Source organism: Piliocolobus tephrosceles, chromosome 21 (genome assembly GCF_002776525.5).
Source record: "Piliocolobus tephrosceles isolate RC106 chromosome 21, ASM277652v3, whole genome shotgun sequence".
Lineage (NCBI taxonomy): Eukaryota > Metazoa > Chordata > Mammalia > Primates > Cercopithecidae > Piliocolobus > Piliocolobus tephrosceles.
Genome location: NC_045454.1, coordinates 24,822,253 through 24,894,341, shown reverse-complemented (window position 1 = coordinate 24,894,341; position 72,089 = coordinate 24,822,253). Strand labels below are relative to the sequence as shown.

The following is a 72,089-nucleotide window of genomic DNA, read 5'->3' as shown; positions in this document are numbered from 1 at the left end:
AGTGTCCACTTCAATCTTCAGGCAAGTCTATGAGGAGGCCATGGATTGATATCCCCATTTTATGGATGATGAACTGGAGCTGAGATTAAGTGTCTTATCCCCGAGATTTAACCCCTGCAGTCTGACTCTAGAGCCCTGCTCCTGGCAGGACGTGGTGACTCAAACCTGAAATCCCAGCACATTAGGAGGCTAAGGCAGAAGGATCGCTTAAGCCCAGGAGTTCAAGACCAGCCTGGGCAACAACACACGACTCTGTCTCTACAAAAAATTAAAAAGTTATCCAGGCATGGTGATGCGTGCCTGTAATCCCAGCTACTTGAGGGGCCAAGGATGGAGGATGACTTGAGCCTGGGAGTTAAAGACTGCAGTAAGCTTTTATTTATTATTATTATTAATTTTTTTTTTTTTTTTTTTTGAGACAGAGTCTCACTCTGTTGCCCAGGCTGGAGTGCAGTGGCATGATCTCAGCTCACTGCAACCTCTGCTTCCCAGATTCAAGTGATCCTCGTGCCTCAGCCTCCCAAGTAGCTGAGATTACAGGCATGCACCCCCATGCCTGGCTAATTTTTGTATTTTCAGTAGAGATGGAGATTCGGCTGGTCTCGAACTCCTGGCCTCAAGTGATCCACCCACCTCGGCCTCCCAAAGTGTTGGGATTACAGGCATGAGTCACCACACCCAGCCCTGCAGTGAGCTTTGATCATACCAGTGGGCAACAGAGTGAGACCCTGTCACAAAAATAAATAAAATTAAATTAAAATAGAACCCCGCTTCTAACCACTGCACAGCCCCACTTCTCAGTAGCATGAGTAATTCCAAGCAGAGATTTCCATACGATTTTCTGCTCTGAGTCAGCAGATAATAAGAGGGCCATGATGTTAACACCAGAATGGACCTAAGAGATGACCCCATCCCTGAGGAAAGTCAGAGTCACTTCCGTCTGCTGTTCTGCTCTGCCGTTTGATTTCCTTCTAAGATGTTTGCCCTTCTCTAGGAGTTTTGTACAAGACTTGGAGCCTCTGTCTATTGCATTCTTTAGACAAAGGGTATTTTCTGAGTAGGACTAGCTAAAGAGAGGAGTATGTGGATGCAGTGCGGCATGTGGATGAAGCCTGCCTGCATCAAAACCCCAGCTCATCCCCTATTAATAATGTCTCCCTACAGAAGGATAAAGTCACCGTACCTCAGCATCTTCACCTGTATAATGGGGATGATCATAATTCTGCTGCAACGTGGGGTTAAGAAGAGGAGGACAAGAAACCACACATGTTAGCCAGGCGCTGTGGCTCATGCCAGTAATCCCAGCACTGTGGAAGGCTGAGACGGGCTGAGGTCAGGAATTCAAAACCAGCATGGCCAATATGGCAAAACACTCTCTCTACTAAAAATACAAACAAAAAAAAAAAATTAGCTGGGAGTGGTGGTGCACATCTGTAGTCCCAGCTACTTGGGAGGCTGAGGCAGGAGAATCACTTGAACCCACGAGGTGGAGGTTGCAGTGAGCCAAGATCATGCCACTGTACTCTAGCCTGGGCAACAGAATGAGACTCAGTCTGAAAAGAAAAGGAAAGGAAAGGGAAGGGAAGAGAACGGAAGGGAAGAGAAGGAAAGGGAAGGGAAGAGAAGGGAAGGGAAGGGAAGAGAAGGAACCACACATGTAAATTGCTCACCATGCTGCTGGCACAGAATCACTGCTCAGTTCTCGATTATGAGTCACAATCTGCCCCGGGGACTCTCCCTGCAGCACACCCTGCACGGCACCTGCTCTGGGACTTCGTTATACACCCTCTTTCTCCACTGTGCTGTGACTCGCTCACTGTCCTAGGTTGTACCTCATTCATCTCAGGAGCCCCAGCCCCAACACAGTTCCCAGCCCATGGCTAGCACTCATGAATGTCTGCTGATTGAGTGAGTGACTGCATATATGCACTCGCTGCAACCCCAGCTCACTGCGCAGACGAGGCTGCAAGGTCAGAGGGGCCAAGCCTCTAACCGGGGCCATGGAACTGGATGGTGGCACAGTCAAAGGGCGACTCAAGCTGCTTGACTTCCAGTCCAGTGTCTGCACACCACAGCAGAGCACCTCACCTTTGCTTCTTGCTCAGTCACCCAGGCTGGAGTGCAGTGGCACGATCCTAGCTTACTGCAGCCTCAACCTCCTGGGTTCAAGTGATCCTCTCATCTCAGCCTCCCAAGTAGCTGGGACCACAGGAAGGTTAATTTTATTTTTTTATAGAGATAGGGTCACCCTATGTTGCCCAGGCTGGTCTCACACTCCTGGGCTCAAAGAGATCATCCTGCCTCTGCCTCTCAAAGCGCTGGGTTTACAGGTATGAGCCACTAATCCTGGCCTACAATTTTCTTTAAAATTGTCTTTTTTTTTTTTTTTTGAGACAGAGTCTTGCTCTGTCACCCAGGATGGAGTGCAGTGGCATGATATCGGCTCACTGCAGCCTCTGCCTCCTGGGTTCAAGTGGTTCTCCTGCCTCAGCCTCCCGAGTAGCTGGGATTATAGGTGCCCGCCACCATACCTGGCTAATTTTTATATTTTTAGTAGAGACGGGGTTTCACCATGTTGGCCAGGCTGATCTCGAACTCCTGACCCCGGGTGATCCACCCAAAGCGTCTCAGCCTCCCGAAGTGCTGAGATTACAGGCGTGAACCACCACACCCAGCCTAAAATGATTTTATCATAGACCAAGATCAAAGGGATATCCAGAGCATCATTAATCTCAAACTAGGGATATATTCACAATCTATTTTTCCTACTTTCCATAATTTACATGTCAGCAATCCATCACAAAATGAAAAAAAAAAAGTTACAAAAATACGGACCTAAACATTTTTAGTGTCTTGCATTTTAACTAATTACACAGTAATACTATGATAATCTAATAGCAATTGACAAGATAAAAATGCACAGTAATCATGTATTGTACCTGATATAAGCAATATTACATCACCTAATATCCTGCCTTTTACGTGCCTATTTCATTCCTTGGAAGCTCCCTGGTAATGAATATGCTATTAAGCAAGGCTTTTTTAATTTGCATGTTTCCCTTATAGTGATTCATCAATAAATTTTTCTGATTTCCTTCATAAATAAGTTTCATTATTCCTCATTATTTAAAAAAACAACCACATTCTCCTGTCCTGAAAGGATGTCATATATTAGATGACCTTCCTATATAAAATCACAAATGAGAGAAGACCAGACAACCTGCAAGAAAATAAGTAATCAGACAATCAGGCACTAAATACAGCTGGGCAGACAGTAGGCATTATAGTATAGTCTGCAAAAAAGGCCGGGCACAGAGGCTCACACCTGTAATCCCAGCGCTCTAGGAGGCTGAGGTGGGCGAATCACTTGAGGTCAGGAGTTCAAGACCAACTTGAACTAGTGAAACCCTGCCTCTACTAAAAATATAAAAATTAGCCAGGCATGGTGGCGGGCACCTGTAGTCCCAGCTACTTGGAAGGCTGAGGCACGAGAATCGTTTCAGCTGGAGAGGTGGAGGTTGCAGTTAGCCAAGATCACACCTCTGCACACCAGCCTGGGCAATAGAGTGAGACACCATCTTAAAAAAAAAAAAAAAAGAAAAGTCTGCAAAAGAAAATTTTTACAAAGCAAAAATCAAAAGAGAATTTAGTTTTACTACAGCATGAGTTAAATCTCAGCTTTTGCACCATTTATCCACGATTTCTTCATTTTGTTGTTTTAAGCATGCTTTTAAGACATACTGGATAACTAGTAAAAATTGTATACAATTTCAAATGACATTTCAGATAAGTTTTATTGACTTAATGCTCTGATAATAAAATTATAACAATCAGTATTATTCTGATTGATTGCCATTTTTACTTTCACTTTGTAAAGGACTTGGTGCATCCCAGAATTGAATGTAATGTTGCTGCCATCTCAAGGTCAGTCACTGAAAATGAGGTGGCTCACTCCAATCTAGTGCACTAGAGCACATAAGTAACTGAGGGCTTTATGGATGAAAATACCACTTTGTGGTCACGTCGTAGTAAATCTAAACTTTTATTTGCAGTGAAACAATGGGTTTTATATACAATTTTCAATGCAAACATACTCCAGTAATGCTACTATGGCAGTGTGAGTACTGGATCTGTGAGAGAAAAGGCTTTTACGTCGCAGTCCAGGGGAAGAAATGTCAGTGCATGAAATTCAAGAACCATCTGTGCCACTGGCATATTGACACAGCGTCATCCAGATACAGTGGTTTCTTCAGAAAGAGACCTCGTCCTTGAATTTATTTTGCGTTCGTAAAGCACACTTGGCTATTTTCCCTCCTGCTTCAATCTTTCCCAGTTGGTGACCTCCATGACCCTGACACTCTTCCATCTGGATTTATCAAAACTACCCTTAACATGAACAAACAGTTCACGGAAAAGGAAATGCCAACAAGCCGATTCAAGGAGATACATGTTTTGCCTAACAGATTGTCAAAGATCAACTTTCGATCACACTGGTTTGGCAAGGTAGTGCTGTAAATTAGAAAAGAGGAATATGTGGTGATAGTTTCCAAATTTTAAAATGCATATACCTTCTGACCAGCGATCTCATCTCTAAAAATGTATCTGTCAGATCTATACATACGTGTGCACACAGAGATGTATGTACAAGGAAATTTATCACAGCAAAAGACTGGAAACAAACTAAATGTCCATCAACAGAAGACATGTAAATTATGGTAAATCCATAAAATGGAACACTGTACAGCCTTTGAAATCAACAAGGCAGCTCTAGATGTACCAATATGGCACAATTTCCGAGATCATACGGTTAAGTTAAAAAAAAAAAAAAAGCAATGTGCAAAACGTTGTGTATAGTGTGCTTAGAGTATATGTATTTGCATAGAATCTCTGTGGAAAAACACAATCAACCACTAACAATGGTTCCTTTGTAGGAAGAACTAGGGGACTGGTAACAGGGTGGGAGAGACTTAAAATTCACTATACACTCATTTTTTACTTGAATGTATACCGCATATATGTATTAACTACTTGAAATGCATACATAAAAATAAAACACTTCAAAAACTGCTTTGGATTGTAATTCAAATAAAAAGTCAATATTTACGAAGAAAAGACCGGCCAGGCTCAGTGGCTCACATTTGTAATCCCATTCTGTTGGGAGGCTGAGGCAGGAGGATCACTTGAGCCCAAGAGTTCAAGATCAGCCTGGACAACAAAGTGAGATCCATCTTGTGAGATCCATCTCTACAAAAATATAAAAATTAGCTGAGCCGGTGGTGCACACCAGTAGTCCTAGCTACTCAGGGGGCTCAGGCAGGAGGACTGCTTCAGCCCAGGAGGTTGAGGCTGCAGTGAGCTATGATCACACCACTGCACTCCAGCCTGGGCAACAGAGCAAGATCCTGTCTCAAAACAAAAAAACAGAAAGAAAGAAAAAATAAAATAAAGAAGGAAGGGAGGGAGGGAGGCAAGAAGGGAGGGAGGGAAGGAAGGAGGGAGTGGGGGGAGGGAAAGAAGCCACAGAGGAGAGGACAGAAGTAGAAGGATACAAGAAGGGCGGGTGAGGGCTGCCACTGAGGGTCAGGGATTTGCTTCCCTCCACCATCCTTCCCACATCCCCCCCTTGACAGTTTCTCTGTTCTGATCCAGCCTGAATTCACATTTCTTTTTCTTTCTTTTCTTTTCTTTTCTTTTTTTTTTTTTTTTTTTTTCTTTTTTTGAGACAGAGTCTCACTCTGTCACCCAGGCTGGAGTGCTATGGCACAATTTCGGCTCACTGCAACCTCTGCCTCCCAGGTTCAAGCAATTCTCTTGCCTCAGCCTCCTGAGTAGGTGGGATTACAGGCATGAGCCACCACGCCCAGCTAATTTTTGTATTTTTAGTAGAGATTGGGTTTCTCCATGTTGACCAGGCTGAGGCTACTCTCAAACTCCTGACCTCAGGTGATCCACCCGCCTCAGCCTCCCAGAGTGCTGGGATTACAAGCATGAGCCACCACACCCAGCCTGAATTTGCGTTTCTTCCCTAATCTCCCCCCTGCTTCCATTCTCCTCTCACTTCCCATTTACTCTCCTCTGCATTTCCCTTCACCCTCCTAGTGGTCAATTCTCATTTCAGTTTCCCTGGTTTCTCACTTTCTGCCTGTCTCTGAGGATTTTCCCCAGCCCCCTCCGTGAGGAGGACCAGAGCCAGCCCTTCTGTGCTGGTGCCAGTATACGACTGGGCTTGCCAGGTACACACTGCGTGCACCCGGGACGCCCAAACAGTGTGAACAAGCTGCGTTACGGTTAACAGCCCCATCTGTCATCTGCCCTCTTCTGGAACTCAAAGTGCTCAGCAGAGAGTTGTCTGTTTATCTTCTTCTCTAAGTTCAGATACCACAGTGATGAACAATATATCTGCCCCTTGGACAGCACTGGTCAGCATGTAGAAGAAAGGCATCCGGGATGGGGTCTAGAAATCTGGAGATATTTCACGCATTTGGGATGGGGATTCCACCCACAGTCTCTCAGACAGGGACCCAGGAAAACCCAGTACTAGCTGAACGTCTGTGCTGAATACGTCAGCAGAGGTGGTAAGAGAACTCCACACACAGGAGAAAACGGAGCTGAAGGAAGGAGGTGAGTACCTCCAACTGTTCCACATCATGCGTTTACTGCACTTTACTTGCCTTTCCCTTTTTCCTCCTGTATTAAAGCAAATCACCTGCTATGTTTACAACTCCTTTCAATGGTACATCATTAACGGTGAAGCCGAAGTTCTGTTTAACATTGCTCAATAATTCAAATTCCATCAACCATCCATCAAAATACTTTTATAAGCCACTGATATGAGACATTTTAAAAAGGTGCACATTTCATCTATCCAAACCCACATAAAAACTGGTTGGTTTTCTTTTGATATTAATTTGAAATGCTAGAGTTCAAAAGATTAGGAGTCCTGCACCAACTCAGTGAGTTTTCCAACTTGATCCACCTTGAAAACAGACACATTGTTTTTATTCTATTTGACGGTTATTGAAAAAGCTACAAGCAAACCAATAAACACTTTATTTCCTCTTAAAGAGATGCCTTGGTAGATGTCTGGCCTATGGAAATCCTTCTCCATTTTTCTCACAGAGATCCTCCAAGAGAAGGTGAACATGCTAAGCCCTGCTACACCATGTTACAGCGGTTCTCCAGAACGGAAAATGGTGCAGAAACTGGTTCCTTGGCAGGATGGTTGAGTCCAGGCCTCTGTTCCGTGGCCCCCCAGCTGCACCACCTCTCTGCTTTTCCCATCCCTGAGATCCTTCCAGCTCTAAAATTCTACAACATTAACTCTAAGATAAACAATAGAAGAAGAGCAGGACAGCAAAAATGGAGAGCAATGAAAAGTATGGCCAGGCACAGTGGCTCACACCTGCAATCCCAGAACTTTGGGAGGCGGAGGCAGGAGGATCGCTTGAGCCCAGGAGTTCAAGACTAGCCTGGTCAACATAGTGAGCGCCTATCTCTACAAGAATATTTTTTAAATAGGCAGGCATGGTGGTACCTGCCAACAGTCCCAGCGACCTGGGAGACTGAGGCAGGAGGATCACTTGGGCCCAGGAGTTTGAGACCAGCCTGGGCAACATAGTGAGATCCATATGTCTACCAAAAAAAAAATTAAAAATTAGCCAGGCGTGGTGGCACATGCCTGTAATCCCAGCTACTAGTGATGCTGAGGTGGGAGGATCACTTGAGCCCGGCAACTGGAAGCTACAGTGAGCTATGATCATGTCACTGCGCTCCAGCCTGGAGGACAAAGCAAGACCCCAACTCTGAAAAAAGAAAATAAGAGTATAGAATGCATGCAGGGCTTAAAACCTAGATGACAGGTTGATAAGTGCTGCAAACCACCAAGGCACACGTATAGCTATGCAACAAACCTGCATGTTCTGCACATGTATCCCAGAACTTAAAGTAAAATAAATAAATAAATAAATAAATAATTTTTTAAAAAAAGGAACCATGTTAGAATAAAAGAGACTTGAGGGACTGAAAAACTCTGAAAAAAAAAAAAAAAAAGAAAGAAAGAAAGAAAGAAAATTTAATCAAGCCTGAGTCCCAGTCAGAGACAGGAAATGGGCTTCCATTGCCGTCCCAATTTTAGGGGTTTTACACAGATATGAATTAAGAGAGACTATTTTTCTTTTGCCTCCAGGTCCCTTTTTCCACCTTCTGTGTGATCATCTGCAATCATCTCAATCATCTATAACAGACACTTTTAAAAGTACCCCCACCTCAGGAGGTGTCCAAACTGGGCTTTGAGATGGCACTCTAGAAATCCAAGATCTCCTTAAGACACAAGGCATGTCATGAAACGAGGGTGCAATGGCAGATGTGACCTCTGAGTAACGGCTGGGGCTTCAGGAAACTGACCCTTTAACAAAACAAGCAAGCATGGTGGCTGAAGAATTAAGGCCCGTGAAAGAACCAAAGGGTGGGATTAAGAGACAGATGGACTCCTGGCTGGGTGCAGTGGCTCATGCCTGTAATCCCAAAGCTTTAGGAGGCTGCAGTGGGAGGATCCCTTGAGCTCAGGAGTTCAAGACCAGCCTGGACAACATAGTGAGAGAACCCCATCCCTACAAAAAAATAAAAAATAAAAATTATCTGAACACAGTGGAACATTCCTATAGTACTAGCTACTCTGGAGACTGAGGCAAGAGAATCACTTGAGCCCAGGAATTCAAGACTGCAGTGAGCCATAATTGCCCCACTGAACTCCAGCCTGAACAATAGAGCAAGACCCTGTTCTAAACTGGGTTTTGAGATGGCACTCTAGAAATTCAAGAAATTTTTTTTTTTTGAGAGAGAGAGAGATAGATGGACTCCTAAAGACAGTACTTGGGAGTGGAGAAGGAATTATCTAGAAGGGAAGAAATTAAGACAATGAATGCATTGTAGGGCACTGACCTCATCAATCAAGGAATCTGAGATGAGGCCTGCCGTGAACAACACTGGTGACCACCAATGTGATATGGGGTCTCCCCGTTGACTCTATCCCAGCATTGTACAGAAGTGGATTAGACAGAATTACTGCAACCACCGGTGTTACAGGGTTTCGAAGACTTTTATTCTGCATTTAAGAGATTTACAGGAAATCTCCAGGCAGTTAAGCTGAGGGGCTGAGCGTGCCTCTCAGCTGGCTGGAAGCCAGTCATTTGGAGGGTCATTCTAATTCCTGGGATATGCAGTCATACAGTCAGGAAGCAGCCCTGACCCCACTAAGGTCAGTGTTGTGGCCAACTACCCTGAGCTCAATTTAGAGACATAACTATGGCAACGACTATGCCCAATCGGTTATTAGAGGAGATTTATTGACGGATATGCTTGAATAGCAGAGCCATTAATTGCAATTACCCGACAAGACACTTTGTTCATCTCAGGGAACTGAATGCCAAAATGCCCTAACAACTTTAAAATCCCATTTGCTCTTGGGCGCTCCGCTGGTGTCACTGCACCTGCCCAGCTTTCCAATCCTGAGATGGAGAGGATAAGGGGCTGAGCCTGACATGGCACCAGCTGGAGAAATCCACAATGCTGGGTCCTGAGGCACCAGGCAGAGGAAACTTCCATAGACCCTGCAAGGCCCTTCACAGAGGTGAGGGAAGTATGAGCTGTCCCGCTCCACCCAACGCCCCTTCTCCTGGCCTGTTCTCACACTGCTATAAAGACATACCTAAGACTGGGTCATTTACAAAGAAAAAAAGTTTAATTGGCTCATGGTTTTGCAGGCTGTACAGGCTTCTGCTTCTGGGGAGGCCTCAGGAAACTTACAATCATGGTGGAAGATAAAGGGGAAGCAGCCACGGGAGCAGAAGGAAGAGAGCAGACTGGGTGCGGTGTCTTATGACTATAATCCCAGCACTCTGAGAGGCCAAGGTGGGCAGATCACTTGAGGTCAGGAGTTCAAGACCAGCCTGGCCAAAATGGCGAAACACCGTCTGTACTAAAAGTACAAAAACTAGCTGAGCATGGTGGCGGGCGCCTGTAATCCCAGCTACTCAGGAGACTGAGGCAGGGGAATCAGTTGAACCCAAGAGGAGGAGGTTACAGTGAGCCGAGACTGCGCCATTGCACTCCAGCCTAGGCGACAGTGAGACTCCATCCCCTCCCAAAAAAAAAAAAAAAAAAGAAGGAAGAAAGCAAAGGGGAAAGTGCCACATACCATTTTTTTTTTTTTTTTTTTTGAGATGGAGTCTTGCTCTGTTGCCCAGGCTGGAGTGCAGTGGCGCGATCTCGGCTCTCTGCAAGCTCCGCCTCCCAGGTTCAAGCAATTCTCCTGCCTCAGTCTCCCAAGTAGCTGGGATTACAGGCAGGCACCACCACGCCTGGGTAAACTTTGTATTTTCAGTAAAGATGGGGTTTCACCATGTTGGCCAGGCTGGTCTCAAACTCCTGACCTCAGGTAATCCACCCACCTCGGCCTCCCAAAATGCTAGGGTTACAGGCATGAGCCACCACGCCCAGCCCAAAGTGTCACACACTTCTAAACAATAGACAGTACTGGGGGATGGTGCTAAACCATTAGGTACCACCCCCAGGATCCAAAACCTCCCACCAGGCCCCACCTCCAACACCTGGGAATACAATTGAGCATGAGATGTGGGTGGGGACACAGAGCCAAACCATATCAGATCTCACCAACAGAGTACGAAACACCTTCTGTCTTTGCTCTGCCAATCCACACCTGTCATTTCCTTTGAGATTTCCCTGAGTGGCCCTGCTGTGTTTGGTGGTGTTCCGCCCTGGCTCTGATCACTTCGTGGTCCCCTGAGCCTGGAAGAGTCCAGTCCCTGGACACCAGCCTTCTGGTCTTCCTCAGTGCTGCCTCCTCTGAACACCCCATTTCTCTAAAACAGAACCTCCACCTCCCTCATGTACCTTCCATCCCCTCACTCTTTTCTAGTTTCTTCCAGCACTGAAATTACATTTTGCATTGGTCTGCCTCTTTGCCTGTTTATTTCCATCTCTTCCACTAGATTCTAAGGTCCAGGAGAGCAGAAATTTGGTCTGTTCCTTCCACCACTGTATCCTTGGCGCCAAGTACAGTAGCCGGCACACGGCTGATACTCAAGAAATATTTATTTTTGTTTGTTTGTTTGTTTGTTTTTCTCTGTTGTGTTCTTGTTTTTGAGACAGGGTCTCATTCTGTCGTCAAGGCTAGAATGCGGTGACATGATTATAACTCACTGCAGTCTCGAACTCCTGGCCTCATGCAATCCTCCCACCTCTGCCTCCAAAAGTGCTGGGATTACAGGCATGAGCCACTGCTCCCCGTGAGAAGTATTTGTTGCATGAATGAATGGACTCGGCACATTCTGAAGTTGTGCTTACAGGGACCTTCTCTATCCAACTAGATCACGGCTTCTGTGAAAGCATCCCTTCTTCCTCAGCACCGTGCACACCTTAGATGCTTTAAAACTTAAGTAAGTGGGGCCAGGCACGGTGGTTCATGCCTGTAATCCCAGCACTTTGGGAGGCCAAGGCAGGCGGATCACCTGAAGTCAGAAGTTCGAGACCAGCCTGGCCAACGTGGTGAAAACCTGTCTCTACTAAAAATACAAAAAACAAAAACAAACAAACAAAAAAAACTCTAGCCCGGTGTGGTGGCGGGCACCTGTAATCAATCCCAGCTACTCAGGGGGCCCGAGGCAGGAGAATCACTTGAACCCATGAGGCAGAGGTTGCAGTGAGCTGAGATGGCGCCACTGCACTCCAGCCTGGGCGACAGAGCTAGACTCTGTCTCAAAACAAACAAACAACAAAAAAAAGTAAGCAAATGAATGACATTGTGAGCCACAAACCCTATCCACACATCAGAATCAGAAAAAGCACATATCCCACCACTTTTCTAGGGAATAATAAGAGCTAACACTTAAAGAATGCTTTCTCTAGGGAGAGTTGTAAGTACTCCCCAAGGTATTCATTCATAAAATTCACCAGACAACACTAGGAGGTAGGAAACAGAATTCTCTGCTCGTGACAGGTGAGGACTTGGGGTTACACAGTTAGCAAGTGACAGTGATGGAAATAGGTCCAGGCACTCCAGACAGAACCTCTGTCCTTAACCCCCGTGCTAGGCTTTCTCTTTCTCCTGACTTTGAACACTAGGATAAATTCAAAAATAATTAGAAAAACATCTCAAGAGAGGACTTTGGGTGCTAACCCTCTGCTCTTCAACCTTCAGTTTATTTTTTATTTTTTCTTTCCAAGCAGATTGCAAGTTACAAATCCCTGCTCCAAATTAAGATGTCACATGATAATCTCTCCCTTACAGGTAAAACTTCAAGACTATGCTTAACCTGCAGTTAGTGGGGCACATGAAGTTCTTTCCAAGAGAGAGTTGAACGCAGCTCTTCCCTGAGCTGTAAGAACGCAACCCCAGATTAAATTGGCAGAGCGAAGGCGGGAGCAGGCAGAGACGGCTTGGTCTCTCTGCCAAGGGTGTAGAGTACAAGAATTTCCAGCTAACAAAGATGAACTTCTCCACTGATGCAAAACTGGCCCCCTCAGGTGTCCCTGTGATTTACAACATTTCAGTGTTAACATGCAGGGGGGCCTTTGATAAATGAGACCCCTTAAGTAACTAGAATTTTCTATACTCAACAATGATGCCCACTAATGTTAATTAAGTATTCATTGAAATAAAAATTTCTGGCCTGGCGTGGTGGCTCATGCCTGTAATCCCAGCACTTTGGGAGGCTGAGGCAGGCAGGTCACTTGAGCCCAGGAATTCAAGATCAGTCTGGGCAACATGACAAAAGCCTGCCTCTACTAAAAATACAAAAAAATTAACTGGGCATGGGGATGCACACCTGTGGTCCCAGCAAGGGAGGCTGAGATGGGAGGATTGCTTGAGCCTGGGAGGTGGAGGTTGCAGTGAGCCAAGATTACACCACTGCACTCCAGCCTGGGCAACAGAGTGAGACCCTATCTCAAAAAAAAAAAAAAAAAAAAAAAAAAACAGAAAAGAAAGAAAACAAAAAGAAAAAAGAAAAAGAAAATCAGATTTCCTCAGTGGATCCAACAACTCACATAAATATAACCCTTGACAACCCAACCAGTCTACCATGGATGTCTACCATCCAGTTCTCTATTTTACACAGTTAAATGGAGCAATGTGATATTGGGTAGACAGATCTGAAGCACTAAAGAACCTACTAGCACCATGCCAGATGCTGATACAACATTGCGGATGACCCTACAGAATCCCCAGTCTATAGAAGGGGGTGGCCATTCATCCCCAAACTACACAGATAAACTGCAACTATAGCAAGGGGCACACAGTGTTAAGAGAGGGTAAAGAGATTTTAATCCGGTCACAGAGGTCAATGAAGGCATCCCTGAGGAAATAGCTCTTTCATTAAGACCCGAAGGAAGAGTAAGAGAATGAATGGGGAGTGGGGAGAGACAGTGAGGACACGGAACTTGGTGCAGCTGGAAAACCGAAGTGTAGATTGGTGAAGATGGGCAGGTGTGATGGCGCTGAGGCTGGGGCAGTGCCTAGGGACATCAGGCTGGACCTCGAAGATGAGATAAAGGTCTGGATCTTTATGAGTAGCCACTGGGAACCTTTAGGCTCCTTCAGAAAGGCACAGATTCGAGGACTATGTAGAAGTTGAAACTGACAACCTGCTATGCATCCATTCGGCACACTTTACTTGCTGAAGCAGGAGACTAGACAGACACACTAAAGAGAGAAAAAGAAAGGTCAACAGCAAAGGCTGAATGAAAAGGACTTCCTGGCCCAACTTAAGGTAAACAGAAAATTAAACACTGAGGGTACACATCTCCAAAGTGGTACAGTCAGGCCAAGTTTCGCTACTCCCAGTTAACTGCAAATGTACACTTCTGCAAATGGCCCAGAAACGAATCTCGGGGCTTGATAACAATGAGAGTCAACCCATCTTCAACCACGGAGATGAGTTCTATTTTGCACTGCTCTCACTAAAACAAAACAAAAATCTAGGCAGGGCATGGTGGCTCACATCTGTAATCCCACTTTGGGAGGCCAAGGCGGGCAGATCACCTGAGATCAGGAGTTTGAGGCCAGCCTGGCAAACATGGTGAAACTCCGTCTCTACTAAAAATACAAAAGAAAAAAAAATAGCCAGGCGTGGTGGCACATTCCTGTAATCCAAGATGCTCAGGGGGCTGAGGCAGGAGAATTGATTGAAGCCAGGAGGTGGAGGTTGCAGTGAGCCAAGATCAGGCCACTGCTGTCCAGTCTGGGTGACAGAGTGAGACTCAGTCTCAAAAAACAAAACAAAACAAAAAATTCAAAAATCTATAACATAGCTATTATTCTTGTGATGACACCAACATTATTATGCATCCATAGAGCAGGGTACTGGTTTTAATCTGCACAAAAATCACGGAATGTTCATGCTGGAAGGAAACTTAAACATTATCTGAATATTTGTATACTTCTCCAGTATTCTCACATATGTTTTCATATATAGCTTATTTTCTGTTAACATGTATGTTTGGTATCCTCTAATTAAACTATGTGTTTTTCATGTGGGCTATACCATGTGTACTGCCTTTCAGGTTACCCTCATTCCCATCTAAGCATCGGTGGAACACACATACCCCCACTCACCCAGCCCCTTCCCCCCACCCCCACCCCCCCACGACTGTACTCAGAGGAGCTTAATCAACACTGTTAGTTGACTGACTTACTGACAACAGACCAAAGGCTGCCTCTGAGACTGATGGTCAAAGCCATAAAGTCAAGAGATTGATTTAGTCTCCATTTAAAAGAATCTGATTCGGCTGAGCTCAGTGGCTCACGCCTATAATCCTAACAATTTGGGAGGCCAAGGAGGGCACATCACCTGAGGTTAGGAGTTCAAGACTGGCCAACATGGTAAAAGCCTGTCTCCACTAAAAATATAAAAATCAGCCGGGCATGGTGGCAGGCACCTGTAATCCCAGCTACTCGGGAGGCTGAGGCAGGAGAATCGCTTGAACCCAGGAGGCAGAGGTTGCAGGGAGCTGAGATCATGCCACTGCACTCCAGCCTGGGCAATAGAGCAAGATTCTGTCTCAAAAAAATAAAAATGAAAATGAAAGAATCTGATAAAAATATAAGGGAGCCAGGCACGGTGGCTCATACCTGTAATCCCAGCACTCTGGGAGACCGAGTCAGAAGGTTTGCTTGAAATCAGCAGTTTGAGACCAGGGTGGGCAACATAGCAAGACCCCCATCTCTACCAAAAAAAAAAAAATAATTAGCCAGGTGCAATAGCGTGCACCTGCAGTCCTGGCTACTCTGGAGGCTAAGGTGGGAGGGTCACTTGAGTACAGGTGTTGGAGGCTCAGCTAAGAGTCAGTAGCTAGGATCATGCCATTGAATTCCAGCCTGGGCCACAGAGAGAGACCCTGTGTCAAAAAAACAACAACAACAACAAACAAACAAACAGGGGAGAGATGAAATGAACCGCCAAAGACTTGCTCCACCGGCTCCTCAAAGGATGGGAAAAACCAAAAGGGGCTAGAACCTGAGGCCCCAGCCCCTCTCCCTGCAGGAAAGTTGGTTCTGTCACTCATGGGAAGAGTGGACCTGGATTAAACAGGAAAGCTGAGAAGGATGCCACATCCCTGGTTAAAAGGTCAGGGGGAAAATGAGTATATCAAGCAAACTGAGAGGTGTTGCAATTTCAGAAGGAAAGTAATTTTCTTAGATGACAGCAGAAGCCACTTTCAGCTTTTTCTTTTCTTTGATCCATCAGCGTTGCCCTGGCCACCAACCAAGTTCACACAGTCCAAGCAGACATTCTGGATTGCATCAACATGTTAGCACTCTTCATTTTCAAAATGTAGACCATATATAGCTAAGATTAAACCTGTAGCAACCAACCCCTAGATGTCATTGTTGCTGCTGAAATATCAACTCTTGAGTCTTGGAATTTTTACATCTGAAGAGATAGCAGTGTTCATCTGAATAAGCCCCTTAAATAATGCAAATTCAATTCACTTTCGGTTTTTCAAAGCCAAGTCCAAAGTCTTCTGGACTTCTTAACCAAAATGCAACTAAATCTTAGGGTGTTAGCACACATTCAGTTGCCAACAAAATCCGCATTCAGGAAAAATAGGCTGAAAAACCCACGTAGTCGTATGTGACATTCCTAACGTGCTCACATCAAATTCCACGACATAAGCTGATTATGGAGTCGCTGGGCGATTCTGCCCTTCTTCTTTTCGTGTGTTGTCTGACTTCTGTGCCTGCCTCTGTCATCGGTGTCTGGAGCTCAGAGCCGTCTGTGCCTTGCGAACAGCAGCTTCCAATCAAGAGCGCGTGGAAGAGCAGAAGCACCCACCCTGTTTCCAACAAGCCATCGAAGGCGACGTATTCTTTGTTCATAGTGTCCTTCAACTCCAACTTTTCCTTCCATTTCATATCATTCCAGTCCCAGTCTTCGCAATAACAATACTTTATTGTTTATTGATTGCTTTCTATGAGTCAGACATACATTCGGTTCTTTAAACTTTTCAACTGCCCTGTAAGGTAGGTATGAAGTAACTGAAGCACAGAGAAGTACAGTATCTTGCCCAGGACACACAGCTAATGAGTGCTAACAGGTTTTGAAGCACAGGGTAAGTGAAAACCAGTCCACAGACTGGATTCTTAGGACCTTTCTGTGGCCAACTCCCTCGTCTCTAACTGGGTGCCATGTTTACTCTCTTTCCAAGCCTCCGGCCCTCAGTCTCACGCCCTATCTTCCCAAAAGATGATTTTGAGTAGCTCCTCCAATAAACTTTATGCCTGGGAGCATGTCTACTAAATGAAATCACTTTTTTCTTTGATCACTCAGTGTTTACTGAATGTAGCTAAATTTTAGGCCCTGTTCTAGGCCGGGAGGGCAGGAGAGATATTGATGAACAAAACTGACAAGCTCTGCTGGGCTCTTGAAGCTCATCTCCCACCAGGGTAGACAGATGTTGAGACGGTGATTACACACGGAATTAATGACAAGAGAGTGAAGTCCACAAAGATGCAGGAAATCACACAAGCAGAGCCTCTAACATGGGCCCTCCACCGGAAGGCCCTCAACAGAGGCCTGCTGCCTGTCTCCGTCTGGCTCAGTCTCAGCCCCAGTCTGCCTTTCTGGTCAGAGCTCTTCCTGCTCCCCATACTGAGTCCTTCAACCCCAGCAGAGGGGTCTCCACGATCCAAATAGATGCCCTGTGTCCATGTGCTCCGTTCAGGTTGGTCCACTTTCTTCCACGTGCCAAGGTGACCCATTCTTGAACTTAGCTAGCTCAGGTTTTGCCTTACCATTACCTGGTCCTAGGGATGTCCCTGCAGGTAGCCTAGAGATGTGAGCTGAAGGAGGAGGCCTGATGCAAGAGGGATGGATGGCATGGCAGCCTGACCACCTACTCATGAAGCTTCATGCACCTCACAGCTCCACTCATGCCTAATTTGGGATGCACCACTTACACCTGGCGACAGATTTCTACTGGGCCCTCCTGCCTTACGGCCTTGTGGAGCTGATGAAGAGGCCAGAAGGGGCATGCAATTTGCTATTTGCAGTGTGAATAATACGGTTTGGCTCTGTGTCCCCACCCAAATCTCATCTCAAATTGTTATCCCCACGTGTTGGGGAAGGTCCTGGTGGGGGGGTGATTGAATCATGTGGGTGTACTTCCCCCTTGCTGTTCTCACGATAGTGAGTGAGTTCTCACGAGATCTGGTTGTTTGAAAGTGTGTGGCACTTTCCCTCTCACTCTGTCTCTCTCCTGCTCCAACCATGGTAAAATGTGTTGCTTCCCCTTGCCTTATGCCATGATTGTAAGTCTCCAGAGGCCTTTCAGTCATGCTTCCTGTTAAGCCTGCAGAACTGTGAGTCAATTAAACCTCTTTTCTTCATAAGTTACCCAGTCTCAGGTAGCTCTTTAGAGCAGTGTGAGAATGGACTAATATAGTGAACTTTCTCTGGGTATGATATGCATTTTTTCCTCTTCTTTCTCACTCATGTCTCTCTCTCAGTAAAAGAAACATCCCAGGCTGGGCACAGTGGCTCACGCTTGTAATCCCAGCACTTTGGGAGGCCAAGATGGGTGGATCACTTGAGGTCAGGAGTTCAAGACCAGCCTGGGCAACATGGTAAAACCCTGTCTCTACTAAAAATACAAAAATTAGCCAGGCATGGGGCCGCACGCCTGTATTCCCAGCTACTCGGGAGGCTGAGGCAAGAGAATCGTTGGAACCCAGGAGGCAGAGGTTGCAATAAGCTGAGATCGCGCCACTGCACTCCAGCCTGGGTGACAGAGCGAGAGTCAGCGTCAAAAAAAAACAAATATAAATAAATAAATAAATAAATAAATAAATAAATAAATATTTAAAATAAAATGAAGCAACATTCCAGAAGGTCAAATACTATACCATGTTCCCTCTGCTTGGTCTTCCCCAGTATGAAGAGCTCAAGCTGGGAACGTTAGAAGACAGACTCCTTGCAATCTACAGTTATCCATTTACTGATGTCTTAAAGAAGCAAGAAGTAGAACTCCCAGCCAGTCAGTGATGATGCCAGCAGCTCCTCCTAGTCTATCACCTCAAGAGGAGCTGTCAAAATAACAAATGACATATTTTTAAGTTGCAGGATTACCCCTTAGCTGGGCTCTCTTGGTTTGATTAGCAGTTACTTTTCCTTTTAGTATCTTTCTTCATCTTCTCCTCCTTCTTCTTTTCATTTTCTTCCTCTGCTCCACTCATCAATAAAGGCCACTGTTTTCAGGAAACTGCTTCTCTAGGAAGAATTGAACAGTATCCTATTACAATCACATTGTCTTGTTCAGAAGCAGGTGGTATTACCTGTCAACAGGGGTTTGGGGCAGAGCAAATAGCTCCCACCCAGCTCGGTGGAGCCACTCGCTGGCTCCTGGGGAGAGAAAAATGGCCAAAGGAGAGAGCTCTTTGGAGGCCTCAAAATCTCATTTTCATTCCCTTTGCAGAGAAGAGACTGACTTTATTGACAAAGACGACTGAAAATTGCTTGAGCGTTCCAATAACCAGTCTGCGTTGAGGCAGAAAGACAGTCTGGCGGAGGCAAGCTCCCTGCTCCACCACTAGCTCCGCCGAGCCACGCTTTCCTGCAGCACCAGTCTGTGGCATATGCAGACTAGACTGAAAGGAGCCTCCTGTCGGCCTCAAAAGCAGCCCCCCTCCACCTCCACTCCCAGCCTGCTGGTGCGTTTCCTGGATCCCAATCACAAATCAACACGAATGCAGGGAATCTCTGCCAGACACCAAACTCTTAGGCTGATTCAGGAGCTTGGGGTCAGGCCTAACTTGGCTTGGACCAGGCACAGGTCCCACTTTCCACTGGAGTGCCCTGTGGCTTGGCTGCACATTGCAGGTGGGCCGCTAGATGTCACCATTATTGATTCTTGTCCTTATACCCAGGTCCTGAGTCTAAGACAGGGTCTCAGGGCTAGGGGAACTCTGGAGAGAATTCCGTCCCAGTGTTGACTGCAGGACTGCTATATTTGCTATGTCTGAGTTCCTCGGTGGAATAAGTTAGCATCTTAGCCCCAAAACAGCAGAGCTGCAAATTAAGCAAAGTCCAGTGTTAGCCAGAGCCAACTTTCACAATCACGTCCCCTGCCTTTTCTCCTCCTCTTCGTCGTCATGGTTGATCATTATGTATCCTTCTGGTTTACTTGGGCCCTCAATAAGAAATCAATTAATATGTATGCCTCATAGCACCAGGGATTTTAGATGTCAATGTGCTGTTGAAAAAACGTAGGTCTGTGGCTTTTAGCAGAGAATGAATGACAGATGGATAATTTATGACGGTCCTTGAGACCTGAACTATAATTATGAAGTATTTCTAGGTGTATATTCAGGATGCAAAGTGTAAGGAATCCAGAGCTAATGTTAATTTATTACTGACAGCTGTATATATAATAATATATCACATCTTTTCATCTTACATTCCTTCTGACTTACATCAAGCAATCTTTTCATTCATTAATAAAATCAAGTCTTGCCATTATTCTTAATGATGAAGTTCCATCTTGAACCCAGAGGACTCCTATCATTAAACTCTGTGCTTCTATATACCAGTCACCTGAAGCTCAAAAAAAGGATAAATTGAACTTCTTGTTTTACAAGCAAGGTGAAAACATCGGAAAGATGGAGCCCACTTGCTCACAGTCCCACAAGAGCTAAGTAGCAAAGTCGGGACAGTATTTGGGTTTATTTTTCTCAGCTCACACTACCACATCCTTTTTTCCCTTTTAGCTCTTTTGCCTCCTCTCACCCTTGTACAATCTCTCCTTTTTTGAGGCAGTGTATTTTTTAAAGGTCATGATAAAAATTACAGCTTAAAGAAATACGGGCCACACGTCTCGTCCAATTTTCTGTGCTGTGCCAAAGACTTACATGATTAATCCCTTCAAAAGAAATCTAATCTTATCACACCAAAGACAAGGTGTCCTTCATAAGTATTGTGGCTGGAAACAAGTAGGTCTTCCTCCAGTTTCAACTGGTTCAATGTCTCATTCAGTTTACAACCAGTCATCACCTTGGCAACTTACTCGAGGCACTGTCTTCAGTGTTCCCAAAATGTAAGCAGGGCTCCAGTTCAACTTGTAAAGCACTATGTGTCATCAAATTCCATGGTCACTTTAGGAGATACAGAGACCCATGATACTTGTAGGAGAAGCGAAACCTTTAGCCTCATCAACTAATTAATGGCCTCAGAGTAAAATAATGAGGTGTGTGGAGATAGGGATTCAGTTACCAGGTCATCTCTCATCTGGAGACACAATCAGATTCCACTGAATAGGTGCTAGATAACTGAGTAAGCAAGTTTCCTATCTATAATACTAAATCTTACTAGGATTGTTTAATTAAATCATGATAAATAACACTCTGTGGCAGGTGAGAGGTGCTGAAAAGAGTTTAGGTGAGATGTCCACAAGTTCAGTGGAACTACATCTGAATGCCTTTGCATTCTTCTGACTTAAAAATGGTGACTGTAATTTTCCAGAGAATTCTTTTCTAGGAAAAAGAAATACTGAGGTTCTGTGTCCCAGGCTTTTTGAAGTTGTCTTGGTTTTCCTATCAGATTCTGCATTGTATAATTTCTCAGTCTTCAGGAATGAAGGCCCTAATTATTTCATTATCATTTCTTTCTGCCTATAATGATTTCTTCCTAATGGCTCTGGCTGTTGCAGGTACATCAGAGTAGGGAGTGGGTATCAGTGGCTGTGTCATGCTACAGTAACAAACAGAGTTCTCAAAGAACTAACATTAGAATTACCATTCCGGCCGGGCGCGGTGGCTCAAGCCTGTAATCCCAGCACTTTGGGAGGCCGAGACGGGCGGATCACAAGGTCAGGAGATCGAGACCATCCTGGCTAACACAGTGAAACCCCGTCTCTACTAAAAAATACAAAAAAAAACTAGCCGGGCGAGGTGGCGGGCGCCTGTAGTCCCAGCTGCTCGGGAGGCTGAGGCAGGAGAATGGCGTAAACCCGGGAGGCGGAGCTTGCAGTGAGCTGAGATCCGGCCACTGCGCTCCAGCCTGGGCGACATAGCGAGACTCCGTCTAAAAAAAAAAAAAAAAAAAAAAAAAAGAATTACCATTCCACCCAACAATCCCACTACTGGGTGTATACCCAAAGGAAGATAAATCATTTTACCGAAAAGACACCTGCACTCCTATATTTACTGAAGCACTATTCACAATTGCAAAGACACGGAATCAGCCGAAGTGCCCATCAATGGTAGACTGGACAAAGAAAATGCAGTACATGTTAACAGCAAGGAATACTATGCAGCCATAAAAAAGAACAAAATCATGTCCCTTGCAGCCACATGGATGCAGCTGGAGGCCATTATCCTAAGCAAATTAACACAGAAACAGAAAGCCCAATACTGCATGTTTTCACTTATAAGTGGGAGCTAAACATGGGGTATACATGGACATAAAGAGGGGAAAATAAACATTTGGGGACCCCAAAAGGGGAGAGGCATGGAGGGGGGAAAGGTCTGAAAAACTACCTGTAGGGTACCATGTTCACTATTCGGGTGAGGGAATCAATGGAAGCCCATATCTCAGCATCACGTAATATACCATGTAACAAATCTGCACATGGACCTCCCAAATCTAAAATTGAAGGAAAAAAAAAAGGCCAGGTGTGGTGGCTCATGCCTGTAATCCCAGCACTTTGGGAGGCCAAGGTGGGTGGATCATCTGAGGTTGGGAGTTCGAGATCAGCCTGGCTGACATGGTGAAACCTCATCTACTAAAAATACAAAATTATCTGGGAGTGGTGGCACGCGCCTGTAATCCCAGCTACTCAGGAGGCTGAGGCAGGAGAATCGCTTGAACCCAGCACGGGGAGGTTGCAGTGAGACAGAATCGCACCACTGCACTCCAGCCTGGGCCACAGAGTGAGACTCCGTCTCAAAAAACAACAACAAAAAATCAGCTCCAAAATCATCAGAGACTTGCTCACCCTACATATCCACCACCATGGGTCAGCTGGGGACTCAGCTCATCGTTGTCCCTCTAAGATGCTGGCTGATGGGGTGGCCGCCACCTGAAACATTGCCAGTCATCAAGCCAAAGGGAAATGTACTCTGGAGGGAACTGCACTGGCAATTAAATGCTCCAGCATGAAGGGAACGCCCTCACTCCCACACACCATCCATTCACCAACACCAGTACTGGCCACACCCCCAAGCCACAGGGCCAGGAATTTCTATCTAACCTTATGCCAGAAGAAGGACAATGGGAACTAGCTGGTGAATACCAGTAATGACCACCACAGGAACTTCAGACAAAGATACACTTTTCGTTCGCTTGTTTTAGAAGTTCTTTATTTTCCCTAGATTATATTATACTATGTTTCTGCACTCTCCCTTGATCAAATAATTCTGTCATTTCGTCTGTCTACTTTCAGATTCATGGACATTACACTTAGGACATGAGTAATGAAAAGGCTCTCTTCAGTTCAGATAATGATAAGCTAAGATGGTTTGTGCCAATAGCCCAAGGGAAGGAATTGCTCACATTACTTGTTTGTTCTCCCTTTCAACACTTCGTATTTCTGGTTTTCCTTGACTGTTTTTTCCTTCCACCCTTCTATGCTAGTCTCCTGCTCAATCTCTTACCTTTTATTGAAAAAAAAAATTACTCAACGTTTTATTTTTATTTCTTCATAGCTCTTTGGTCTAATTGGCAAAGGATTCTGTGGAACAGCAGAATTCTAACTTTGCGGCTGGGTGCGGTGGCTCACGCCCATAAACCCAGTACTTTGGGAGGCTGAGGCAGGTGAATTGTGAGGTCAAGAGATCAGGACCATCCTGGCCAATATGGTGAAACCCCATCACTACTAAAAAGACAAAAAAATGGCCGGGGGCGGTGGCTCACGCCTGTAATTCCAACATTTTGGGAGGCCGAGGCGGGCGGATCACGAGGTCAGGAGATGGAGACCATCCTGGCTAACACCGTGAAACCCCGTCTCTACTAAAAATACAAAAAGTTAGCCGGTCGTGGTGGCGGGCGCCTGTAGTCCCAGTTACTCTGGAGGCTGAGGCAGGAGAGTGGCGTGAACCTGGGAGGCGGAGCTTGTGGTGAGCCGAGATCACACCACTGCACTCCAGCCTGGGTGACAGAGCGAGACTGCGTCTCAAAAAAAAAAAAAAAAAGAAAAAGAAACAAAAAAGTTAGCTAGGCCTGGTGGCACGCCCTGTAGTGCCAGCTACTGGGGAGGCTGAGGCAGGACAATCACCTGAACCTGGGAGGCGGAGGCTGCACTGAGCCGAGATTGCGCCACTACACTCCAGCCTGGGGAGAGAGTGAGACTCCGTTTCAAAAAAAATAAAAATAAAAATTCTAACTTTGCTGGTTTCCTAATCCCCAAATTCAGATGAATTTGTATTCTGAAATACAGTAACAGGAATTATCAGCCTTTCTGATTCTAAATTTTGTTGGCTCTTCCTCCCAGGACAGTGGACAGCCTAGCCAGCTGTAAAGGCTTCTAAAAAGATCTGGAATAGATCCCCAAGAGGTATCTCACCAAACGAGTCCATTCCATTACAATGGCCGGAATCTTCAGTTTTACGTCCTTGCTTATGTCCACCGCTCACCCGGAGTCCAGACCCAAGCACCACGCTGCGTAGTTCCTAATACGGCAAAACTATCCAGCATTTTTGGTGAAATTGGCTGGAAAGCTTCACTCAGTCCGTTTTTCACTGTTAGCAGGGGAACCACCCTAGTATCTTTCATAAAACAGATCCGAATGACAAACACCATCGTGCCCTCGGAGGGCTAAGGTTGTGTTACTGGGTCTGGTCCTACAAACCCTGAAAACCCTGAATCTCTCAAGCAAAGAGATTTTCTCCCCAGCTCTTGTCCTTAACAGGCACCCCTTAAAGCCAAGCTGCGAATCTGGCTAGGACCTCTATATTTTAGCCAAGAACACCTCAAAATGTACAATCCTACCAAAAGAACTAATACAAATCTAGAAGCACAAATCTAAAGAAAAAAAAAAAAAAACCAATGCCCATTGTTGAAAACCAATTGCGGGGTGAGTGGGGTGATAAGGCTAGCCCAGAGCGGATTTAGGCGACATGGGGAGATGCCAAAGTGAATACACGGTGACTTCTAAACCTAGACGTCTGAAAGGGGCCGTGAGAGCCAGACAACTGGGCCCGAACCCCGCCTGAGAGCCGGGATTTGCAAGGGGCTAAGCCGGCTAGGGAGCCTCCCTCTCGCCGGTCCAGCCTCGGCGGCCCGGGATGCCCGTGGGCGGGGCCTGAGCCTCGCCCCGCCCCCGCTGCCCGCCATTCGGGTCACCTGACCCACTCGCGGCTCACGTGATCCATCCCCAGCGCCGCCATTTTGGAGCTCCGGATGAGGAGGGGGAAAGCGGGGGAAAAGAGGGAAAAGAGCCGGGAGAGAGGTGGGCAAGGACGAGGGCGAGGGCACGGCCGGGTCCTGGCTGGCCAAACGAGGCTCGCGGAAGCAGCAGCCGCCGCCTGACCGCAGGTACCGCGCCCCGGGGCCGCCCCTCTGCCGCCCCTCCGCCCGCTCTTAGCGCCGCCGCCGGCCATGTGCATCCTCCCCTCAGGCCTCTGCCAGCGCTCGCTTCCTCCTCAGCCGGCCGAGCCCCTCCCGGTGCTAGCCACAATCCCCAAGTTCCGTGTCCGGGTTCTGTCTTCTGTGCAGCAAGGCCTGAGGAGACCCCGGGCTTGCCCTGCAGCTGGGGGTGGGGGGAACCCGCTGCTCCCCGCGTACTGCCACCAGCCCGGCCCGCCTGTAGGCCCGCCCGCAGGCGTTGCTTCCTTCTGCAGACGTGAGATCGTTTAGGCCAGCCGGGATGGACCCAGCAACGATGTTCTCACAGCATCTTTTGATTAATTTTCTAAGCCCCCTCATTCCCCACCCATCACCTCAGTCCTTTAGCCAGTGCGTGTTGTAGAAAAAGGTAGTACGGAAACGCGATCCTGGTCTTCTGCATTTATTACCATCCTCTGGAAATAGAATTATATCTCCAGAGATCACGGAGACCATCAGGGAAAGTTCCCACCTCTTAAGACCTGGGGGCATCGGAATGAATGGTTTGTGTAGAAGGCCGGGATGATTAATAAGGTGGAGGCCACTTTCCCAACCCCAAGGCGGTCTTTTTAAGTTTCTGCAGTGGGCTGTAATTTGCTATCAGTCTGCATCGCTCTTCTTAGGCAATTACTGGATTTATCACCTCTTTGAGTTTGCACTTCCTCCAGTACTCTGCTCTCACTCAGAGTATGGGTTGCGTTATTGATTAAAAGAAAGCCTGGCCCTTCATTCCTTTACCTCACTAACTCGTTGAAAATTAACTTCAGGGGAGCCCTAAAGATGTTTTTTTCTGCCCTGGCAGTGAGCTATTTGACTTAACCGTAATCGATAAGGTAGTTGCATTGTAGGTGAAACGAATAAACTTTTTTTTTATCTTTTAGATTTATTCTAGCCAGTATAAGAAACAGTGGCAAAGAAATGTAGGACCAGAGTAGGAAACTGCATTAGAAGATATATAGGTCACACCACTGTGTCATGTCTTTTTACGCTGTTTTTCTGCCTATTGTGCTTGCAAAATTTGCAGAATCTCTCTTTAGAGTGTGTTTTTAGTTTAGATTAAAATAGCAATGTGCAATTTATTGTTCCATTCTCATTAGAAAATGGTGTCAGTAAAACCAATCATGTAGAGTCTAGTACGTAAATTCTGAGGTAAAACAAAATACACAATTATTGGGAGAAGTTTCCAGAGCTATTTTTTCCTAACTTCTGCAAAACCCTCAAGTCAGCTTGTTAGATAAATTATTTAAATTTGCATTACATAATGGGGTTGCATCAGCATTCCTCTGAATTTCTTTTTACATGGAATATTGAGACATTTTTCACTGCCAAAAAAAATCGTTACTTTGTTTCACCAAGAAAGAGAAATGTTTTGATACTATATACTTTCGTTCTTGGCCACAGCTGGATTTTGAAGATTGATCCAAGGGACTGTGTTAATTTCAGGAATTGATTTGAAAGACACTGGCTCTGCCACTTAACAGCCATGTAACCTTGGGTAAGTCACTTAAACCACACTGAGTGTTTCCTTATTTATAAGATTGTATAACATCCACCTAGCCTGTCCCAAAGAGTTATGAGGATCAGATACCACTAACATGTTTGATAGAGCCTAGCTGTAAAGAGCTGTTACTCTTTTCAGTATTGATATTTTGTACATGTTTATTCTCATTGAGAATTAAGAGGAAAATTGGTGTATTAGAGAAAGCATGGCTTTAAAATGAGATCGGCCTGGATTCCTGTTCTTAAACCAGTTACCACTTTGTGTCTGTGAGTCTCAGGTTCCTCATCTGCAAAAAAAAATACACAAAATTTGAGTGTTACACAAAATCTACAGAGGCATTACTCCCTAGACTTGCACCTCATGGGCGAGGATTTCCTCAGTCATTTTTGTAGTCTCCAGCACTCTGGTTGGCACATTATAGGTTCTCAATAAATGATAGTAAATCTGAATATTGGTTAATGTTTGTTAGACCTTATGTCTTCATTGCAGCTGCCAAATTAGAATATTCTCTCAGGCTATGTGCCAACTAAGAAACTCTAGACTATGAAACTCCATATACTTGTGATATTTATACTCATTTTTTTCTTAGTGGTAATTAATAATTACCTTGGGCTCAGAAGATTTTAAATCAGATAAATTATAGCCAATATAGTGAGTTAAATCTATAAATAATGTGTAAGCAGTTTCCAGGTAACTTTATAGACAGTTTATAATTCAGGGACCTGAAAGTTCATCTAGCTTCACCCTCATGTTTTACATCTGAGCAATCTAAAACTCACAGAGACAGTGACTTGCCTAAGGTCACACAGCTAATTGAGGGCACTTTAGGGGAGGGACCCTTGAGCTTATGTCCCCTGCCTTCTTTGGGCTGGAGCAAAATAAATGTGTCATTTTAGAATTACAGTAATCTGGAAGAATGGGGAATGTATTGGCCATTACTTCTATAGCACAATTTTTTTTTTTTTTTTTCATTTTGGAAAAAAATTCTTATTCTGAAAGAGAAGGTTCTTTTGTATTGTATTGTACTGTTCTTCATATATACACAGAAAATTATAGCCTTTTCTCCAGACCCACATAAATTGTTCACCTTGATTTTACTCATAATAACCATACTACTGTAACTATAAGGAACTAATTAGATACACGAATCACCAAATAGCAAATTATAAGGAAACGAAGACAACTGAAATAATTTGGCTCCTAACTTTTTGTGAGAAAGATATTAATTAGAAGCATTTGCCTGTGGAATACTGTTGTCAAGGAAAGATTTGAGAGAGTTGGTGGAAAGGGTTATAGAACTTTTCTGGTTTGGGATGAAACTTTAGTTTATTACTTAGTTATTTGTAACAATTTAATATATTTACTGTAATGTTGTTATGTCCAAAACAAGAAATTCCAAACAAGAAATCTCCTGTTTTGCTAATGCCTGTCATCTTCTTTCCTCCTAGTGAACTTTCATATTCAGCCATATCGATCTTTTCACTCACCCCCAGATAGCATGCTTATTCTCACTTCTAAAAATATAGTCATGTCATGGCTGCTTTTCTGGTCACTGCTACCCTTGTGTCAACTTGTATCAGCAGTATTCCAAGGAAGCACATGGCATGTTGAAATGAGGATAATTCAAGGAAGGTATATTTACAAAGATACTAGTAATAAAGGTGTTGGACTTCAATAAGCAAACCACAGCATAATGCAGTTATCTGGAGCTAGCAGCATTAGGAGAGGGAGAGGTTATCAGAATCAGAAGAAGGGTCTTGGAGAGCAGCCTACCTGGAAAGAGATAGCTTTCTATTGAGGAACATGGCCAATCCAAGGTGACCTAGAGATAGAGAACCGGGACAATGAATATTCTGATTTCACTCTGCTACCTCCCTCTGATCTGTCATGGTTCTTCATTGGCTGACCTCAACCAGAAAGCAGAGGGCAGGGGAGCCTAGTGATGTAATCCCTCTGACACAGAGCAGAATGGAAAGGAGGATACAGTGAACCTGGAGGGCAAATGGATGATGTCTGGCGTGCTACCTATCCTTTGGGAACCAGTGGACATTTTAACCTCTCCATGAAGCTTTTGCTTACCTTGCTAGCCCAAAGGAGCTCTGCAGTCTCTTTCGGGATTTAGTCATTGACTGTTGCCTTTTATTTTACCTTGTGTACTATTGCATTGTTTAAACGCGGTTACTTTTTAACTTCCAAATGTTTGCCTTATCCATTCAACTCAGTTTTAAACTACAAGTATTAAGAATATAAAATTTTTCCTGATACTTTGCCTTGCGCCTTGCATGTAACAATTTGTTACATGCACACACATATATTTGTATTTCTGAATTAGTGGTCTAAGTAAAATTTCTGGGATTCTAAGTAATCAAGAAATTTGAAGAGTTGGCCATAAGGTAACTTGCCCTCTGTGTATACTTTATTATGAGTTGTTAACCTTTTTATTATGAAAAATGTTAAACATTTATATAAGTAGAAAGAACAGTGAATTCCTAGGTGCTCATCATTCAACTTTAATTACAGAATTAGTGATTCTTACTTAATTCTCATCCTCTCCACCCTACCACTGTACTGTCACCAAGGTAATTGTTTTACATGGATCTCTTGGAGGCCAAGGAGAGTATGCAGATTGTCATAGTTTATGTTGTCATCACTATTGAGCCACTGACATTGTATGTGTACTCCTTACTTCATCTCTTTTGTTCAGATTTACTTCACTTGACACGCAATCTCATATATATGTGTGTGTGTCACACGCACATACATATCATACATATATGTATTTCTGCATTAGTGGTCTAAGTAAAATTTTTGTGAAAATTGGAAGAGTTGGACTTACAGTAGCTTCCCCTCTGTGTATACTTTATAATGAGCTGTTTAACCTTTTTTTTTTTTTTAACAGAGACTCGTTTTTATGAGATTAACCTGTGCATTGGTTTTGCATGTGGACCCAAACTGATTTTTCAGGTGTTTCCTGACGTATTTTATGTTGTCATATCTGTTTTATAGCTGCCATTACTGTACTTATCCCCAAATGTATGCAGCCTTTACAATGAGATACTTACATAAATGTTCAGGGAAAATTGGAGCATCTGCTGCAAATTTCCATTAGCTCTTAATGCCTGAGCAGACACAGCTTTAAAAATCTGAATGTTTTGTCAGATTCTTTTGTATTAGTCTTTTTCTTGAATTAAGATGAACTCCTCCTTTTCTTCATTTCACTTTCTTTTTAAGGTACACACTGAAATATCCACAGGGAGCAATTTGCACTGGTCTGTGTCACTTCGCTTATATCATTAAGTAGAAGAGAGATAACATGAGTCACCTTCGTAACCCTATGGGTGTGCAAAGTCTCTTGAACAAACATTCACTTGTTAACCTCCAGATGATCAGTCAGCCTACATGGGTGTTACATTTCATGGAGAAGGAGACCTTAGATCTACAGTAGAGAGCCGTATCATGTTCAGAAAATTGAATGTTTGGGGATTCCTATTATTAAACTTGTTATTTAACCAATTTGCATTTAACCATTGAACTGACAGAAATAAGCCCTTAAGTTAATCACCTTAAAGGGAAATCAGTAGTCACATGAAGAGCCCCAGCTCCGCTTGGCCTAAAAATGTGGAATTCTAAGATAATAAAGAACTTAGGAAGTCACAAAAGGGTTTTTCTAAGGAAACAAATTGTTCCCCCATTGGTCTCCTCTTTAATGACTTACAGCTAAGCGAAGAGATCTAAAAAGACTTTTGTTCCTTCTACCTGAGAAAGATGAAACAGAACTAGTATTTTGAGAGACTGTTTAAGGGAGAGTGGCTAAAGGACCATGGGCCTTTGGGAGCCAGGGTAGCTGTCATTGTTGGAATGGCCATGGAATGCATTTTCTGCTGTGAGGGCAGTAAGAGACAGCTAGTAGCAAAAAGAAAAAAGCTGATGCCATAGGGCAGAGTATTGTTAGGAAGAAGGGAAGAAGTAGTACTGAAGAAGCCAAGAGTAAAGTGTTTGCATTTTTGCCTGATGTGGACGTAGATCTAGAAAGCTGGCTTGCCAGAAGGAGTAGAAAATGAAGAAAAGCCATAGCTGCTGCCCAGAGTTGTGGGCGACCTGGCACTGAACCTGGTCAGCACTGTGTGTGTGTGTGGGGGGGGGCGGCGGGAAGGAAGAGAGGGGCCTGGCAGGACATTAGGTATCATCTTGGCAAGGGCTGAAGGGCCCTTATATGTTGATTCAGCCATGTGGGGAAGAACAGCCATGATTCACCACCTAAAATAAGAATTCAGAGCCTGGGCCTGAAGTTTAAGAATAGTGTGGTCTCTGGTCTATAGCTAGTGCCACTAAAAATTTTTGTTGGCATTTATTGAATGTTGTGAGTAAGATTCCAGAATGCACCTAAAATGTGGAAAAACAAAACTTGTTGCTGGAAAAAAGCCTAAACTTAAAAATGTGATCCAAGTCAACAAATTAATCTCACTTTAAGCCAAAGGAAATGTTTGAAATGAAAGTACTGCCAGGAAATATAAAGAGTATTCTAGACTTAGGCAGGAAGATTTATGGGTATTTTATGTTTAGTGACTTCCTCAGCCATAATGCATTATTAGAACAAACAAATAACCCCTTCTAAGGAAACTCTCTTCATATCTGGACCTGAAACACAACTGGGATATCAATTTTTTCCTTCTCTGATGTCCCTTACCCTTTCAGGAAAACAAACAAACAAACAAACAAAAAACATATATGTGGATATGAGTAATAGTTGACCACTAATATGACCTCTAGAAAAAAACCACAGCATAGTTTGTGGTTTATCTTCAGGAAGATAAAGGAAGTAAAAGTAGGAACTAGGTCACTGCTTTTATTTAATTTCATTTATATAGTACTTTCCCAAATTCACTATGCCCTGTACAAACTACATGACTGTAGTTTCACAATTCCAAAGATATGGGGAGAAAATAAACAAATTTGTGATTTTAGTAATAAAACTGCAGCTGTATTTAGTATAAGAAATAGTCTCTCAAGAATTGTATCAGTCATGGACTTTACAGAGTGATATTTCACAGTAACTGGAGGGGTTTCACATGCCTTGAGAATGGCTATGCTCCTTTAATCAAAAGGAATAGGAGTCTTTTCTTTCTTTCTTTTTGTTTTTTTCTTTCTTTCTTGGCATTGTGCAAAAGGGAGCGTGTACTTTTAGTCCTGCTGGATGCTGAAGGCAAAGTGAAGAAAAATGGAGAAAAATATCATCATTTCCAAAGAAATAAGTGATAGAGGGGAGTATCTTCATTATTAGTCTTGATAGAAGATTGCATTCTAAAGAGAAATTCTAACCAATTTAAATTTATACTGGGGATCGCCAGGTGTGTGGATGTGGAGCTTCCAGCGTGGAAAATACTTAGGTTAGATTTGACACTAAAATTTGCTTATATTTCCTAAATTACATGCCTGTAATTATCCTGTAACCTGGAATTTTTGTTTTACATTATCCTTTTTAGATATGGAAGAAAGTAGCAGTGTTGCCATGTTGGTGCCAGATATTGGGGAACAGGAAGCTGTATTGACTGCTGAAAGTATCATCAGTCCTTCATTGGAAATTGATGAACAAAGAAAAACTAAACCAGATCCATTAATCCATGTTATCCAGAAGTTAAGCAAGATAGTGGAAAATGAGAAGTCACAAAAATGTCTTTTAATTGGGAAGAAACGCCCACGTTCAAGTGCTGCAACACACTCTCTTGAAACACAAGAACTTTGTGAGATTCCGGCTAAAGTAACCCAGTCACCTGCTGCTGATACTAGAAGAGCTGAGATGTCACAAACAAATTTTACCCCTGACACTCTTGCCCAGAATGAGGGGAAGGCTATGTCTTATCAGTGTAGCCTTTGTAAGTTTCTATCATCATCTTTTTCCGTCTTAAAAGATCATATTAAGCAGCATGGTCAGCAGAATGAAGTGATATTAATGTGCTCAGAGTGCCATATTACGTCTAGAAGCCAGGAGGAACTTGAAGCTCATGTGGTGAATGACCATGACAATGATGCCAATAGCCACACCCCATCCAAAGCCCAACAGTGCGTAAGCCCCTCCAACTCTTTATGTCGGAAAACCACAGAAAGAAATGAAACCATTCCAGACATCCCAGTAAGTGTGGACAATCTACAGACTCATACTGTCCAAACTGCATCTGTGGCAGAAATGGGTAAGAGGAAATGGTATGCATACGAACAGTACGGCATGTATCGATGCTTGTTTTGTAGTTATACTTGTGGCCAGCAGAGAATGTTGAAAACACATGCTTGGAAACATGCTGGGGAGGTTGATTGCTCTTATCCAATCTTTGAAAATGAAAATGAGCCCCTAGGCCTGCTGGATTCTTCAGCAGCCACTGCACCTGGTGGGGTCGATGCAGTGGTCATTGCTATTGGAGACAGTGAACTGAGTATCCACAATGGGCCATCAGTGCAAGTGCAGATTTGTAGCTCAGAGCAGTTATCATCTTCATCTCCTTTAGAAGAGAGTGCAGAAAGAGGAGTACACCTAAGTCAGTCGGTTACCCTGGACCCCAATGAGGAAGAAATGCTGGAAGTGATTTCTGATGCAGAGGAGAATCTGATTGCTGATAGCCTACTTACATCAGCACAGAAAATCATCAGCAGCAGCCCCAATAAAAAAGGGCATGTTAACGTGATAGTAGAGCGATTGCCAAGTGCTGAAGAAACCCTTTCACAGAAGCGCTTCCTCATGAACACTGAAATGGAGGAAGGGAAGGACCTGAGCCCGACAGAAGCCCAGATTGGGTGCGAAGGAATGGATGATGTTTATCGTGCTGATAAATGTACTGTTGATATTGGGGGATTGATCATAGGCTGGAGTAGTTCAGAGGAGAAAGATGAGTTAATAAATAAAGGACTGGCTACTGATGAGAATGCCCCACCAGGCCGGAGAAGGACAAATTCTGAGTCTCTTCGATTACACTCATTAGCTGCAGAAGCCCTTGTCACAATGCCTATAAGAGCTGCAGAGTTGACAAGAGCCAACCTGGGGCACTATGGAGATATAAACCTTTTAGATCCAGATACTACTCAAAGGCAAGTAGATAGTACATTGGCAGCATACTCAAAAATGATGTCGCCACTTAAAAACTCTTCAGATGGATTAACTAGTCTTAACCAAAGCAACTCCACCTTGGTAGCACTCCCAGAGGGTAGGCAGGAATTGTCAGATGGGCAAGTTAAGACAGGCATCAGCATGTCCTTACTCACCGTCATTGAAAAATTGAGAGAAAGGACAGATCAGAACGCTTCAGACGATGACATTTTGAAAGAGTTGCAGGACAACGCCCAGTGCCAACCCAACAGCGATACAAGTTTGTCCGGAAACAATGTGGTGGAATACATCCCGAATGCTGAACGACCCTACCGTTGCCGCCTGTGTCATTACACAAGTGGCAACAAGGGCTACATCAAGCAGCACTTACGAGTCCATCGACAGAGACAGCCTTATCAGTGTCCTATCTGTGAGCACATAGCAGACAACAGCAAAGATTTGGAGAGCCACATGATCCACCACTGTAAGACAAGAATATACCAGTGCAAGCAATGTGAAGAATCCTTCCATTATAAGGTAAGCATTGGTTCAGGAAGTCTTTCAGAGGACCTTAGCATCTTAGAGTGAGAAGGGAACTTTGTAGACTAGTCCAACCACCTCATTTTATAGATAAGGAAACTGGGTCCCAGAAAAGTTGGATAATTTGCCCAAGGGGATCCCAACTTATCAGTATTAAAGTTGGGACTGAAATCTAGGTCTTCAGAATTTCTGCTGTAGAATCCTTTGCCCTGCCTGCTGCCTCCTTAACAGCCTCTGTGTTTGAGTGTGTATAGTTTATTTAAAGTGTTGATTTTCTGTTGCAAGAGAATTATAGGGAGTATGTAGTGGATTGACATCATACATACGTTTGACTTAAATTTAACTGTACATCATCACGACAAAAAAATACATATTTTTCATCTTATATGGCCCCAAAATAACAGGCATTCAGTTCAGCTTCTGCACAACCAACAGTGATGTGTATCATTGCAGAAGGAAAAATGGGCTATAGTGGACCTGTTGAAAGGCACTGTCATGGAAATAGAACCATGTGTGTCATGTTTTATGGGCAGGGTAAAGAACTTTCAAAGTTATTTTGACTGTCTGATTTTTATCTTAAGTGCTGACCTTATCAAAACCAACATCCTGTATGAAGTGCTATTTTATAAAGGAAACTCGTTGAATCATTGGTTTAGAACTTTTCTTCTTCAGTGGGCCAGGTGACTCCTTGAAAATGTATTACAAATGTTATCCTAAGGGCTAACTAGAAGGTAGACTTTTTCCTTCAGATTACCGAGAGCTGGGGTCTAGCTGTGATAAAAAGGTAACAGGAGGGAGGCCGAGGCAGGCGTAGCACGAGGTCAGGAGATCGAGACCATCCTTGCTAACACTGTGAAACCCCGTCTCTGCTAAAAATACAAAACCTTAGCCAGGCATGGTGGTGGGCACCTGTAGTCCCAGCTTCTCGGGAGGCTGAGGCAAGAGAGTGGTGTGAGCCCAGGAGATGGAGCTTGCAGTGAGCTGAGATCGTGCCACTGCCCTCCAGCCTGGGCAACAGAGCGAAACTCCGTCTCTAAACAACCAGACAAACAAACAAAAAGGTAACAGGAATAAAAAAGCCCTTGAGTCTGAGGTTCACTGCTTCTCAGATTACACTCATGAAATTCCAAGTAGGACATCCACATAGGCTGCAAAGACAAGTTCCAGAAGTGTCCAGGAGTTTCTTTTGCTGCTGAGCTCTTGATTCGTGGGAGTGGAAGTAGAGGAGACAGGATGTCCTTCGAGGAGTACTTCCAGTTAGGTCTCTTACACATTTAGATATTTAAATGAAAAATTAGGAGTCTGGCGATTACGGATTGGATTTATTTTTGTGAAGTTGCATTATTCTGAACACTGCTGGTTCCTCTGGGCCTACCAGTGTTTCAGTAAATACGGACACGCCCACATCACTTAAGAAAGCGGTGACTTCCTTTCAGAGAATATGAAGAGGAACTGTCCATTGCATGATGTTAGATTTGCTAATGTACCTCTTTGTATAAATTGTCAAATGTGTCAAATGATCTTTTAGCAGACTTGATTTTAAAATGTGGTAATTCGTTGTACTAGGCCATGAAAGCAATGAACCCGTTCTTCTACAGCCTCCTAAGAGTTGGACATGTATATTTATTGAAAATTACATATTTCTTTCCACTTTTTAGAGTCAATTGAGGAATCATGAGAGAGAGCAGCACAGTCTTCCAGATACCTTGTCAATAGCAACTTCTAATGAGCCAAGAATTTCCAGTGATACAGCTGATGGAAAATGTGTCCAGGAAGGTATCTTATGTATTTTGTTATATGGGCTGCAGTGACTCGCACATGACGTAAAAGTGCTCTTAGTTGTCATGATTGGTTATTTTCAGGGCAAAAGCCTATATTCTTCTCCATTTTTGTACCATGGATGTGAGTGAATCTGATCTCTGTTTCTGAGGAAATGCCAAGTACTGAATGAAGCAGATGATTACTAGGTCCTAGGTGAGAAGCCCTAGATAGTAAGGATTCATCTTCAGCTTTGTAGGTAGATATTGCAGTTGAAACTTAAGCGCCCCTTAGAAGGTGATGTACCAGCAAGCCAGAAAAGCTACAACATGGAAAACAGGCTTCCCCTCCCTCTCTCGGCACCAGTTGACCTACTGAGAACAGAGCTTTTGCAGATGGTAGGCCCCCACCCCAAACTTTAACTGGGGCTTCCCACTGTGATCTTATTCTTACCCAAGTATGACTGCCAGATTTCATCTGCATTATTTAAAAAAAAAAAATACTCACACATAGACACACAAGATCTTTTTATGTACTAGTTAGGTAGCAGTCAACCGAGTTTCTGGTAATAGGAATATTAGAATCAAAAGATTTAATTAGAGCTCCATGAAAAGGCGGATGCCACATCCAGAGAATTAAGTATAAAGTGTACTAAGCTGTGCCGCTTTGGTTCAGCTCACTTAAATTGATATACTTTAAATGTCTCCAGTGTGGCGCATAATGTTTATGGGAGATAAAACATATTGGGGTGACTTTCCTTTTTAGATTTACTAAGAATTAAAGTTAGAAACGACTACAGAGTGAAATGTTTTACCATAATGTTTCATTAAATTATACCCCAGAAAGCATAACTGATTCTAGAATGCTTCTGAAAGAACTGATTTTGACACCACTGTAGCACCAAAATTCTCATGTCAAACAGATGTCATCCCTGTAAAACTCTCCAAAACAAAAGGAGTTTATGGCATAGCATCTGTTTCTGCAGTAGATGGCTGAGCTAAAACAGTTTTGTTTCCTTTTTACAAAATAGCCCTCAATGCCTCCTTTTATTTTAATTCATTATGTTTCCATATCTCCTTTAAAGGAGACATTAAAACGTTTGATATGATTGAACTATAAATCCCTAATGAAGGGATGAAGTAAATACTACTCAGTAGCACCACCTGCAGTTAATATCAGTGTTGGAAGATGTCTTTTTTAGCACCGTCCTAAAAAGCAAACATTTCAAACTGTCCAAATGAGTTAACAGATTAAAATTCACAATTTTAATAAAAGATTAAAGCGTCAGCTCAAAATTAAAATAACCACTTCAGACTTTACAGTATTAATGTATGTTTAGTATATTTTATGTTGCAGCATGTTTTCTTTGTGGCTCATGCCATTTTTTAAGAGTTACATGTATGGATTTTTAAATTGCCTGCCATGTCTGTTTTCCTCCACCTGGCTCCATTTGCTTTTTTCTCTCAGTACTGTAGCAGTTCAGATAGCTGCATATTTATACCTGGATGGGTATTTTATTAACTCATTAGGTATTTTGAAATCTGGTTGTCAGGTCAAAGAAAAAATTTTTAGCTCACAAGGTAATAATAAGTCATGCTTTGTTAAAACTTCTTTAACCATTTAGTAAACTTGTTAAACAAGAAGAGAGATGTGTGCCTCTGTGATCCCCAGTCTCTGCCATTCTGACAGCACAGATACCTTAGGGCATGTTTCAGCTTAACATTTGCTTGGCCAAAAGGTGTGGCCTGCCTGTCTTGAGCTAGATACTGTGCTAGGTGCTGGGAGTGCAGTGAAAGGCATCACTGCCCTTCAGGAACCCAACTCAGTGAAGAAGACAGAACGAGGCTGATGGGCGTGTCAGCAGATACCACAGGAGCTCAAATAGAGCCGCAAGCAAAGCCCTTTCATATGGTGTTACTCCATGAAACCTAATTAAATTGGTTTTTATTGGAAACCTATAATTTGCCAAGCCCTGGGGATTCAGTCTAAACAAAACAAGCAGATCCCTTATCCTCAGAGAATAGACATTTAGTGACAGGGCAGAGATTTTACCCAGACATGCAGGTAAAGTACAGACTTTGCTAAAGGAAAAATGTAGGACTTACTAAACTATGCTGTGAGGTTCTAGCGTTTCCAATTTGTAGATGAGAAAACTGAGACTTCAAGAGGCAAAATAATTTACCCATGATCATACTAGTAGAAAGTGGCAGAGCGAGGACTAAGCCCAAGTTTTTGAACTTTAAATCCAATATTCTTTCCATTGGAAACAGTTGCTTGAAGTATCACAGGCTCTCATTCTGTGCTATATTAAGTTTTTCCATCTGTCAGTTTTATTAGTTGTCATTGATCTGTAATATTTCTCACACAAAACCATTATCCAATATTTCACACTTCATTTTTTAGGGTTTTTTTAAAACTGTATTTGGAACAGTGCCATTTCTAATCAAGTCCAAGTTTTTAACCTACCAATTAAGAGCAATACTTAGATTATAATTATGATTAGTGTGTATATTAATGTTATAGATTTATACCAGGAAATTAGGACATTTTGTTCTGCCTGGCAGTAGTTATTAGCAAAAGAAAATTTCAATTTCAGAAGCTGTAAATTTAACTTAAGGATTTTCTTTGTTGAAATTTCAGTGTGGGTTTTCCTTTGTATAATACCACGGATTTTACTTTTATGCAGTGTATACAGGTGTTCTACCTAAGCTTTCTTCCTGCCAAGAGACACACAGTTCTTCCTGCTCTGCCTTTTTCATGAGCTTCCATGCTTGTTTTGTTTCTGAATATAAAGCAGAGTGTGAACAGCCTGTGGACTGTATGCTGACAGACAAGTACATGAAGCGTTGAATATCTTCAGGAAATCGTTTTATATGATCAAGTCACTCAACTCGTGTTGACATAAGCTTATCCCAACTTGAATTACTCAGCCCTGTTGTTGCAGAGTGAGTTTAGTAACATGGCTTCTTTTCATTGGATCCATGTTTCCTGCATTTTGGAGAGCTGCATATTCATGTCAGTCATAACCTTTGTCCCTGTAACCTGTCAGTTAACTAGAAAGAATTATACATTGCATAGCACTTAAAAATTTGCGCTGCTTTTCCTTTCTTGTTGAATTGATAGCTAACATTTAGTGGTAAACAAAGAAAATGCACTGGGTGAAAAGGCCTTAGGCTTTTTTTTGCAGGGGGAGAGTAGGGGAGAGATCTCTTGCTCTGTTGCCCAGGCTGGTCTCCAACTCCTGGCCTCAAGCGATCCTCCCACCTTGGCCTTCCAGAGTGCTAGGATTATGGGCATGAGCCACCACACCCAGCCAGCCAGGCTTTTTATGTTGAGTTGGTTATATATGCTTCATAGCTACACTTTATAATATTGGAGTATAGTATTAAATTACAGCTTGTTGGCAAGTCAGTGTTTCTTTAAGACAGTATATCTAGTATTGGTTAGAGTAACACCTATTTGGTGATACAGATCAACAGGGTGTCTCTGATTAATTTAGCTCCTACACAGTCAGCCGGAAGCAAGTTCATTATGATTTAGAATATTGTACACGGTTATGCAGAGATCATCCCAACCTATCTGTTTATAGGTCAGATGATGTTCAGTTTATATCTGCTGATAGCGTATATGCAGGAAAACCTATAAAACCACTTCAGACTTGTTAAAACAGCAAGAAAGCCGTGATTGAAATACTAATACAACTGTGTGGTATAAATTTTCATTTATAATGGAATGTAAATGCTGTCATTTGAATCTTGTCAAAGCCTGCTACTAAAACTCTGAAATACCTTGTCTAGGGAATAAGTCTTCAGTCCAGAAACAGTATAGATGTGATGTGTGTGATTATACAAGTACAACATATGTTGGTGTCAGAAACCACAGGCGAATCCATAACTCTGATAAGCCGTATAGGTAAGTGTTATGATTCTAGAATTTTAATGCTTGTATTAAAATATTTTATCGTAAAAAAAAATGAAATAATTAAAAATGTATAGCACTTATTGAAACACAGGTTAAGAAGTAAGAAATTTCCACTAATTGGTTTTATATTTTGTTGTTTATATATTATTTATTTTTTGAGTCAGGGTCTTGCTGTATTGCCCAGGCTGGAGTGCAGTGGTGTGATCGTAGCTCATTGCAGCCTCGAACTCCTAGCCTCAAGGGATCCTCCCACATCAGCCTCCCAAAGTGCTGGGATTGCAGGCGTGAGCCACTGCACCTGGCTGGTTTTATAAGTCTTGTTTGGTTTGTTAAGATGTGAACTTTAAGCTTGAATCTTAGGACAGTAGGCATTTTGTCTAGTTGATATATAGGAAATTGTCTTTATCTGTCAATTTTATGTTTTCATTTCATATGGGTATACATTTCATAGCAATTTTCAGTGCCTTAGAGTTCATTTCAGTAATTTGGCAGTAAGGTACTCAGTATTCCAGCAAAAGATCCTTAAAACTTAAAGGCAATAAAATTTCCTATTAAAGAGTCTATTTTTCAAAATTAAGCTAGTATGTATAGAATAAGTCATTTAATGTTGTTACTTGATTTTTCCCAAAAGCCAATTCAAATATGTATTTCAGAAAATATAGGCATTCTCAGTGATAGTGCTAGGCCATGGGCATGAACTCTTCCACCCCCTTGTCAAAACTTTGCAGGTTTTAACTCTCTCCCCAGAATTTATAGATACGATACAAGTGAGTGTGGGAAAGTTATTTTATTAATCTCAATGAAAACCCGATAGACTGTGCCATAAAAGGTCATTGTTTAATCCCATAGTGTAGTGATCTGTGTATGGTTTCGAATATTTAATACGTGCTTAGTTTGCAAACCAGCAGATTTACTTATAATCACTCTTGAGACAGTACATCTGTTTGCAGAGTCTTAAAACTCTGTGGAAGATATTTGACCTTGCCTCAGTCTTCCTCAGTGTCTTTCTTTCTTTCCTTCTTTCCTTCTTTTCTTTCTTTTCTTTCTCTTTCTCTCCTTTCTTTTCTTTTTTCTTTTCTTTTCTTTCTTTTCTTTCTTTTCTTTCTTCCTTTCTTCCTTTTTTTCTTTCTTTCTTTCTTTCTTTCGACAGAGTCTTACTCTGTCATTGCCCAGGCCGGAGTGCAGTGGCGTGATCTCGCCTCATGGCAACCTTCGCCTCCCGGGTTCAAGTGATTATCATGCCTCAGCCTCCCAAGTAGCTGGGACCACAGGCATGCTAATTAGCTAATTAGAGACGGGTTTCACCAGGTCTTAAACCCCTGGCCTCAAGTGTCTGCCCACCTCAGCCTCCTAAAGTGCTGGGATTACATGGTTACACCATGTCCAATCAGTCTATTTAATAGGTGGAACTGAGTATGTATACATTCATGATTTATACTGGGAAATGATTAGGAGAATGTGATGGAAACAAGGAACACTAGTTTACCTGATAGGAGGAGAAAGCTTTGCGTTTATATTTTTGGTATCCTTGAATTTAGACATACCATGCCAGATTCATGTGATTTAAGTAAGAAGAAAATAACATTTCTCTGGGTCCAGAATTATATTGTTCTTTCATTCATGGAGAAATATTTATTGAGCAAATACTATGCTTCAGGGGCCATGCTAGATTCTTGGACTACAGTCATAACAAAACAGACGTCATCTTTGCTGTCATGGAACTTGTAGACAAACAATATGCAAGTAGACCCACAAATACTTAGGATAAATGTATGCAACAGGTTAGTGATTCCAGTTCTGTTGAAGGTTTTACATCTGCTTTATTAGATCAGTCCTGCAGCTTAAAGATTCATTTTGATAGCTGTCAGTGTCTCAGGGATGTTTTCTTATGTTCTTAAAATATTCACAGACTCGTAGGATTCCTTGCAGTTGTCTTAGGGTCTTCCTACTAACAGGCAACATCCTGTGAGAATCCTCTTTGTGTAACATCAAAGAAGTCTCAGTCTGTTATTTTCCAAATTTATTCACACTCCACTTTGTCACTGGGTTTGGTGTGTTTATGCCTTAGAAACAATTTTGTCATACCTCCCTCGTTGTACTTATTATCAGTTTTTCCTCATAAGTCTTATTTTCTAATGTCATGGCTCTCCTTTTAACCTTCTTTAAATACTCACTGTCCTTTGTCTTTATGGGATTTCTGGTCGCAGAGCATTATGGATTAACATGTTCTATTCCAGGATGTTTCTAGGACTTTCTCCTCATTGTCCTATACTGTGTACCTTAAGCTGAGCTGGAAAGTGTAAGCTTTATAATGCCTGACTTAATTCAAGGATCACAGGAGTTTCTCTGGCTCTTTTTGCGTCTGCTTCATTCAGTTTCATTGCCTGGTGCACTTATGGTCAGAGTTTGGGCTTGGTTTCTCAGAGTTCATGCCATACTCTATGCATTTCTGATTCCCTACATTTCGTTAAGAAACATGCTCACAAGCAGCAGTAACGAGTTCTTATAGAGCTGCAAGGTCTTGTTGCACAACTTCTAAATTTTGCACAAGGGCACAAAAGGTTTATTGTTTATTTTAGTGTGCCTGTTACATAATAGGTTTTCTGTAGTGGTGAAACCTGTTCCTTTCTCGTGCTTTTGCTTTTTATGCTGTCATTCCAGTCCTTCAGTGACCCCATCTTTGTGGTCTGGGCAGTACGGCTTCATGGATCCCTGGTTCTAGGGGCAGATAGTCCTGAGATTGAATCTGAGGTCTCTCACTTGTGGGATTTGTTTCACCTCTCTGTGCTTGATTTTGTCATTAATAGAATGAGGATATTAAGGTTGTGAGGATGAAATGAAATACCATATAAGGTACCAGCACATGATAAGCAGCCAGTAAGTGGTAGCTGGTAGTTACTGGGCCCAGCTTTTATCTTCTCAATAATTCATTATCTAAACAAAGAAAAGTACTAAAAGGCTGATGACCTCTAAACACTAGGGAAACAAAGAATGAATTCTGTGCCAGGGTAGGCAGGCAGAGCTCATTTTACGGGAGGGATGCTGGGCCCAGGCAGAGTGCTGTCCCTGCTGAGGTCCCCATGCTATGTCTGGCTGCTTTGGAGTCACTCTAGTGTCTTGGGAGCATCCCAGGCCTGGACCACACACTTCCTGTGCCCAACTGGTGGCCTTGGGAATGTTATGCCACACTAAGCCTCTTTTCCCATATGAAACCGGGGAGAATACTTCCCTGCTCATAAAGCTTTGTGAAGATTAAGTGAAATTATATTTATGAAGTACCCAGCATGTTACTTGGTGCATTGAAGGGGCTTGTTCCCATTTTCTGCTTATGAAGTTGTCAGATTATCTCAGAAGCCCTGTTCTTACCCAGAAAAAAGAGAGCTGTTTTCCATTCCTGTGGAAGGCAGGTAAAGATTAAAATGACATCATTCCATCCCAGTCCCTACTAATGCAGCTGTTAATAACTTTGTTTTTATTCTGTGTAAACCATACACCAATTATAGTTATTGGGGTGCAGGTGGTATTTGGTTACATGAGTAAGTTCTTTAATGTTGATTTATGAGGACCTGGTGCACCCACCACCCGAGCAGTATACACAGCACCATATTGGTTGTCTTTTATCTTTCGCTGTCCTCCCACTCTTTCCCCCCAAGTCCCCAAAGTCCATTTTATCATTGTTATGCCTTTGCATCCTCATCGCTTAGCTCCCACATATCAGTGAGAACATATAATGTTTGGTTTTCCGTTCCTGAGTTACTTCACTTGGAATAATAGTCTCTAATCTCATCCAGGTCACTGCAAACGCTGTTAATTCATTCCTTTTTATAGCTGACTAGTATTCCATCATATATATATATACACACACGCACACATATATTTATATGTGTGTGTATATATATGCATATATATATATATCTCAGAGTTCTTTATCCACTTGTTGATTGATGGGCATTTGGGTTGGTTCCACAATTTTGCTATTGTGAATTATGCTGCTATAAACTTGCGTGTGCAAGTATCTTTTTCAAATAATGGCTTCTTTTCCTCTGGGTAGATCCCCAGTAGTGGGATTGCTGGATCAAACGGTAGTTCCACTTTAGTTCTTTAAGGAACCTCTGCACTATTCCATAGTGACAGCCACAATGTAAACAAGTTTACATTCCCCCCAGCAGTGGAGAAGTGTTCCCTTATTGCCACATCCACACCAACGTCTACTGTCGATGGATTCTTTGATTATGGCCATTCTTGCAGGAGTAAGGTGGTATCACACTGGGGTTTTGATTTGCATTTCCCTGATCATTAGTGATTTTTTCATATGTTTGTTGGCAATTTGCATATCTTCTTTTGAGAATTGTCTATTTATGTCCTTAGCCCACTTTTTGATGGGATTGATTGTTTTTTTTTCCTACTGATTTGAGTTTGTTATAGATTTTGGATATTAGTCCTTTGTGAGATGTATAGATTGTGAAGATTTTCTCCCACTCAGTGGGTTGTCTGTTTACTCTCTTGACTGTTCCTTATGCAGAAGCTCTTTAGTTTAATTAGATACCGCTATTTATCTCTATTTTTATTGCAATTGCTTTTGTGTTTTTGGTCACGAAATCCTTGCCTAAGCCAGTGTCTAGAAGGGTTTTTCCAATGTTATCTTCTAGAATTTTTATAGTTTCAGGTCTTAGGTTTAAGTCCTTAATCCATTTTGATTTGATTTTTATATAAGGTGAGAGATTATACCTGACATTTATAACGTTGACCCCAAAGTTTTACCGAAAAGTTCCAGTCAAAATTTTTCATAATGGATGGTCATCAGTTTAGTTTAATATTGCACTGCTGGACCTGCCCTGATTTACATCTCCCAGTACCACTTTTGTAGAGAACAAGATGGGAGAACAAAACGTTGTCCTGAGAGTATCAGTTTCTTTTTAACCATATGGCATGGAACCCATTTTCCCTTAGAAACACAGCTGTACTGTGCTTAGGTTCTGAAACTACACTGTAGCAGGGGGACAGTGTGATGTCAAGGGAAGTACAGGGGCTTTGGGCTCAAGTACTCCACACACTGCCCAGGACATCGTACATGCACAGTAAATGTTGACTGATAGTTGTCCATATCCCTCAGTTTTTCCTATCTATAAAATGGGTCTGATTCTTTAAGTTTTTTGTATAAGGTTAATTTATTCTTGAAAATAAATGTGTAGTGGTATTATTACACCTTTTCTTCCTTAAGTAGAATAGCTGCCCAAATAATATAAGATGAATTTTTTTAATACCCAGTCCAAAAATACCCATTTTTCCCTAATTGTTTGAAAATATACTTTTAGAGGTAGCTTTTTCATATCGAGAACCAAACAAGGTCCAGCCAGTCTATTAAGAGAGTCTCTTAAGTCTCTGTCTCCCTCCTTCCCTCTAAATTTTTTAAATAGATTTTATACTTGATGTTCCCATGCCTCCTGAAAACTGCATAAATCATAAAGGTACAGCTGATGAATAATGGCAAATTAAACTCATGCTTGTAACACAAACCATTATCAGCTCTTCAGTAGCACCCCTTCATGGGCCTTCCAGTCTTTAACTACCCCTCCCCTCTTTCTGGTAACCACTATCTTGACTTCTAACATTATCAATTAGTTTTTTCTGTTTCTGAACTTAATAAAAATGGAATCATACAGGACATATTCTACTTTATGTTTAGATTTTTTCACTCAACATGTGTGTGTATAGTTCCACCTAGCACAAATGCATTTCATTGCTGTATAATATTCCACTGTTAAGACCACCACAATTTATTCATTGTGCTGTGGATAGACATTTGGGTTATTGCAAGGTTTTCCTCCCTGAAATGATCTGATACCAGTTTGAACATTGTTTTATATGTTTTGGGGCGTATATATGAAATGAGTCCATTTCCATTGGGTTTATACCTAGGGGTGGAATTTCTTGGTAATTGGACATGTATATGTATTCAGCTCTGGTAGACAGTGTCAATAGTTTTCCAAAATGGTTGTACCTGTTCACATCCTCAGCAGCACTTTGTGTTGTCAGTCTTTAATCTCTATTGTTTTGGTAGATGTATAGCAGTGTATTATTGTGCTTTCGTTTGCATTTCCATGATAATTTCTGAGTTTGAGCATCTTTTCATTTATGGGCCATTGCCCACTTCTTTTTTGCATTGTCTGTTGTATTTAGCATTGTTATGAGGGAATACCTCAGGCTGGGCAATTTATAAAGAAGAGGTTTATTTGGCTTATGGTTCTGCAGGCTGTCCTCTGCTCAGGAGGCTTCCAGTCATGACAGAGGTGAAGCGGGAGCAGATATGTCACATTGTGAGACATGGAGCAAGAGAGAGGGAAGGAGGTACCAGGCTCTTCTTAACAGTCAGATCTTGCAGTAACAGAGAGATCTCATTATTCATGAATGGCTACACCAAGCCATTCCTAAGGGATCCGTCCCCATGACCCAGTCGCCTCTCCCCAGGCTTTACCTCCAACATTGGGGATCAAATTTCGACATGAGATTTGGAAGGACAAATATCCAAACTATCATCTGCTGTTTTCTTACTGATTTGCAGGAGCTCTTTATGTATTCTGAGTACGAGGCCTTTGTGGGGCATATTGCAGATGTCATCTAAACTATGGCTTGCCTTTCTACTTTCTTAATGATGTCTTTTGATGAACAGACATTTCCAGTTTAATATAGTCAAAATATTAATCTTTTTGTTTGTGTTTAGGACTTTTGTGTCTTTATATTCTGAAACTGGTTTTGATTTTTTGAAATAGTCTGTTGAGTTAGGTAGATGATGATACAGAAATAAAAATGTGTGCTGATTTTCAGGGATGGTACATCAACTATGTATGCTTAGGTATTACTGAGCTTGGTTTACTGTAATATGGCACTAAAGCTAAAAAAAAATCTAAACAAAACATTTCAGAAAGGCTTTCAGCAGTGGGAATGACAGTTTGGAATGGAAATAATAAGGTTGCCTCTCAGTGTAGTCAGTTATTGTATGGGATTTGTGTAACTATAAGTATATTAGAAATGATAATAATAGCTGATATTTTTGAGAAGATTGTTTTTGGGCTAGGCCTGGTGTACTAAGCATTCAATACGTGTCAGTTCAGTCCTCACAGCAGCCCAGTACTTAGGAATATTACTACCCCAATTTTATAGACATGGAAACAGAGGCTGGGCTAGCTTAAATAACTTTCCCCATGTCTCAGAGCTGGGGCTTGAACTCTTGCTTCTAATGACTGTGTCATCCTGCCTGTCTGTGCTACTCCAGGGAGATCTCTTTCTGAAGTGTACTGCTGCTGCATGCCAGCAGCCCACACCAAATCAGGGTGTGAAACAGAAGCAATTTCATTATGCTCAGGGATTCTGTGGGTCGGTCAGGAATTTGGAAAGGACACAGTAGAGACGGCTTATCTCTGTCCCATACCGTCTGGGGTCTCATCAGAGAAAGCTTGAAGGCTGGAAGTGACCCAGACAGCTGGGGGTTACAGTCCTCTGAAGGCTGCCTCAGCACAGGCTGGTGCTGTGCTAGCCGTTGGTTGGGCCTCAGCTGGAAAACACACATGATTTCTCCTTGTGGACTTTGCAGGTCTGCTAGTCCCCAAAATGAGCTTCTTAGATAGGTAGGCAAAAGCTGTGTTGCCTTTTATGACCTAACCTTGGAAGTCACAACGCATCACTTCCACCAGAGTTACAAGCTTCAGTCTTTTTTCATCTGTAGGCATCGTGATTCTTTAGTCAATGTGTTGGCTTGGGGAAAAACTTAAGTCTTTAAAAAGCTTCAGTTTGTTTAAGGAAAACAGTGAAGGAGACAGTTTCATCAGGAGGAAAAAATGTATATTTTGTTTTGAAGAGATGAACTGAAAGAGTTTGTTTTTCTCAGTGGCATAAAGATCTCTCAGGTTCATCACAAAATTTGAAGTGGCTGTTTTGTGGGGGCCTTAATTATTTCTTTAAAAGCGTAGAAAATGAATTGAAGGTCATAAGATAAGCCCTATTGCAAAATTTCTGTTGAAATCATTGTGTATGTGTTCAAACCAGGCTCAAGTCACCCCAAATCTTGTAGGACATCCAGCTGCTTTCTTCCATCTAAGCCCTCAAGGCATTTGACCTGGAAAGTAACCAAGTAAGGTCCCAGGCCAGGGAAGTAGGGGTTTTTAAACCAGCATCCTTATCTCCTTGGGGTTCTGAGACCAAAGTAACTGACTTACTAACAGTAGGAGAAAGTCTGTAGAAAAATTCAGTCTCAGGCTTTTTAGCCAAGTTGTAAGAAGCCTTGGGTTTCTACACTGGCTTTCTTTGGGTTGCCAAAGTAGCTTCTTTGCATTGGGAAGAAATCATTTTTTATACAGATACACATCGGGTTTTATTGGGTAACATAGAAATTGTGCTTCTTTGGACATTCCAAAGCCTGGATTCAACAATGGCCATATTTACAGGCCACTCTAGGAGTCCAGCAATCACACTGTTAGGGTGTTTTTTTAAATGTCATGTGTATGACTTTGCCTTGGTAAAGGAGTCCCAAATGGCTCTGTCACCAGGAGCATCCAGCAGTTCCACCAAGGAAGCAAAGCAGAATCATGACAGGTGGTGTCATGATCAGTGTGCTTTTTTGTCAGTGTGGTTTCGTTTTGGTTTAAGACTTTTTTTGCCCAATGGATGGGGCGGGATAGGAAGGAGCAATTTACCCTACGTGGAAATATGGTTGTTGCTGGTCTGTTGGTGAGGTGGTTAGAAATGATTTGTTAGACATAGCCTCTGTTTCAAAACATATTTTCTTTTTTTAAATGTTTTTGTTTTGTTTTTTAATAAATCTTATTGTATATATTGGAGGTTAATCATATGATGTATAGAATATAGATAGTAAAATGGTTACTATAGTGAAGCAAATTAGCATATCTGTCATCTTACATTTTTTTTTGTGTGGCAAAAGCAGCTAAAATCTACTTATTTAACAAAAATTCCTAATACAGTACATTTTGATTATAGTCCTTATGCTGTGTATTAGATCTCTAGACAAGTTCATCCTACATACATGCTGCTTTGTATGCCAGAATCTTCTCTCCCTCCCCACCCCCAGCCCCTTGTAACCACTCCTTCCTTCTCTGTGTGTGTGTGTATTGGACTTTTAAGTAACATTGAGCAATGCTTGTCTTTCTGTGTCTGGCTTATTAGCATGAGGCATGCCCATCCATGTTGTGGCAAAAGGCAGGATCTCCCTTTTTAAGGTGGAATGATTGTGTGTGTGTGTGTGTGTGTGTGTGTGTGTGTGTGTGTGTCGCGCACATGCCACGTTTTCTTTATCCATTTGTCCGTCAGTGGACACTTAGGTCGTTTCCATACCTTGGTTTTTGTGAGGAATGCTGCACTGAGCATGGAAACGCGGATACCTGGTAAGGTGGCCATTTCATCTCCTACACAGAAGAGGGATTTCTGGGTCATGTGGTAGTTCTATTTTTAATTTCTTTAGGAACCTCCATACTAGTTTTCATGGCCGTACCAATCTACATTGTCACCAACAGTGTAGTAGGATTTCCTTTTCCCTACACCCCTGCCAACATTTATTCTCTCTTTTGTCTTTGATAATAGTCATCCTAACAGGTTATCATTTCATAGTGGTTTTAATTTGTGTTTCTCTGATGATTCGTGATGTTGAATACATTTTCATATCACTATTGCAGTTTTTATGTCTTTGGAGAAATATCTTTTCAGGTCCTTTGCTCATTTTTTAATCGAGTTATTTGTCCTTCTGCTATTGAGTTATAAGTGTTCGTTATAAATTTTGGATATTAACCCCTTATCAGATATGTGGTTTGCAGTTTTTTTTTTTTTTTTTTTTTGCAGTCCTTAGGTTGCTCTTTCCTTTTGTTGATTGTTTTCTTTGCTGTACAGAAGTTTTTTGGTTTGATGTTGTCCCTTTTATTTGTGCTTTTGTAGCCTGAGCTTTTGGTGTCATATCCAAAAAAATCATTGCCACTGCAGCGAGATTTTTCCCTGTATTCTCTTCTAGGAGTTTGACAGTTTCTGATATTCCATTCAGCTATTTTATCCATTTTGAGTTGATTTTTGTGGATGATGTAAGATATGGATCCAATTTAATTCTTTTGCATGTGGATATCCAGTATTCCCAGCACCATTTATTGAAGAGACTATTCTTTCTTCATTATGTCCTCTTGGTGCCCTTGTCAAATATTCATTGACTGTGTATGTTTAGATTGATTTCTGGGCCATTTATTCTGTTCCATGGATCTGCATTTCTGTTTTTATGTCTTTACCATACTGTCAAAACATATTTTCTATCATTTCTCCTTTTTCTGGGTACTACATTTATAGATCAGAGCCTTAAAAATGGCTGTGCCCGGCCAGGCACAGTGGCTCATGCCTGTAATCCCAGCACTTTGGGAGGCCAAGGCGGGTGGATCACCTGAGGCCGATAGTTCGAGACCAGCCTGACCAACATGGAGAAATCCTGTCTCTACTAAAAATATTAGCCAGGTGTGGTGGCACATGCCTATAATCCCAGCTACTCAGGAGGCTGAGGCAGGAGAATCACCTGAATCTGGGAGGGGGAGCTTACGGTGAGCCAAGATTGATTGCGCTATTGCACTCCAGCCTGGGCAACAAGAGTGAAACTCCGTGTCAAAAAAACAAACAAAAAAATGCTGTGCCCCACAGCCCAGGAACGTTCTTATCTCTGGAAAGGAAGGGGAGGCAATTGAGGTGAGGCACACAGGGAGTCTCAAATGTATATTGGTAATGTCCTGTGTCTCAACTAGGAGTGTTCATTGTTTATCATTATTATTATTATTATTATTGTTTTTGTTTTGAGACGGAGTCTCGCTCTGTCGCCCAGGCTGGAGTGCAGTGACGTGATCTCGGCTCACTGCAAGCTCTGCCTCCCAGGTTCATGCCATTCTCCTGCCTCAGCCTCTCAAGTAGCTGGGATTACAGGCGTCCACTACCGTGCCTGACTAATTTTTTATATTTTTAGTAGAGACGGGGTTTCACCGTGTTAGCCAGGATGGTCTCAATCTCCTGACCTCGTAATCCGCCTTCCTCGGCCTCCCAAAGTGCTGGATTACAGGCATGAGGCACCACGCCCGGCCCATTCTTTATTATACTTAAGGAGTCTTGGGGAGAAATGAACTCTGTCCTAAAGAATAATCTGCAATGCATTTATATTGATGTACAAGATAATTTGTTATAGCATTGTTTATAATGTCAGAAATATCAAAAACATTCTAGCTCTATGCTACTTAGTAGAGTGGTTAAATTACGATATTTTCATAGGATGGAACGTTATACCCCATTGAAAATGCATAATTTTTAACTTGAGAAGATACTCATGGAACATTGTCAAAAGTAGGATTAAAAATCTATAGTATGATTCTACTTTTTGCTTCAGATCTACATATGTACATTTAAAAAGACTAGAAAGCTATGCAAGTAATTTTTTAGAATTTATCTTTATACTTGCCTATATTCCATTTTTATGCAAGGAATATAGACTATATAATAGAAAAGGGTTTAAATAAAGAGATAACATTTCTTGACCAGTTGAGTGGACAGGAATTGGCTCAGTAATTTAAAACAACAATCCATAAGCAAAGGGCTCTGATAGCATGGCAAATCAGATAACCCACAATGCTCCAAATGAAGAAAAGGCATTTTTTTCAGCTGTCAATTCTGCAGGCCGAAAAGTTTGAGGGCCTGGCCCTGGCTTCTGGTGAAGGATTTTGTGCTACAACACAACATGGCGGAGAAAGACACAAAAGGGGGGACACATGCGAAGAACCAAAGAACTCAGGGGTGTCCTGGCTTCATAACGCCCCACTCTCAGGAGAACTAATTCATTCCAAGAACCAGTCCAGTCTTGGAAGAGCAGGAACCCACCCACCACTGAGAGAACAACACCAACATCCCATTTATAAGGAATCCACCCCCAAACACAGAAACACGAGGCCCTTCCTCCCAGTACAGCCATATTGGGGATCAAATTTCAACGTTAGTTTTGGTATTGACAGACAGACCATATCTAAACTGTGGTGCTGTGTCTTAGTCCATTCAGGCTGCTATAACAAAATGCCTTAGACTGGGTAATTTATGAACAACAGAAATGTATTGCTCACAGTTCTGGAGGCTGGGAAGTCCAAGCTCAAGGTGTCAGCAGCTTTGATGTCTGATGAGGGCCTGCTCCCTACTTCATAAATAACACCTTTTTGCAGCATCCTGACATGCTGGAAGGGGCAATAAAGCTCCCCTGAGCCTCTTTTATAAGGGCACTAATCCCATTCACAAGGCCTCTGCCCTCATGACCTAGTCACCTTCCAAAGGCCCCACCTCTTAATACTATCCCTTTGGGGATTAAGATTCCACATAGGAATTTCAGCGGGGGGGGCACGTACACATACATTCAGATCATACCACTCACATTCACAAGGCCTCTGCCCTCATGATCTAGTTACCTTCCAAAGGCCCCACCTTAATACTATCCCTTTGGAGGTTAAAGTTTTCACATAGGAATTTCAGACAGGCGGGGGCGGGGGTGGGAGGCGGGGGACACGTAAATTCAGATCATACAACACTTAGAAACTTTGAGAAATAAAATGTTTTGTCTCTTTGTAAGAGACTTATTGAGTGGTTTGAATAGTGCTTGCCTTCTCGTTGTGTCCTTTACAGTCTAGAATGAGCATCTTTCCTGTGCTTTGGCAAGTAGTCAGTTGTCCTTTCTAAGAAATTGTCTCCAAGAGTTCCTTTAACACAAACTTTTTTGCTGCCATAACTTCCTTCAGGAACTACATACCTCGTTGTTAAATTCACTTTCACTAAGATCCTCTGGCTGCATATCCCAAGTTTTCTTCAGTGTCAGCAGTGTCAGCATTCCTGTGGCCAGTTATTTATTTGTTCTAGAATTCATTTACATTTATGTCTAATTTTGCTTCCAGCATTATCACTTTGTGGGTTTTTGCTGCACTTCAATTTTGTTGGCCAGTTCCTCTCTTATGACTATCCATTTTCGTAACATGTCCTGCAGGTTTAACGTTGGGAGATAAGGATGCAGCATAACTACATGTTTTGCTGTTGGGGAGTGAACGGCATAGCACAGTGACCAGTCACCAGCTTTGAAAGGCTTGCTTGGTCACTGGCCATGATACATCTCTGTTTACATAGTAGACTGAAGAGCTGCCAGTGAAGTTTGTTCTCTGCAGTTACTCACAGTTCATATTCCCATAGTAGTTAATAACTGAAATTGGAACCATGCTGTTGGGGGACTGATAATGTTTAACTAAGCCATAGTAACTGAAATTCATGCAGCTCAGAACTGTGCAAAGCAAGGACCACACACACACACACACACACACACATACACACACACACACTCATTGTTAGGCTTGTTCTTGTATATTTTATTTTTTCCATTTCTATTGTAAATTTTTTCCTTCTTCTAGTATTTTGCTAGCATTTTAATATTGTTTCCATATAAGAAAGTTGTTGATCTGTACGGAATGTTAGATTTGTGGCTTTACTTAGTAACAGTTTTTAATTTTCTATTGGATTGTTAAGGTATATCATTACATTATCTGCAGATCATTTTCTCATACTTTCCTTTCTGTTTATAGCTTTTCTTTCTTTCTTTTTTCATTTTTTATTTTTTCCTGAGACAGAGTCTTCTGCTAGAGTGCATTGGTGCAGTGGTATGATCTCGGCTCACTGCAACCTCCACCTCCTGGGTTCAAGAGATTCTCATGCCTCAGTCTCCCAAGTAGCTGGGATTCCAGGCACCCGCGACCATGCATGGCTCGTGTATTTTTGGTAGAGACAGGGTTTTACCGTGTTGGCCAGGCTGGTCTCAAACTCATGACCTCAGGTGATCCGCCCACCTCAGCCTCCCACAGTGCTAGGATTACAGGTGTGAGCCACCACACTGGGCCTATATCTCTTCTTTCTTTCCCTCGTCTGATTGTCCTAGCTGGTACCTCCACAACACTGCATAACAGTGGGGATAGTAAATGTCCTTGTTCTGTTCTTGAATTTAATAGAAATGCTCCTGGTGGTTCCTAATTAAGCTTGACACTAGTTTTGGAGTTGAGAAAGTTATATTTTTATGATATTGAAGAATTATCCATCTACCTTATTTTGTAGAGAAGTTTTATTAAGAATGTGTATTGGGTTAGGTGTTGTTGGTTTAAGTGCCTCCTGAGTTTGGCAATAGGAAATACACAGCTATACCCATGGAGTATATTTGTAAAAAAAAAAAAAAAAGAAAGAAAATTAAATATGACCTTGAATCTAATGAAATGACATCTGTAGATCATTGGTTCCCAACTAAGGGTGCTTTTGCCCCCTCAGAGGACATTTGCCAGTGTCTGGAGACATTACTATGTTTGTCACAATTGATGGAGAAAGCGCTACTGGCATTTAGTGAGTAGAGGCCAGCAATGCTGCTGGACAACCTGCTGCCCAGACAGCCGTCACAGTGAAGAATTACCTAGCCCCAAATGTCAGGAATGCAGAAGCTGAGAAACTTTTTTCTAGATCTCACTTCCAGTTCACAAGAAACATGAAGGACACAGGGATATGATAAACGACATCACCAGAAAGTCCTCAGTGTAGTCCATGTAGTGAGAGATTCTGCAAGACAGATGGCCTGATATCTTCAACAGATACATGCATGAGGGGTGACGGGAAAGAAAGAAAGAGATATTATAGATTAAAAGAGACTTAAGAGACTTACCAACCAAATATGAAATGTAGATCTCATTTGGATCCTAATTTGAATAAGACATGTCTGCAAAAATCAAGCAACTTTAAGTTAGGAGAATACACGAAACAAGATTAGCAAAATGCCAACAATCAGTATTGAAACTGGATGGTACGGATTCATCACATTTTTATTTATAATTTTGTCTTTGTTTAATGATTTCCATAATCAGAAATTTAAAAATGAATATTGATTTTTTTTTTTTAGATTTAGTCTCAGCAACACCAGCAAAAATATGCCTTTTCTCTTCCAATCCTTTCAAATGGTGACTCATAATAATGAAGCTCCTAATACTGAACTGTCTGTATTCCTAGAATAAGTCTCCCCTAAAAGAATGAGCACATGCTGGTACACAAATTAAAGTTTATAGACTGTGTTCCAAGAATCTTTAAGTGCCTGAAATTTTTATGCAAAGATGATTGTCAGTTGTCACAATTATATATTCTACATAAAACAGAGAATTAAATGGAATTCCACCAATTCCATCCAATGTGAAATGCTAGGCAGCTTATTGTAGTCAATAAATACTTCATTGTAGAAAGTTTAAATTGTAACAGTAGCCTTCCATAATTCAAATTTTATAAAAATATATGTATTTTTAAATACTGGAAAGTAAACATCAAAATAATAATAATGGTTATATCTAGTGAAAAGGCTATGATTGATTTTTGTTTTCTTTTTTTTTTTTTTTCCTGTATATTTCTAATTTTCTAGAGTCAATTTTTGATATCAGGAAAAAAGTTATTTAAAAATTAAAGCAGTTCACCTATCACCCAAATCTTGGTTTCTGATACCTTTTTCCAATAGAAAGAACTAGAGAAATTATCAGTCTAGTCTAGGACTGGTGGGGAATATGCAAGGTGATCTTGGAACGTCTCATAGGACCAGCAAGTAAGGAAGTGCTTTTAAGAAACAAAACTCGGGGTGTGGCAGAAGGACGTGGGAGCCAACCACAGAGGCCCACGGGGCAAGGCTGGAGGAGTTTGAGCAACAAAATAAATAGTGCAATACAGAATTATACCCCAAAGTATAAAATACCCATGTGTCCATACTGATGTACATAAATGGTTGAATAAATAGGTGGGTGAGAATAGACACATCCTGTGCAGAAGAATTCCACATAATTGACATAGATACCCCTCCCTCGAGGAGGCGGGTGATCATGCCAGCTCTTAAGTGTGGGCTGCACACAGTGACCACCTTCCCAGTGGTACACTATGGAAACAGGGTTGAGAAAGAGGAGCTTGACCCTGGAGAAACCTGAGCTCAGCCAGGGGAGGAATGTCAGGGGCAAGTTCTCCTGAGAGTGGGATGTCAGGAGGACGGCCCTTTTCCTTTGTGGCCTTTCTCCCAAGAACTCATCAGTTTAGTCTAACTGTGAAAAAAATAGCAGACAGCCCCAACTTGAGGGACATTTACAAAATATCTGACCCATGTTCCTCAGATCTGTCAAGGGCATTAAAAACAAGGCAAGTTGGCCAGACTTGGTGGCTCAACGCCTGTAATCCCAGCACTTTGGGAGGCCGAGGCAGGCGGATCATCTGAGGTCAGGAGTTAGAAACCAGCCTGGCTAACATGATGAAACCCTGTGTCTACTAAAAACGCAAAAATTAGCCAGGCGTGGTGGTGCACGCCTGTAATCCCAGCTAATCCGGAGGCTGAGGCAGGAGAATCGCTTGAACCTGGGAGGCAGAGGTTGCAGTTTGCCGAGACCACACCACCGCACTGCAGCCTGGGCGCCAGAGTGAAAATGCGTCTCAAAAGAGACAAGGCAAGTAGGAGAAACAATTGCAGTCTAGAAGATCCTAAGGAGATGTGAGGACTAAAAGCCATGTTGTTTCCTGGATGGGGTCGTGGAACAGAAACAGGATGTTAAGTACAAACCAGGGAAATCTGAATAAAGTGTGGACTTCAGTTAATAATGATGTAAGGAACATTGGCTCCTGATTTGTGACAGATGTACCCCAGGAATGTAACGTGTTAACAGTAAGGGAAATAACTTTTCTATGTATCTGCATCTATATCTGTAACTATTCTAAAATGAGAAGCTTTTTTTTTTTTTTAAGGAAAACAGTAAACAGTTCTCTCTTATTTTTAAAAGGTTGGAATAACATTAGAGATGTTCTATAGGATACATTTGCGATTTCTGGTGTTTACTTTCTGACCCAGTTTTTGCAAAAGTATGAAATTCTTGTTGCATAAGTATGGCTTGTCACTGGGGGATCATTCCGGATAAAGAATTTTCGGGTGAGGCCTCAGGACCACAGTCTGAATGTAAGTTAGGAGGCAGGTGTCTGAAGAGCCAGCATTTCATGTCTGTTTCCCCTTAGCATAACATAAAAATTAACGTATGAGAGCCCGACATGTAAAGGCACCTTGGTAGAGGCACTAGGTGGAAGGGAGTGGGCATCTCTTGGCTGGCATCGAGCTGGATTAGTTGCCCTTCTCAAGCAACTGATCCAGAGACATTTGAGCAGGGGACTGTAACCACACTATAGTACACACCACCACCGTGTGACAGTCACAGATACAGACACTGAGTTTAATGGTTTGGGGGTGGAAAAGTTGCCAGCTGCCCACCCTCTGATAAAGATGTTAGTGAAAATATTATAGTTTATTGAGGTTTGTCAAAAAATGGCTGCATCTCAGATATAAATGGGCAAAGTAAAATGAATTAAGATTAGTTTTTTTTGGTAGATAACCAAGAATAAAATGTAGTGATTTTATTTTATTATACCAGCTGTAATAAAATCTTAAGGAGAATGCAGGCTGTAAAAGCTTAAAAGGGGAACAATTTTTTAAGTATTTAAATAATGAAACGTCCAACATTTTACCACATTTTGAAGAAATAAAACATTGTAGATACAGCTAAAGCTTCAATTTCTTACTTCTTCAACCCTTCCTCCTGAGAGGTACCCCATTGTCTTGATGTCTTGATAGTGAAGTGTATCATTTCAGGTATTCGTGAATAACTTTTCTATGTACATAACATATATGTATGTGTATATACATATATATGGATGTATTAAACAATACATTCTGTTGGTTTTGGTATTTCAACTATTTAAGTTAAAAACCTAACAGGTCTTTTTATTTTTCTTTTCACTGATCATTATTGACATCGGTTCCTGGTGCTAAGTGTAGATCTCATGGGGGTTTTTTGGTTGTTTTTTTTCAACCCCACTTTATAACATTCCACTATATGAAAATAAACTAATTTGTTTTCATATCCTTGTGGAAGAACAGGGGCTGTGGGTTGTATCTTTTTTTGCTGTTCGTAGCTAGGATGATTCTTGTATGTGTTTCCTTGTGAACACTAGAATTGTGGGGCTACAGGTGTGTGCCACTTCAGCCTTAATAGATATTGCCAAATTGTTCTTCAGAGCGCCATACATAAAATTTGTACATTTCCATTTTTCCACATCTGTGGAAAAATCTTACCAGATTTATCAGATTCCACATCTTATCAGACTTATCTTTGCCAATCTGAGGGGTGTGATACATTTCCCTGATTGTTAGTGAGATTGAACATCTTTTCATATAGTTGAGTTTATTAGAAGTTCTATCAAGAATTGCCTATTTGGGCCAGGTGTGGTAGCTCATGCCTGTAATCCTAGCACTTAAGGAGTATGAGGCGGGAGGATCACTTGAGCCCAGGAGGCCAAGACTGCAGTGAGCCATGATCGCACCACTGCACTGCACTCAAGCCTGGGCAACAGAGCAAGACCCTGTCTCAAAAAAAAAAAAAAAAAAAGAACTGCCTGTGTATTGCCTGTAAGTGGACTGGTATTTCTTGAGATCAGAGACCTTTGGCCTTGGACCTGATTCCTCAGGGTGTGTAAAAAAAGAATACTGCTGCATGCTATCACAAAGTTAAATTGGAGGTGGGTCAGAATAAGAGTTTAGTCTTTGCCCGTATTTAATTGTTTTATTTACTCCTATGCCGTTTGATTTTCTTTGTGCCTCGTTATTGCTGACTGTGTCTCTTATTGGTGTAGGAAAGAGTTCAGGTAAGTTATCTGATTTGTTAGGTTTGTAATTAAGTATTTAACAAAAATGTCTTTGGAAAAGTGCATTTGCAGTTTCCTAAAAAGATGACAGTTTTACAGTACGACCCAGCAATTATGCTCCTAGGTATTTGCCCAAATGATGACAACTTTTATCCTTATAAGCGCTTTCCTTATAAAAACCTGCGCTTGCTGGGAAGCTGACGCAGGAGGATTGCTTGAGCCCAGGAGTTTGAGACTGCAGTGAGCTCTGGTCGTGCCACTGGACTCCAACCTGGGCAACAGAGTAAGACCCAGTCTCAAAAGCAAAACAAAACAACTTTGCACATGAATGTTCATATCAGCAATTATTCATATTTGCAAAAAACTGGAAGTAACCAATATATTGTTCAGCAGGTGAGTGAACAAACTATGGTACATCCACACAGTGTAATATTACTCAGCGATAAGACTGATCAACCCCTGACAGACATGGAAAAATCGTACATGCATATTGCTATGATTCCAATTATGTGATGTTCTGGGAAAGGTAAAACTATGGAGTCAATAAAAAAATCAGTGGTTGCCAGGGATTCCGGGGCAGGAAGGAAGGATGAAAAGGTGGAGTACAGGGCATTTTTAGGGCAGTGAAACTATTCATATGACACTGGAATGGTGGATTCATGGCATTATACCTTTGTCAAAACACAGGATTGGCTGGGCATGGTGGCTCACACCTGTAATCTCAGCACTTTGGGAGGTGGGTGGATCACTTGAGTCCAGGAGTTCGAGACCAGCCTGGATGACATAGTGAAACCCCATCACTATCAAAAATATAAAACTTAGTCAGGCATGGAAGTGCATGCCTGTAATCCCAGCTACTCAGGAGTCTGAGGCACGAGAATCACTTGAATCCAGGAGGCAGAGGTTGCAGTGAGCCAAGATTGTGACAGAGCAAGACTGCACTCCAGGCTGGGCAACAGAGCAAGACTCTGTCTCAAAAAACAAAAACAAAACAACCCATAGAATTGTACAACACAAATAGCAGACCGTAATGTAAACTATGGACTTTTGTTAATAAAAAATGTATCAATATAGATTCATCATTTATAACCAATATAGCACACTGATATTAATGGAGGAATTGGGAGCAGGGGAGGAGGGGGCATGTGAGGACTCAGTTCTATCTGACCAGTTTTTTTTGTAAACCTAAAGACATCTAAAAAATAAAGTATATTAATTTTTCTAAAAATCCTTCATTGTTAAATTCAGATTTTACCAAGTGTACCCAACTATGTAGAACAATTGTTTTTTAATATAAACTTTTTAAGATTATTTGTTTTATTTATGAAATCTAAATTGTTGAAGCTTTTTCAAGATGACTGCTTCCATTTTTTTGTGGGTCTGTAAAGAGTATAGAGTTCATGTTGAAAATCATTTCATTTCCTTTTTGCTTTCTCAAGTAGTAGAGTGGTATAAAGTATTAATTGTGTAAGTTTTTCTTCCTGTGTGTGATTAATTTAGAGCAAATATTTTGCATATTACATCAAAAATCTTTCCAAATATTGTAATAGCTAAAGTAATCTGGAATGTTTGTCTTGATTGTTACTCATTCTTTATAAAACACCTTCTTTCATTGATTCCAGGACATCTATTCTAGGACCTCTCTGAAATCAGTGTACCTCTTAGAATGAGTAACATCTTAGATTCAGTGAATGAATCTGTGTCTAACAAGGGTCCGGAAGAAGGGCTATAAGATTGTTACAGAATCGTGATAATTTTTCACTGGTGTTATGGGACCGTTCTTATTTTCCTTTGCCTGCCTGTCTTCCAGATGCTCTCTGTGTGGGTATGTGTGTAGCCATCCTCCTTCTTTGAAGTCTCATATGTGGAAACATGCAAGTGACCAAAATTACAACTATGAACAAGTAAACAAGGCTATTAACGACGCAATTTCACAAAGTGGCAGGTATTTCATCCTACCCCCTCCCTTTATTGCTATATGTAAATTAAAGCCAGGATTAAATCTACTAGTTCTACATTATAGCCTCCTCACGGTGTGGTGTGTTTGTTTTGTTTTTAAGAGTTCTGGGGAAATCCCCTGCAAAGACTCAATTAAAGAGCAGTGAAGAGAGTTCTGATCCCATCACTGGAAGTTCGGAAAATGCAGTGTCATCTGCAGAACTGATTTCCCAGACTCCCACCGAAGTTCTGGGTCCCAGTGAGAATGAAAAACTGAGCCCTACAAGTAATACCTCATACAGTTTAGAAAAAATCTCCAGTCTGGCCCCTCCTGGTATGGAGTACTGCGTTTTACTCTTCTGCTGTTGTATTTGTGGTTTTGAATCAACCAGCAAAGAAAACCTCTTGGATCATATGAAAGAGCACGAGGGTGAAATTGTAAACATCATCCTGAATAAGGACCACAACACAGCTCTAAACACAAATTAGGTGGAATAATGACTCAAACACGAAAGCAGTAGAAGAGGATTCCTTCACCACAGTTTCACATTTGCGCTGTCAAACAACTTCCTAGCCACAGAAGAAATCATTGATGTGATCTTCAAGAAAATGACAGATGTGACTTTAGAACCAAGCTTGTAATAAAAGGAATTCCAAATGGACAAGCAGTAATGATATTTAAATATTTTGAGTGAGGGGGAGTGGGTCGAAGAGGAAGCAGAGGTGTAATCCTGTAGTAACCCTCTGTCACCCCTTCTTAGTGTTGAGTGTATTTATTAAAGCTTATTAGAGTGTAGAAATGCAAGCAAAAGAGTTAAGAAAGGGCTTTTCAGGAACCATTCTAAAAGTCATAAAAAGGTCACAGTCTTAAGCAGAGCTTAGTTTTCTTCTCACTTCTCAAATGCAGACTTGAGGCCTCCAGTGAGAAATGGGAGGCAGTTCTGGGAGGGGTTTTTTTCAGTGTTACAAACAGAGTCAACAAGGAAACATAATTAGAGGGCTTTGAAATGATCTATTGAAATCCCTAAATTGATAGAAATTCATCATACTCAATCTAGGACATGTTTTAAGGAGTAACCTTAAAAAAGAAAAGACCTCTCAATTCAAAACTAGATTGTAAATAGGCATTCAAGAAGTATTGTCTTAAATTTACAATGAATTTCTTGTGAGCCGAGGATGAAACAGGTGATTCCCACCAGACTCAAACCAGATCTCAGTTCATAGTAATGCTAAATCGTCTTGTGTGTCCTCAGAGGTTCTTTTCAGTGTCTGTTAGAATTTGGCATACTTTCTTCATAGTACATAGACCTTCTAATACTCTCTGCTAAATGAGACCACACTTGTTATCTGAAAGTGTGTGAAAGAAACAATGTATGAAAATTTACATTTGATCATCCTGCACTGGAAATGGTTTGAACTATTTCCAAAAATCCCTTAGGGGATGAGGGGTGAGATTTAGAAGCTGCTGAAAATGAGTACTGCTGTGTTGAGCTTTTCCTTCCTGGGATATATTAATTTAGTTATATTTAGCAGAAGAGGAATATAACCAAATGTGACTAAAATTAATAGCAAAAATTCAGCTTGTTTGTACAAATTTTAATAACAAATAGCATTTGGCAAGTCTATAGGATTCCTCCTATCTGGGAAGTTCTATTTTGTTAAGAGTGCAACAGGACATATGGAAAACCAATGCAAAATGCTTAAGCATTAAAACTCACCATCAAATAGATGTAGTCTTATTAATTACACATTTTGTGATTTAATTATTTCAAGGAGTGAAGAAAACAGGGTGTTTTTGTTTTTGTAGTTCTGATTACTCATTTATGCATTGTTTTGTTAAAGTAAATTCTGCCTACAAGTGAAAAGGTCGGTGCGCTCTTCCGTGCACCATCCTCATGGTGCTATTTCTGAATATCTGAATATTGATTTCTAACACCTGAGATGAGGCTGTGACCGATCAACTTGGAACACTGTGAAGGTTTTCGAATGGGAAACGCTGTAGGCACATTTTAGGAAGAATTCTGTTCGCAAAGTCCAGGTATGATTGGATTAATATTTATAAAATTATTACTAGGAATTATTTAAGTGGGGCCAGACATCTTGCAACATTTTCTGATTTGTTGTTTTTTTTTTCTTTCTAATCTCATTTTGGTGATATTTAAGCAAACATAAATGATTGTAACTTTGCAGCCTTTTTATTTAGGTAGTTTTAATTTATTTATGAAAGTTAATCCATTTCTGATACATGGTTTTTAAAAATATGAAATGGATTTATATATACTGTATTCCTCAAATCCACTGAATGTGGACTTATATGCATTTTCTCCTTTTTTCAGAATGGAAACATTTTAATTTCAAATTCAAATAAAACATTTAAAATGGTTTCATTATTATTACCCATACTGTTGCCACTCATATTGTAAGTCAGTTTTTTCATTGCTGGTACAATGACTCAGTATTTCTTTATAAAAATAGGTTGTTCTGAAAATCAACAACCTTAGAAGAATCTTGTTTTATAATATTTCCTCGGCTTTAGTTTTATGTCATATTTAGAAAATAATAATAAGCATCCCCAAAATTTGAAAGATGTGAATTTTTAAATTACCTTCCTTTATTTCTTTAAACTAATTCCATTGATTGTTACTTAAATTTTCCACTTGGAATCATGGATTTAAAATTTCTCCACCTCATGGGGAAAAAACTAACCCAGAAGTTCAAAGCCTTTAAAGTTTCATTTGATTCTGGCCTTAGAATTGTCCTTAAAAGCTTTCTCCTGGCCCATAGGAGGAAGTATATATCAAGGAGGTTCTTTACCTTCCCATGATCATTTTGTGGCAAGCCTTAAGTTAACAATGTGTCTACCAAGAACAGTTGAGTTTTCTAAAAGTGATAATGAAGATTATGCAATTTTAATTGTAGCAGAGATAGCTATTAAAATAATCAGTAGCCTGGGCACAGCAGCTCACACCTGTAATCCCAATACTTTAGAAGGCCAAGGCTGGAGGACTGCTTGAGTCCAGAAGTTTAAGACCAGCCTGGGCAACAAGGGGAGACCCCATCTACAAGAAACTAAAAATTAGCCAGGCATAGTTAGTTGGCATGTGCCTGTACCCCAGCTACTCGGGAGGCTAAGGTCGGAGGATCACTTGAGCCTGGGAGATCGAGGCTTCCAGTGAGCCGTGATGGCACCATTGCACTCCAACTGGGGTAACAGATGAGGTCCTGTTACCCACCACCGCCCCCCACCGCAAAAAAAAAAAAAATTCAGTAGCAATTCCTTCATAGGAATAACATTTTATTTATTGGCATTAGACTTATTAGACAGAGCTCACTATTTGTTTTCTGCTCTGAACACTTAAAAAATTCTAAGATGTGATAGTGAAAACAGCCTTGAAAAGAAACTGCATATGGCAAAGGTGGGGAGGGGGGAAGATGATGCATTCTGATCATTATAAAGAATACTTTTCAGGGCTCTATCATTTTCTCCCTTTCTCTCATCATCCAGAATACGGCAGGTGTCCCAGTGTTCAACAGTATCATGCTAATATTCCATTTGATCGGTAGTCCAAGTTCTTTGGCCAGATAGTGCAATGTTGTGACACCAACCGAAGCCTTTGTTCTGGATCTTTCTTCTATTGAAGGTGGCTGCTGGTGGCTTCATAATTATTTTGTTTTTTTCTCACAAAGTAAATGGTGGGCATCCATGTTTACATTGCACCTTCCTGTGCTGTAATTGGCTTGACAAAGACAAGCAGGCTTCTCTGTTGAGACTTATTGTGTTTTTAGTTTTCATAGACACTTATTTAATCTTTTTAAATTGTACAGCAAGGTGCTCTAAGTAATATTCGATAAAATATATTTAATAGAAATTTGCGTTTGATATTCATGAACATGAATACATGTATTTTTTTAAGAAATAAGTATTGTGTAACACTATGGCATTGCTTCTATAGCCAAAGTATAAAAATTTCTGGAATACTGACATGTAAAGACTACAGTTAATTCTGACACTGTATCTTATTAAAATAGGATGATTTGCATTTTGTAAAATTATCCTGCACATCGAGCTGCATGCCTTAAAGCTGAAACTCTAGGACTGTGTTCATGGGAGAACAGTTCATCTGTTCAGAACAGTGAGGCAAGGTCTGTAGTGCTTCTTTAACTACCTTTGGAAATACTGTACAATGTTAGAATAATTTATTTTGCTTTACAGGAGTTTGTCATGTATTGACTTTAATATTGTATTTTGGTAATAAATTTTTTGTTAAAAAAAACTTGCCTCCAAGTTTTATTAACCATGGGTTGTGTCCATTCTTTTCCTGGAAATGATGACTTTATTGCTTAGAAAGTTGTATTTAAATAATTAAAAGCTCCCCAAGGGTTAAACGAAGGTTTATGATGACTCTTAATAACTTGTTAATCTGTTGCTGACTAGCATTAGACTGTTACACGATAAATTGAATAAGCATTTAGCTTTTAAAATCATTTTAAAAATTCAGTCTAATTTTGAAGATTTTTCCTTGCTACCCAGTTCAGTTTCTCTTCCAAATGTGACATGCTTATATGCTTTCAATTCTGATATAGTCAAAGTGCTAATGACTAGTTCTGCTATTGACAATTAGCATTCCTTAGCGAAGGCCAAAAACTACAGTGATATGTTCACACTTTGATCATTTTGTAATGTATACAGATAGCTGTTGACATCATATTTGTTGCATTGACAAATGAAGCTAACATCATCTGACTGTATTGTGGGTCTAGTTATCCATTTGTGCCCTAGAATCCTGAGCCACCTCAGTTGAAAGTGACCAAGACCAAATATTTCATCCCATGCTTCCCAGGGACAACGTAATCATATCCCCTGTCTTTGAAGAACCCAATCTGAAACTGTGTCACTAACCTCCAAATCAGAGAATCCTAGCATGGAAGCTCTAGAACATATGGTCCAGTGTGGCAACCACTATAATATGATCTAAGTGTAGAATACATAGCAGTTGCAAAGACTTAGTACAAAAAGAAAGGAAATATATTAACAGTATTTTATATTGATTACATGTTGAAATGATATTTTGGTTTAAATAAAATATTAAAATTAGTTTTACCTTTTTTTAGATGTAGCTACTAGACAATTTTAAATTACATGTGTGGCTTACATTATATTTCTTTTGGACAGTGCTGGTACAGAAGAGAGATTAGCAAACTAGGGCCCTCTCTTCAAAGCCAGCATGCCTCCTGTTTTGGCAAATAAAGTTTTATTGGCACACAGCCATGCTTGTGTGTGTACATATCATATACAGCTATTTTCAAGGTACAACAGCAGCACTGAGTAATTGCGACAGAGACTGTACGGCCCACAAAGCCTAATTCACCACCTATTTGATAGAAAAAGCCTTCTGACTAGACCTCTGAACTAGAACAATGGTATAATTTGTGCTCTAGAGCTACCAGAAAGAAAATGGCTGTTTACAAAGAAAGCTTTTTATAGTAGTGCTTTATAACTAAATTAGTTTGTTTCTTCCTTTGTAATTTTTATAGTCTACCTGTCTCAGATCTTAACTATATTTGATGACTTGAACCTATTTCATCTCTGGTATTTAAAGCCAGTTTGTTTGAAATAACAATGCATGATTAAATAATAAATTAAATCACAATGCAGCTATAAAAAGTCTCACTTGCCTCCTGACAACTTTATGGTGTTGATGTCAGCCCCCACGGCTTCACCCTGTCAGTGGTGTGGGACTGCAGCACACCGCCTGCACATGTAACCATGGTGCAGCATAACCCCAGTGACTAATCCACTTGGCTGGGGTGACAAGTGAATTGAATAATCCAGGATATAAAGAAAAGAGTCTTAAATGCACCTCTTTATAATGAATAGCATGTGTGACTCCAAAGCCAGCTTCAAAGGTAGGGAGGAGGTGGTAGTTGGCTTTGGTCTAGAGCTGTTGATTAAACTGGCAGAGCTAAGAAAAAGTCCGTACTCTTCTACATAGATTTCTTCCAAGTCAATCAGTGAATATGTAAAATGAGAACATTTTTGGCCCTGTAAATTCATGGAGAAGTTACTAATTGGTGCCATACGATAGACTGACTTAGGTAGTGTGTTTTGATGTGTATCTTAGAATCCAAATCAGTGGAGCATAAGATGCTGAAACTATTTCCAGAGACCTATGTGTACAGCACAGTCGAGTTTGCATGCTGTGCTAGGAGACTATAGACCTCATTTTTCTAGTGGTACATTAATAAGTATACTGTATCTAGTTTTTTTTGAACTAAGTGTTTATGAGAATATGACAGCTTTGGTTTCTTTAATCTCCTGATTTTTTTTTTCCCCCAATAATGGGTAATCAGTTTAAATTGTTTGCCCTACCAAAATAGATTATGTAGGTAAGGAGGTTTTCTTTTGAATTAAAAAGTTTAATGTCAGGCATCTAATATAAATTCTTACTGCCATGTAACAAAAGGCTTTTTGCTCCTTAAGTCAACCAGATTTACACCAGTCGTGTTACTTAATCCAGATAGAAAAGGTGTCATTCTGTAATAATTTGTACAGATCTATATAAGACAGGTACTTCTACAATGCGGTGTTTGTTTTAAAAGGATTCTACATATTAGGTAAATGTAGAAAAAACATCTAAAAACATCTTTTAAAAAATTGTCACCAGATGCAGTGGCTCACACCTGTAATCCCAACACTTTGGGAGGCTGAGGCGGGCAGATCACTTGAGGTCAAGAGTTCAAGACCAGCCTGGCCAACGTGGTGAAACCGTATCTCTACTAAAAATACAAAAATTAGCTGGTTGTAGTGGCACACGCCTATAGTCCCAGCTACCTGGGAGGCTGAGCCTGGAGGACTGCTTGAACCCGGGAGGCGGTGGTTGCAGTGAGCCAAGATCGTGCTACTGCACTCCAGCCTGGGCAACAAAGTGAAACTCTGTCTCAAAAAAAAGAAAATATTTGCACAAATCAGAAAATCGTGAATCCTTAGCCATGAGCTCAGACCCAACTGTTTCACCTTTCTATCAGCTTTGTACTTTGTTAAAAGGAAAAACAAAAAGAATATTTATAATTACCCATGTTATTACCATGGATTGATCAGTAATAATCAAGTATGGTTTTAAAATGAGAAAGTGTGTTATCTGAAATGTATACAGGACCTGAACAGACCCTCAACAAAATAAAACATTCATTTTTCAGGATTTTTATTAGCACCTACTATTGATATTTAAAGGCTTATTGTCACAACTGTGCACATCTCCAATTTTTTTTCCTACTTGTCATCTGATGCGTATTTCAGAAATAATGTGGCTGTTTTACTGAAATAGGCACGTCAATCCACATCTTGTTCTTTTTGTTTATATCTGCAGTCCCATTTAAATTCAGTATTTCCCACCACAAACGGTGTTAGAAAATTCTATTTCAGGCTTATGAGAAAAAGTACAGCAGGATATGGTTCAAAGCTTAAGCTGTATTTCTGCTCTTCCACAGCTAGCATTCCACAAAAAATAGTTATGCTGAAATAAACAGTGGTAGGAAACCAGTGGTTTCAAGGCTATCTGCACTTTCTAAAACCCTTCTCCACGTGAAGCCTGAGAACACAGTTGGTGCAGCTGTGCCTCCCTGGAATGGTGATACTGGAGTCCACCAGTTCCACCGCAGAGGTGAAAAACTCTAACATGAGGCTCTTCGGCATTTGGGCCCCCCTGGAGCAACCCTGTGCTCAGCCTGCAAATGCAGACAAAAGCTCCAGTGTACTGTCTGACAGCTGTTTTTTTTAATTTTTAAGTTCCAGGGTACATGTGCAGGATGTGCAGGCTTGTTACATAGGTAAACATGTGCCATGGTGGTTTGCTGCACCTATCAACCCATCACCTAGGTATTAAGCCCTGCATGCATTAGCTATTTATCCTGATGCTTTCCCTCCCCCGATCCCACCCCCAACAGGCCCCAGCGTGTGGTGTTCCCCTCCCTGTGTCTATGTGTTCTCACTGATCAGCCCCTACTTATAAGTGAGAACATGTGGTGTTTGGTTTTCTGTTCCCACGCTAGTTTGCTGAGGATAATGGCTTCCAGTTTCATCCATGTCCCTGCAAAGGACATAATCTCGTTCTTCTTTATGTCTGTATAGTATTCCATGGTGTATTACATACATTTTCTTTATTCAGTCTATCATTGATGGGCATTTGGGTTGATTTCATGTCTTTGCTATTGTGAATAGTTCTGCAATGAACATATGCGTGCATGTATCTTTGTAATACAATGATTTACATTCCATTGGGTATATACCCAGTAATGGGACTGCTGCATCAAATGGTATTTCTGGTTCCAGATCTTTGAGGAATCACCAGGCGTGGTATCATGCACCTCTAATCCCAGCTACTCGGAAGGCTGAGGCAGGAGAATCATTTGAACCCGGGAGGCGGAGGTTGCAGTGAGCCAAGATCGTGCCATTGTACTCCAGCCTGGGCAACAAGAGCAAAATTCCATCTCAAAAAATAAAAAATTTAAAAGTATACCTGCAAACCAGTCCAAATGCTAGCCTCTTCACGTCAGGTGCCATCCTGCAGGCCCAGGGCATAGCTTACTAGTTGTATCAAGTGGCCTCGTGATGAGGCAGGAAAACAGCAAAAGTGGCAAAAATAAAACCAAATCAGCACTTGTCTTTAACCATAATCCACTGATGAAACTTACTCTTGAAAGATAAAGTGGAACAAGGCACGGTGCAGTGGTTCATGCCTATAATCCCAGCACTCTGGGAGGCCGAGGCGGGTGGATCATTTGAGGTCAGGAGTTTGAGACCAGTCTGGCTGACATGGTGAAACCCCATCCCTACTAAAAATACAAAAATTAGCCAGGCATGTTGGTGGGCACCTGTAATCCCAGCTACTTGGGAGGCTGAGGCAGGAGAATTGTTTAAACTCAGGAGGCAGAGGTTGCAGTCAGCCGAGGCTGCACCACTGCACTCCAGCCTGGGTGACAGAGTGAGTGTGATTCTGTCTCGACAAAAAAAAAAGTGGAACAAGAGCTTCATAGCCATATTCCTAACTAGGTTATTCCTTACAAAACTAACAAGAATAAGTATGGACATGAGATACAAAGGGCATGATCACTAATTAAAACCCTAAAATAGTAACACCTATCTACTGTAAACAGGCAAGCCAGCTGCACCTATACATTGTATTAAATACCTTCAGAGTTTTTGAAATTCAAGACATCAGGCCGAGTGCAGTGGCTCACTGTAATCCCAGCATTTTGGGAGGCAAAGGCAGGAGGATTGCTTGAGGCCTGGAGTTTGATACCAGCCTGGGCAACATGATGAAACCCCATCGCTACAAAAATAAAAATAAAAAAATTAGCCTGGTATAGTCCCAGTTACTCGGGAGGCTGAGGTGGGAGGATCATTTGAGCCTGTTGCGAACTGTGATTGCACCACTGCACAACACCCTGGGTGATAGAGCACAATGAAAGAAAAGAAAGAGAGAGAGAGGAAAGGAAAGGAGGAAGGAGGGAGGGAGAGAAAGGACGGAAGGGAGGTAGGGAGGGGGAAGGGAAAGAGAAAGGAAAGAAAAGGAAAAGAAGGAAGGAAAAGAAAAAAAGAAAGAAGAGAGAAGGAAAGGGAGGGAAGGAGGAAGAAAGAAAAAGAGCAAGAAAGAGAAGGAAGGAAGGGAGGGGAGGAAGGAGGAAGCGGAAGGCGGGGGAGGGAGGGAGGTTGGGAGGATGGGAGGGAGGGAGGGACTAATGGTGTGCCTGAAACAATACACATCAACCTTAACCTTCAAAAGAATGTACTTTTCACATGGGTAATGGCAGGTACTGCCAGTTGTTCAATATCCATGAATTTTTAGCTGGGCACAAAGCTGCCCAGGGAGGCTGTATTTCCCAGGCTTCCTTGTAACTACATGAAGTCATGTTACCAAGTTATGGTTCGTGGGATATAATTAGTGATATATGAAAGTTCTGGGGCCGGGCGCGGTGGCTCAAGCCTGTAATCCCAGCACTTTGGGAGGCCGAGACGGGCGGATCACGAGGTCAGGAGATCGAGACCATCCTGGCTAATACAGTGAAACCCCGTCTCTACTAAAAATACAAAAAAAACTAGCCGGGCGAGGTGGCGGGCGCCTGTAGTCCCAGCTACTCCGGAGGCTGAGGCAGGAGAATGGCGTAATCCCGGGAGGCGGAGCTTGCAGTGAGCTGAGATCCGGCCACTGCACTCCAGCTCGGGCGACAGAGCAAGACTCCGTCTCAAAAAAAAAAAAAAAAAAAAAAAAAAGTTCTGAAGAGATCACACCAGGCACAGTGTCTCATGCCTGTAATCCCACTACTTTGTAGAGGCCAAGGAGGGAGAATCACTTGAGGCCAGGAGTTCCAGACCAGCCTGGGCAATATGGTGAAACCCCATCTCTACAAAAAAATACAAAAATCAGCCGGGTGTGGTGACACACGCCTGTAGTCCTGTTACAGTAGGCAAACAGCCAGACATAAGCAGGAGGGGGAGCCCCTAGAAAAGGAAGGTCTGGGAAACCTCATGCCCAGGGACCACCCAAAATTTGCAAATTATTAACATCTCTAATACTGGAGGGGGTGTGCAATGAGTCCAGTGTGAGCAAGGAGGCAGGGAAATACCTATGCAGAAAGGAACACCCCTTAAGACTCCTAGTAAATCACCTACTCTTCAGTAAACCTCTCAGAATGTTGCTAGCTGCGTGCTGTTAAGGAGGGAAAGATGGCAAAGGAGAAATTCCTAAGATACCAGGTGCAATAAATACAGACCTGACCTCTATACAACCCTCCTGGGGTGGCGGCAGTGAGCAATGCAGCCATTTGGTAGAGTCTGCACCCAACACCGGCCACACATGCCCACCAAATAGTAGTAAGAGAGGGTCCCATGAGCATGGGAGGGAACGAGGCAGTGATAAAGGCAAGGACTTAAGGCAGAAGCAGGAAAATTAGACAAAGAAAAAGGGCAGGGACTTAAGACAGAGGCGGGAACTTCCAGAAAAAAATCAGACATCATTAAAACCCACCACAGAACCCTTGGAGCGGCTGTTGGCTCATTCTGTCTCCTCAGCTGGCTCTGCCTCATCTTTCAAAGTATTCTGTCTCTCTAAATAAACTCTCTGCTCTCTTGTTTTCCTTCAATCAATTCTCTCTTTTTTGGCTAAACTGTCTCTTGGCCGAATTCCTTCTCCAAAGGAAGACTAAGAACTGAGGACTCTGCTCTTCCAGGTAACACCCCCAACTACTCAGGAGGCTGAGGTGGGAGGATTGCTTAAGTCCAGAAGGTCGAGACTGTAATGAGCTATAATTGCACCACTGCACTCCAGCCTTGGCAACAGAGTGAGATACGATCTCTAAAAATAAAAATTAAAAATATTTTTTAAAAAAAGAGATGAAATGAATCTAGGATCACAGAATTCAAAGCTGGCTGAGAAAATATACCAGTTGTCCTTGAAACATCCACTGTATTTGA

The 72,089-nt window shown here is 41.8% G+C and overlaps 1 protein-coding gene across 2 annotated transcripts; it reads left to right on the top strand.

The window, feature by feature from the left end:
* Window positions 1-24,859: 24,859 nt before the first annotated feature.
* On the top strand, window positions 24,860-65,005 carry ZNF507 (zinc finger protein 507). 2 transcript variants are annotated; one of them, XM_023229055.2, is made up of 7 exons: window positions 24,870-25,043; window positions 26,514-26,607; window positions 32,097-34,225; window positions 35,887-36,004; window positions 39,784-39,898; window positions 60,492-60,626; window positions 60,742-65,005. In XM_023229055.2, exons 3-7 carry the CDS (start codon window positions 32,099-32,101, stop codon window positions 61,106-61,108), a joined length of 2,862 nt encoding a protein of 953 aa, XP_023084823.1. In that variant the 5' UTR covers window positions 24,870-25,043; window positions 26,514-26,607; window positions 32,097-32,098; the 3' UTR covers window positions 61,109-65,005. The 2 variants fall into 2 exon arrangements, with proteins under 2 accessions (XP_023084824.1, XP_023084823.1); XM_023229056.2 differs by lacking the exon at window positions 26,514-26,607 and having other exon boundaries at window positions 24,860-25,043; window positions 60,742-64,893.
* Window positions 65,006-72,089: the final 7,084 nt, after the last annotated feature.

Bases quoted from the DNA above. Each gene is read 5' to 3' on its own strand.
- ZNF507 (XM_023229055.2), top strand. From the start codon at position 32,099: ATGGAAGAAAGTAGCAGTGTTGCCATGTTGGTGCCAGATATTGGGGAA. The intron at 34,226-35,886 runs GTAAGCATTGGT...TCCACTTTTTAG, and splicing joins AAGAATCCTTCCATTATAAG to AGTCAATTGAGGAATCATGA. The intron at 39,899-60,491 runs GTAAGTGTTATG...CCTGTCTTCCAG, and splicing joins AACTCTGATAAGCCGTATAG to ATGCTCTCTGTGTGGGTATG.